This window comes from Carica papaya, chromosome 2, assembly GCF_054855325.1.
Source record: "Carica papaya isolate Zhongbai chromosome 2, ASM5485532v1, whole genome shotgun sequence".
In the NCBI taxonomy this organism is placed as follows: Eukaryota; Viridiplantae; Streptophyta; class Magnoliopsida; order Brassicales; family Caricaceae; genus Carica; species Carica papaya.
In genome coordinates, this window is record NC_142310.1 from 26,059,797 (window position 1) to 26,131,885 (window position 72,089).

The 72,089-nt window shown below is 31.2% G+C and overlaps 2 non-coding genes and 2 pseudogenes across 2 annotated transcripts; all 4 read right to left on the reverse strand.

Moving 5' to 3' along the window:
• Window positions 1–13,566: 13,566 nt before the first annotated feature.
• Window positions 13,567–14,306, reverse strand: LOC148268915 (agamous-like MADS-box protein AGL80 pseudogene; annotated as a pseudogene).
• Window positions 14,307–33,046: 18,740 nt separating this feature from the next.
• On the reverse strand, window positions 33,047–33,120 carry TRNAW-CCA (transfer RNA tryptophan (anticodon CCA)). The gene has a single exon. It is a non-coding gene; the product is annotated as a tRNA-Trp (tRNA).
• A 193-nt stretch (window positions 33,121–33,313) lies between these two features.
• TRNAP-UGG (transfer RNA proline (anticodon UGG)) lies at window positions 33,314–33,387 on the reverse strand. The gene has a single exon. It is a non-coding gene; the product is annotated as a tRNA-Pro (tRNA).
• A 36,619-nt stretch (window positions 33,388–70,006) lies between these two features.
• On the reverse strand, window positions 70,007–70,486 carry LOC148268918 (agamous-like MADS-box protein AGL80 pseudogene; annotated as a pseudogene).
• Window positions 70,487–72,089: the final 1,603 nt, after the last annotated feature.

Consider the following 72,089-nt stretch of genomic DNA (forward strand, 5'->3'; position numbering starts at 1 on the left):
TAATCCGAGTCGTCCATCGCGATTTAATCTGGGCCGTCCAATCACGAATAAATAGGAAATGAATCTGACCCGTTCATCACGATGCAATCTGAGCAGTTCGTGCGCAATTCAATCTGGGTTGTCCGTACGTGTGCAATCTGGGCCGTCCGTATGCACTTTTGATCTGGGTCGTCCGTGCGCGTGGGAACGGATCTCAGCCGTTCTATCGTGCGCACACGGATCGCCCATGTAGCTCCCTTCCGCGTGGCGTCCTGCGTCAACGTTTCTGCCACGCGGTGTGTCCTTGTTGGTCGGGGCTGCTGACCGGGCTGCTAACGTGGTGTAATTTTTCTAAATTGTGTTTTGACCCCCGATTTTTTATTTTCTTTTCAAAAACACCCTTAGAACCCAAATTTTCACCCCTTTTTTCCAAAATTATTTTCAATTAAATCCCAAAAATAATAATAATTTGTGGTGTTACATAAGGCCACCTATATACCATCTTATATGAATGCTTGTACTTTTGAAAATTTAATAGAAGATTTAAAATGTATGAGTTTTTATATGATTTGTTAACTCTTTATATAAAAGCTAAGATTAATGAGGAACATGTATATCTAACAAATCATTAAGTAACATTTTGGCATTCCACTTAATGTTTTAGAATGCACTATATCTTACCTTAGATGGCATATTCTACTATATTATAATGCTCCATTCCCCATTCTTTATTAATAACTCTCCAATCCTTGTCTCATTCTATATATAGCCCCTCTTGTTCCTTGGCCAGACACACAAAACATCATGACTAGAACAAGGTTAAGCTTACCTACATCACTAATGACTTCGCAATGTCAAAGCATGTGCAATCATTTACAACCCTTATGACTCGTAACCAGAGGTTTGGCCTTTCCCTCTCAACGCCCAACACGTGTTGGCTGACTTCAAGAAGATCTCCGAGATGGAGCAGAACAAGAAGATTATGAATTAAAAGAGCTTCCTATGATAGATGATCACCAAGGCAACTGACCAAGTGAAGAAGAAACACAAAGACAATAAGGAGAAGTAAATCATGCATATCATGTTTCAAAGCCTTGTTAGGAAGCCCCTCGACCAACTCAACCTCATTGATCTCAATAGGGTTGGCTAATTAAACAAAACGTCAAAGAAATCCAAAAAAATATACAAACAATGAATAAATCACCTCAGCCTAAGGGGGCCACAAATAGAGGAGTGATGAAGGGTCCGTGGGAGACATTGTCTCTGATCAACGAGGATTCTCTATCGCATAAGCTTCAGCAATCATAGTGATGGTTCATTGATTGTATAAACTCATAAGCAGAACAACAACTCATTTAGTGTTTGGTAACGGGGACTAAGTGGAGATGATGGTGCTATTTGATAAGCACAATTAGAATAATACACTAATATGCTCTAGAGGTTTAATTATTCTTAGGAATGGAATGATAAGATGTTTGATTTTGAATTGTTTGGATTGCTATTGAGAGGTACTTAAATAACCAATTACAATCCACCAAAGATATATATCTTCAAATTCTTAATAGTTGTAATCGTTGTTGTCATAGTACTAGTCATCATAGTCATCGCGTAATAGTCAACATAGTCGTCGCATCGCATGCATACATCTAAAGGTATTGGTTTGCGTTAGAATTTTCTTCAAATTAATCTTCTCTTCAATATTTTATATCTCATATACTAGGACTACTCTTCTATTTTTTATTTTCTCTCTTGCCCCAGGTTGATGTCGCTTCATTGCTATTTGTTAAAATACATGCATGCCCAATGTAGTTTTAAACTATTGGAATGCTTTTCTCTCTTTTTTTCCTTTCTTTTATTTTCTTATATGTAGTGGAGTGATGATAGAGCATTATTGATGTAGTATATATAGAAATTCAGTCTATTTAGGATGACGATTAAGTTTGCTAGCCACTCAAATGTTTTTTAGATTTCAAATGAGATTTTTGTATGGGATTTAATATATAAGAATACACGTTCGGATCTTAGAATTGAAATTTAAGATATTGAGATTAAGAAATAATATTTTCATTAAAGAAAATCCTGATATATTATGACCATCTTAAACAATTAATATTTTTATTAATATGAAATTATACTTATATCAGGAAAAATATGTCAAACTAAATTATAAATATGTTATTCAATTACTTGAATAGACTTATTTCGACTTTTAACTAGCTAATAGATAGATAGATTGTTTTATCTTTTTTCCTATATTTTAAAAAGCTAAAAAATTACTCTCACATATATATTACCAATTTAGAGTGTTGATGAGAAGTCTATGTGTACTAGCTCCTTCGAGTATTCAGATAGTATCTTGTATATTTTACTAAATATGCGATATTAAGAATAAGGATTGTTTTGCATACACACACACACACACAAACACATATGTAATCTTTAATTAGTTTTAGTCTTTTATATGTATAGCATCATGCAATCTATAACTTATCATAATTATCTTAAAGGTTAGAAGCAATAATGGATAATGAATTGTTTCCTTCTAGTGGTTTTCTGAACATGGTTGTGCCTTCTCTTCCTTCTTAATTTGTATTATGATTGTCCGATATATTGTTTAATGGCACTTCTCCTTGTTTTTGTAATGATTAATTATCATTGATAAATTTTATTTTATTTAAAAAAATAATATAAAAGTCAATATGGAGTATTGAACCATGCTAGTATCATTTTTTTTACTAGAAGAGAGACAACACATTTATATTATTACTGCATTAAATTGGCAGGAACTATACCTTTGATTTCTTTAAAATTTGTTGGATATCACAAAAGTTAATATGTATTCATCTATATTACTTTTGTTGTTATATTTTAAATTTGAATCATACTAATCGTTCCTTAACAATATGATTGGGATTTTTTATCTTTACAAGAGATTTTGGATTCGAATTATGTTTCTTGTACATTATTTTTAGGAGATTGTGTCACCTAATTAATGAAATATATGAATTTTTATTAAAAAAATTAAATCCTAAATTTTATTTTCATTTTTCAGAATTAATATTCTTTTTGAAAAGTAAGAGAGCTTTTATCAATAACAAATATATTTATAAAACTAACCATTAGGTATTCCTATATGCCAAAACCAACCATTAGTATCATCTAAATACATGAGAACTTATAGTATAAGACAAGTGCATCATCTAAAAAGTGGCAGAAACAACCATAAAATGGTCTAAACACTACATTACATATCTAAAACAAATTAGTGCAGTGGATTTCTTAGTTGCGTGTAATTGATTAAAAGCAAATATGCATAATTTTCTTCTTTTTTTCCTTCTTTTCTATGCGTTATTATGTATTTTAAGTATTTTTTTTGCACATATGATCTTTAAGCAAGTCTTCTTTTTCAAAATAATTATTGGTTATTGGTTATAGCTTCACGAAAAAATGTAAGTTTTATTATGTACAAAGAAAATAAAAAATAAAGCTTGATTGCATATAGTACTTAATTGTCTACTAAATGTATATAATTTGTTGTGATATAGAGAGATATTATAACTTTAATAATTGTGATTAATAGTATTCCATAAAGATAAAATCAAATATATAATTGCTCTAATAATCGTATTCTACGTACTGCATACCAAATGAAATAATTAATTATTATGGAGTTCAAAAAAAATCACCATGTGCCTACATTATATGTATAATTATTATGAAATCTTGTGCATGTGTAATTAAATTTTCTTTGATGACAATAAAGTTTTGGAGTGTAAAGTTTGCAGAAGAAATTAAAAGATGAAGAAAACCAGCATTAATTTTAAGGATGATCAAATATTTTTCTTATAAATAAAATTTATTTTGCGAATTAGGAAAAAATGAATATTGACATTAATGCATAAAAGCAAATAAAAAACTATATATCTATGGTTTTTGTTTCTTTTTTCAAAAATTAAAAAATAAAATGGTGGTAGGCGTAGGATATCAAGACACATAATTAAGTTTGATTTGGAAGGAGGTGGCCACATTAGTTGATGATTAAGAGTAATATCTATGAGTGTGTATAAGATAATGAGGTGTGTATGGTTGCCATGTATGATTAATTTCAAGTGTGAATGCATGCTGGGATAATGCAAGAGAGAGTAGGTATATAAGTGCATTACAATGAATCAATAACTTGTAATTAAAAAGGAGGATTGGATGATTTTAGATAAGTGTAGCCTTTCAATATTTTACTAATTAAATTTTGTGAAATACATTCCTTAAATGACAAGATTTTCCCACATCCCCTATTAAAGACATCACATTTTTGGAGATAATTTGAACATTTCACTTGCAATTTTAAAATGCACCATATCTTACCTTACATGGTATATTCTACTATATTAAAATGCTCCACTCCCCATTCCTTACTAATAACTATTCAATGTTTGTCTCATTTTATATATACACTCTCTTGCTCCTTGGACAGACACGACAAAACACCATGACTAGAAAGAAGGTTAAGCTCGCTTATATCACTAACGACTCTGCAAGAAAAGCCATGTTCGAAAAAAGAAAGAAGGGATTGATAAAAAAGGTGAGTGAACTCAGCACTTTCTGCGATGTCAAAGCCTGTGCAATCATTTACAGCCCCTATGACTCAAAACAAGAGGTTTGGCCTTCCTCTTTCGGAGCCCAATGCGTACTTTCTAATTTTAAGAGGTTGCCCGAAAGGGAGCAAAGTAAGAAGATGGTGAATCAAGAGAGCTTCTTGTGCCAAAAGATTGCCAAGGCAACTGATCAACTGAAGAAATAGTGCAAGGATAATCGCGAGAAAGAGATCACGTATATCATGTTCCAAAGTCTTATTGGGAAGCCCCTCCACCAGCTCAACCTCATTGATCTCAACAATTTGGGTTGGCTTATCGAATAATACCTCAAAAAAATCCAAAAGAGTATTGGAACACTCTGGAAGTCACCTCAGCCTCAGGAGGCCACAAACGCAGGAGTGATGAAGGGTCCTAAGGAGACATTCACTAAGATCAAGGAGGATCATCCGATGCAGATGTTACAGCAGCTACAAACGTGGTTTATTTATGGGATGAAACCGCAAAAACATCAGCAACCATCTGGAGTAGACGGGGAATAGGCGAAGATGATGGTGCCATTCACCCATAAGAACAACCAAAATAATGGACTGAAATTGTCTAGTGGGTTTAATTGCCCTAAGGAATCGAGTATTATGATATTTAATTTTAAATTTTTTGGAGTGTTGTTGGAGATGTACTTTAAATAACCAATTACATTCCACCACAAAGATATGTTGTCGGTTTCTTAGTCATCGTAGTCGTCGCCTTAATAGTTGTAGTCATCATAGTAGTTGTAGCTGTCACCATCATAGTTGTAGTCGTCGAGTCGCATGCATACATGTACTTGGATTACTTTGAATTATGATTTTCCTTAAATTAATCTTCTCTTTAATATTTTATATCTTGTACTAGTACTACTGTTCATTCTTTAATTTCTCTCTTCCCCCTGCTTGACATGGCTACAACTACTTGTTAAATACCTGCATGCTCAATGTAATTTTAAGCTATTTTAATGCACTTTTCTCTTCTTTTCTTTTCTGTTTTGTTTTACATAATGGAATGATGACATAAGAATTATTGATGTAGTATATGTAGAAATTCAGTCTAGTTAGGAGGAAGATTAAGCTAGCTAGCTACTCAAATTTATCTAGATTTCAAATGAGATTTTTGTATAGAATTTAATACATATGGATATGCTCTTCCAATCTTGAAATTAAAATTTAGGATAAAGACATTAAGGAATAATATTTTCCTCACATAAAATCTAGATCTAATCGGAATATCTCAAATAATTAATATTTTTATTAATATGAATATTATGCATGTATCTGGAAAAATACACTAAAATTATAAATATGTTATTTAATTATTTGTTGGATTTATTTCGGGTTCTACTAACTTAGAGATATATAGAATAATCTATCTTTTTTTTCTATATTTTAAAAGGTGAAAAAATTATAGTCACATTTATACTACTAATTCAGAGTGTTGATGGGAAGTATATGTGTACACTTGCAACTAGCTCCTTTAAGTAGTTTGGACAATATCTTGTTTAATTTGCTAAATATGACATATTATTGTAAATAATAGCAATGTTGTCTAAATAACAAGTATAATAAGTATTACTTCATACGTATACACACATATATATAATCTTTAACTGTTTTTCGTTATTTATATTACACGAGCATGCAATCTATAGCACATCGTAATTATCTTAAAGGTTCGAATTAGTAATGGAGGACGGATTGTTTCCTTCTTTTTTTTTTTTGAACATGACTTTGATTTCTTCTTGTTTTCTCAATCTCTATTGCGGTTGTCGGATGTATTGTCGACGTTACTTCTCATTATGTTTGTAGTGGTTAATTACTATTGATAAATTTTATTTCAATTTTTTTAAAAAAAGTTAATTATCTTAAAGGCAAATATGGATTGTCGAGGTTCAGAAGGTATATATTTTAATACCATACTAGTATCATTTTTTTTTACTGAAGGGAGACAACGCCTATATATTATTACTGCATAAAATTTGCAAGAAATATATCGTTGATTTCTTTTGGAGTTTTTTGGCTACTACATAAGTCAATAAGTAATCATATATATACTTTTATTATTACATTTTAAAATTAAATTACAATAATCATTCATTAATAATATGTATAGTATTTCCTCTCTTTATAAATTTTTTTTATTGAAATTGTACGTTCTCATATATTATCTTTAGGAGATCGTGCTAATTAATAAATGAAATCTATGAATTGTCACTATAGAGATTTAAATCCTAAATTTTATTTTTATTTTTTAGAATTAATATTTTTTTTGAAAAGTAATGTAGCTCTTAACAATAACACACAGATTTACAAAACCAGCCATAAGGTATGCTTATACGCCAAAACCAACCACTAGCATCATCTAAAATACATGAGACCTTAGAGTATAAAACAAGAGCATCATATAAAAAGTGGCATAAACAACCATAAAATAGTCCACACTACACATCTAAAACAACTTCTTGCATGTGTAAATGTGATAATAAACAACTTATAGATTGTGAGAATTAGAGTGAGTGTTTTGTTGTGATTGCATGTCTATAAGCCCCAACATATTCTATATATATTTTTGGCTATATGTGCACTAAAAAGAAAAAAGCAACTAAAAGTGCGCAAATTGTTGTGACCAAAACAAAGACTTTTATGATTGAAATGCAAACTATCTTAATTGGAGGACTATATTGGAAATTTGCGAAAAGCAATATCAATATTCTATATGATAAAAATGGGATGCTTATTACAAAGGATGGATGATCTATTTATATGCAATTCTAACAGCGTAATTATAAGCAATATCAATCTTTTATTTCGTTGCCATGTTTTACTCCCTTAAGATAACTAATTTCAAGTTTTTTTTTCTCTCTCTCTCTTTTTAACTAAGCCCCCATATACAAGGAAAATAAATTAAGTATTCTAGCAATCTTCTGGTTCAATTCATTTTTTTTACACCCCTACACATATAAGATGGAGTAGATATATACATGCATTATAATGAAGCATTAACTTTTAATCAAAAAAGATAGTTGTATTTGAATGGTTTCATAAAAGTGCAGCCTTGCAACAATTCACTAGTTAAATTTTCTAAATTACATTACCTTTAATCATAAGATCTTTCCATATGTGCGATTAAAAATATAACATTTGTAGAGATGATTTAGGCACTCCATTTGTAGTTTTAATCTAACCTTACATGGTATATTCAGTGTTCCACTTCACATCCATTACTAATAAATCTTCAACCCTTGTCGCATTCTATATATGTACCATCTCGCTCTTTGGCCAGACATGACCAAACACCATGACTAAAAAGAAGGTTTAACTTTCCTATATAACTAACAACTTTGCTAGAAAAGCGACTTTCAAGAAAAAGAAGAAGAGTTTATGAAGAAAGTGAGTGAACTCAGTATGCTCTGCAAAGTCAAAGCCTGTGAAATCATTTACAGCCACCATGACAGTACTTAACCAAATGTGACCCCTAATAGATATTTGTGTCACCCCTCTCGTTAGAGGGTAAGCCGTCATCCACAGGAAGTAGTCCTTTAACGTCTTTCTAGACCAGATGGGGGAAGGAGAAATAGAAACCCCTCCAAGATAAAATGTCTAATGAGACGCTTGATGTGTTATGCATGTCAATACAAATACATATATTTTTTTTTTCAGGCCATTCAAGCTCATTCTCCTTCTCTTTCTTTCTTTTTCTATATATATTTCAGAAAATTATCATCGAATTCATGTTATTTAATTTACATGCAAATTATTAAGTGCCTATAAAATCACATAGCATGCTTGAAATCAAGAACAAATCACTTTATTAAACATAAAATATGCAAAACACAAAGCATAAACTTCTTAATTTTGATTTTTTAGAAATGCTCCTTAAGATGTTTAAGGAAATATTAAATTTCTTAACAAAATCTTGAAGTTTTCCTACACCTTTCTTCTTCTTCTCTTCTCCTTCTCTCTCTAGATCACTCCCTCTCTCTCTAAGCTCTTGGAAGATGGAAAATGAAATGGAAGTGATGAAAGGAAAGGGTCCCTATCTATAAAAAATTAGGACCGTTGGATTTGCGCCAAGTGGTGAAATCCAATGAGGAAAAGAGAAAGTTGAGTTGAAGATGAGTGATTTTACATGACACGACGGCAGTGTGAAAATGGAGGAAGAATCCTTCATCAACGGCGCAGGGCCTATAGCGCATATAGCGCAGCACGTAGGCCTACAACGCACAGGCCCAAGCGTGCAGGCCTACTGCGTGGATGGCACGTGCACAGGGTGCATGGCGTCTAGCCATGTCTGCAAGGACTATCTTATTTGTGTACAACGGGACGCATCCACGGACTCGCCAATATGCGCGCGATGCGATGCATGTGCAAATTGGCCCTATGTCCCGGGCCGATGGGAATTTGCACATGTCTTGTGTGGTCATGTGCGCACGCACGCACGCAAACAGTGTGCAGTGCCGGTGCGGGCGAGCAACTTCTGCAGGCGTTTTCCCGCAGGATTTTGCCTCATTTTCTATTTTTCTCCTGAAAATTATTTTAAAATAAAAATGGTACAAAAAAATAAAATAATAACAATAATAATAAATAAAATAACAAAATTTGAATAAATTAAAATTATGAAATACGATACAAACTACAAGATAAATTTAAATTAGTTCAAATGGCCTTAAGGCCTAATAAATAAGAGTTTCTAGATACACATTTAGTGTGGTGATTAGTGGGATGTTACAATATGGGTGCTAGTTTTGATCCCTTAAAGAAACGGTAGTTCAGTTGTCCTTGTGACTCTGAATGATTTGATATTCATGGTCTAGGGCTCAAGGGCATGAATGATGACAACGTGAGAGACCTAAGATATTTATATTTGTATTTAATATTTGTGAATGTATGTTTGTGTCTATCTATGTACCAAGACATGACTAATCAATATCTCTTTTGTCCTCTCTAGAACTAGGTGTAAGCGGCTGCGCGTATAGGTTTGCAATCAGTGTAATATAAATTAAGATAATAAATTAGTATAAAAAAACTGTGTAAGAAGAGAAGTTTCATCCTGTGTGCGTGAGTTATGTAAACCCATTTAATACGGTATTGAGCGTCTTCATGATGATCAGTATGAATTCGGCATTTGATTTGGATATGAATATTTGGCAAAAACTTTTGATTTGACTTTGTTAATTGAACTTAAAATTATTGTTTTACTAAACATGCATTAATGAATATTTTAAAACTATGTTGCATTATTTCAATTTATCATATTAAGAATTGGAACTCACCCATATCCAACCCCCCTTAGATCTAGGTTTGGAAGAAAATTATGAAGAATCGTGGTTAGATTCCTTTCAAGAGGAATAGTTTAGACCAAACTTTGTAATTTGTTTTAAACTTTGAGGGTTGCTTTTATAATTATGCTATCTAATATTTTGTATTCTAAAAGGTAGATGGCCTGATTGCCTCAGGATAAGTCTTTTGTAAATTTTGTATGAGTTGTTTAGTTCTGCTGTAATATAAATATCTATTTTATGTCTGCCTATTTGGACATTGGTGCCCTGTTTGGCATCAGGATGTCACATTTCTTTTTGTATTTTTTAATTTATACACAATGGAGCAAAGATAAAAGCATTATTGATAGAATATATGTAAAAATTCAGTCTAGTTAGGATGAAGATGAAGCTAGCTAGCCCCTTAAATTTTTTTAGATTTAAAATGAGATTTTTGTATAAACTTTAATAGATATGGATACGATCTTTAGATCATGGAATTAAAATTTGGGATAGTGGCATTAACAGGTAATATTTTCCTCAAAGAAAGTCTCGGTATAATCATAACATCTAAAATAATTCATATTTTGATTAATATGAATATTATATATTTATCTTACAAAATACGTTAAATTAAGTTATAAATCGGTTTCTAACTAATTAATAGATATGTAGAATAATCTATCTTTGTTCCCTATATTTTGGAGAACAAAAAAATTACACACACATATATTACAAATTTATAGTTTTGATGAGAAATACATGTGTACACTGGCTACTAGCTTCTTTGAGTAGTTTAGACAATTTATTAAAAATTCCTTAAAAAAATTATACGATTTCCTAATTACATATATAATTGAGGCAAGAAGTGGTGAGAAAAAAGAAAATATCAAAATCCAAAAAGGGCCACTTCTATTATTATATAAAAGGACTTATCAAAGTGCGAGACAAGTCATGCACTTATAAAAATTTATGGATCCATGGGATCCTCAAAGACTTCAAGGGGTAGGTCTGTGATCGGTTCCTCACTATCTTTCTGTGACATCCCAAGTGCTAATTAAGGCAAATGGGTGTCAGATACTGATTCAGAATAACGAATACATGATAAAATTTATGCAGTGGAACAAAATTATTAAAAATCCCTTACGAATACGTATGAGTTCCAAAACATACATATACTGAGGCTACAAGTGGTTGCAAAATACAAAACAAAACATAAGAGTCACTTTTTTCACTAGACTATTGTGCTGATCAGAGTGCGGGAACACAAGTCTGAGTGCATGACTGTTGTATATATACGTATTGGAACTCATATGTATTTGTAAGGGATTTGTAATAATTTTGTTCTGGTGCATAAATTTTATCGTGCATTTGTCATTTTTAATCTGTATCTGAACCCATTTGCCTTAATTAACACTTGGGATGTCACAAACATATTCAAAAAGAACATTTTAGTGTCACAAAATCCCCTAAATTTACAAGGTAATGGTATATTAATCTGTTGTATTTTTTTGAGTTCAACTATTAGTTCAACAACTTTCTAACTAATACTATTGACTTTTAAAAGTATAAATTTAAATTATTGTTACTATGTAATGTGATGTCTGATATAGACAAAAAAAGATATCTATGGTTTTTGTATTTTTTTTAAAAAAATTTAAAAATAAAATTGCGGTAATTGTAAGAGATCAAGAAATACAATTAAGTTAGATTGTTAGGTGGTGGCCATATTACTTGATGGTTAAGAGATAATATTTATGAGTGTGTGTAAGACCATTTTACAATTATGTGAGAAAATAAAATGTTACAATTAATATCAATATAATTAATTCTACAATCCATACATAAAATCGACTACAAATTTAATTTTAAATAAAGTTGCTGAACTTAAGTACTTTTATATATCACTAAATTGACATATTCACAAAAAAATAAATAAATACATTCAATACATTTTTAATAGAAAATGGTTGATATCAAAAGTTAACAGATTGTATAAAAAAGTATAAAGGTGATAATTCGGTTGATTTGTTAATTTTTTATATAAAATTGTGAGTAGACATGTTCTTCATTAATGGAAACTAATGCCATCCCTTAATGATCGGGCCAAAGGCCCAATAGTTCCAATTCTAGAATCTTTACTTCATTACTAACCGCCTTAATAGAAATCAACCCTCCTAAAAGTTAAATATAATTAAGGCATGATAATACTTGCAAGTGGTAATTCTCTACCTCTACAAAAATAAGAATTGAAGATTCTATCATATGTTAAAATTAATTATAATATAACTAGATGAACAATTAAAATTTGAATACTAGACTTTTCACGTGGATGTTGGTGTTATACACTTTAATAGTAGTGTATAAGTGGTTTCATTGTATTATTACATCTATCTTCATTTTTAAAAAGTACTTATATTGTGTCTTATGAATTTTTGAAACTGTTATCGCAAAAGTATAAATTTGTTTTGAATAAGTAACCCACTAATAAAGGTTAAATACTAGTCATTATCTTTAAGAATCAATTGCAACATCGTACTACAAATACTACAGTAACATATTATCATATTAAAAAAAATTTGCAGTAGTAATTTATGTCACTGGTGTTAAATATGGCCTTATTTTATATCAGTAACATTTTTTTTAATAGCAAGAGACTTTATATCATTGATTTTTGAGTATTTATATGTGTAAAAGAAATTCAAAGTACTAATTACTGAAAGTGTTTGAAATTAGCCATCAAAAATATTTTTCTATATTTATTATTCTATGTGATTTTATATATTTAAATATGTATATGTATATGTATATATTGTACATTTCTTCTTGCGTAAAGTATTAATTAGCTATTTACAGATTGTTGAGTTCGAAAATTATTTATTTTAGTTATTTTCTATATTCTGAACATAATAATTGCATCACGAAATTCTATTTATGATCGTAAGGGATTCTCCAATATATTTGAGTTATTTAAAATATTGCATGTTTTGACTAAAATAAAATTTTTAGAATTATATTTAAATTTCATATTAATCAAAATATTAATTGTTTTAGATATTTAGATTATATCGGGATTTTCTTTGACAAAAATATTATTCCTCATTGCCATTATCCCAAATTTAAATTCTATGATCTGAAGAGCGCATTATATTTATTAAATTCTACACAAAAGTTTCATTTGAAATCTAAACAAATTTGAGTATCTAACGAGTTTAATCTTCCTCTTAACTAAACTGAATTTCTACATATAGTGCATCAACAATGTTTCTGTACTCTCTGAATTGAGTATAAGAAAAAAGAAAAGAAAGAAGAGAAAAGGGCATTCTAATAGCATAAATTTATATTGAGCACGCATATATTTCAACAAATAGTAATACAGCCACGTCAAGCCGGGAAAAGGGAGAAATTAAAGAATGAAGAGTAGCACTAGCACAGAAAATTTAAAATATTGAGGTGCAGATTAATTTAAAGAAAATCATAACATAAAGTAATCTAAGTACATGAATGTATGTGACCTGACGACTATGTCCGTGAAGATGACAGCTACAACTATTATGATGACTACAACTATTTAGACGATGACTATGATGACTAAGAAACTAACAACATATCTCTATGGTGGAATTTAATTCGTTATTTAAAGTACATCCCCAATAACACCCAAAAAATTCAAAATCAAATATCATAATTCTCATTTTCTAAGGGTAATTAAACACACTGGACCATACCAATCCAGTAGTTCTTACCTGTGAATGGCACCATCATCTCTGTCTGTTCCTCATTCAACCCGACATAACGCTGTTGCTGTGCTTGAGGATTCATCCCATCAACAAACTGTATTTGTGACTGCTGCAGCTTCTGCACCGTAGAATCCTCCTTGATTTGAGTGAAAGTCTCACCAGGACCCTTCATCACTCCTTTGTCTGTCGCCTCCTGAGGCTGAGGTGACTTGCTGAGTGTTTCCATGCTCTTTTGGATTTCTTTGAGGTGTTGTTCGATGAGCCAACCCAAATCATTGAGATCAATAAGGTTGAGTTAGTGGAGGGACTTCCCAGTAAGACTTTGGAACATGATATCCGTTATCTCCTTTTCGTGATTATCGTTGCGCTGCTTCTTCAGTTGGTCAATTGCTTTAGTGATCCTCTGGCGTAGGAAGCTTTCCTGATTCACCATCTTCTTGTTCTACTCCATCTCGGGCATCCTCTTAAAGTCAGCAAGCACATGTTGGGCTCCGAGAGGGGAAGGCCAAACATCTGGTTGCGAGTCATAAGGGCTGTAAATGATTGTACAGGCTTTGACATCGCAAAGAGTGCTAAGTTCACTCACTTTCTTCATCAGCCCCTTCTTCCTTTTCTTGAATGTGGCTTTTCTTACAGAGTTGTTAGTGATATAAGAGAGCTTAATCTTTTTTCTAGTCATGGTATTTTGTCATGTGTGCCCAAGGGGCTGGAGGGGGTATATATAAAACGACACAACGGTTGAGTAGCCATTAGTAAGGAATGGGGCGGAGTGTTTTAATATGGAAGAATATACCATGTAAGGTAAGATGTGGTGCATTCTAAAACTGCAAGTGGAATGCCCAAATTATCTCCAAAAATGTTATGTCTTTAATAGGGGATATGGAAAAATCTTTTGATTTAGGGAAATGTAATTAAAAAAAATTTAATTAGTAAGTTGTTGTAAGGCTGTATTTATATAAAATTATTCAATTGTGGCCATCCCTTTTAATTAAAAACTATTGCTTCACTGTAATTCATGTATCTACCTACTCTCTCCTGCATTATCCTCAACATGCATTCACACCTGAAGTCAATTATACATGGCAACCACACACACAAATATTATCTCTTAACCGTCAACTAATATGGCCATCACCTTCTAATCCAACTTAATTGTATGTCTTGATGTCTTACAGTTACTGCCATTTTATTTTTTAATTATTTTTTTAAAAAAATACAAAAACCGAAGATATCATTTTTTTCTATATCAGAGTTCACGTTACATACTAACAATAATTTAAATTTATACTTTTAAAAGTCAATGGTATTAGTTAGAAAGTTGTTGAACTAATAGTTGAACTCAAAAAAATACAACAGATTAATATACCATTACCTTGTAAATTAATAGGGGATTTTGTGACATTAAAATGGTTTTTTTGAATTTGTTAATGTTTGTATTTATGATAAATGTGAGAAATGTATTTGATTAAATGAATTATCTTTTTTTTTTTTACTTTGACTCCTTGTTATTACTCTATCAAATCTAAATAAAAATAATAGTTTGTTTTAATGCTAAATTTCTAAAATATATTGGTTTTTACCCTCTCATGTCTTTTCTCTACTTTTACTGGTTTGATCATTATACTGTTTATATGATTTTTATTTAACTAAATTGGCTTATATATTTCACAACACGAGAACAAATATTAATCACAATATATATCTATGTATATATATCATAACTAAGTTTTTATGGTATTAGAATACTGTTGGAGTGTAATTAGTAATTATGCTTTGCATGGAAAATTTTGAAATCTTACAAATTAAAGTTTGCATGTCGAGCAAATTAACTATAAACCAAGTACGGGCCAGATGCTTGTTGTCTGATCCAGTTGATATATACATATATATATATACATGTAATATATAAGGTAGTGATGGAAGGAATACATGTTGAGGTAGGTAAATATATATTGAGATGTTTGTATATGTGTATGGAAGGGTGAGCATCTAAATTTTTATGATGTATAGGTAAATATCAATAGAAAGAAAAATATCAACCAGAAAAACACAACTTTTGATGGTCTTGTTGTATCATATCATATAATTAATTTTTTTCTTTATGAATTATATAATCAAATATATTGCAATTATAATGAATTATGTAACATATCCTTGTTGATTTAAGAGGATGTCGCCCCCGGACCCTTCATCACTCCTCCATTTGTGGCCCCATGAGGCTTAGGTGATTTATAGAATGTTTCTATCATTTTTTTGGATTTCTTTGAGGTTTTATTTAATTAGCCAACCTAGATCGTTGAGATCAATGAGGTTGAGTTAGTGGAGGGGCTTCCCAACAAGGCTTTTAAACATGATATGCATTATTTACTTCTCCTGATTGTCTTTATGTTTCTTCTTCAGTTGGTCGGTTGCCTTCATGATCATCTATCATAGGAAGCTCTTTTAATTCATCATCGTCTTATTCTGCTCCATATCAGAGATCCTCTTGAAGTCGGCCAACAGTTATTGGGCTCCGAGAGGGGAATGCCAAACCTCTGGTTACGAGTCATATGGGTTGTAAATGATTGCACATGTTTTGACATTGCAGAGTCCTAAGTACTCACTTTCTTCATCAGCCCCTTCTTCCTTTTCTTAAACGTGGTTTTTCTTGCAAAGTCATTAGTGATATAGGTAAGCCTAACTTTGTTTCTAGTCATGATGTTTTGTCGTGTTTGGCCAAGGAGCGAGAGGGGCTATATATAGAATGAGACAAGGGTTGGAGAGTTATTAGTAAGGAATGGGGAATGGAGCATTATAATATAGTAGAATATACCATCTAAGGTAAGATATGGTGCATTCCACAACAAGTGGAATGCCAAAATATTACTTAATGATTTGTTAGATATACATGTTCCTCATTAATGTTAGCTTTTATATAAAGAGTTAACAAATCATATAAAAACTCATACATTTTAAATCTTCTATTAAATTTTCAAAAGTTCAAGCATTCATATAAAATGGTATATAGGTGGCCTTAGGCATGAGTTTTTAACACATTAAAACAAGGGAATTTCTATATGATTTATAAAGGTTTACTTCATACTTCACTTATTAACTTTGAATTTGGCTTATCTATAAAGGATGTATTGTGTTACGATTTTTTGATGTAATGTATTATGATTCTTTTATCTTTTAATTTCTTTTTGTATTCTTAAATATTAGAACTTCGTTGTGTGTGTCTTATTTAGAGAGATTATATATATACTTACAATGATAAAAGAGTGATTCATCGAATAACACTAATCATGTTTACTTCCCTTTATTTAATAACAATGGCACTTTATTAATATATTGTACTTGTGTTAATTGTGTAATTGAATTTTTTTAAATTAAATATTATTCTAGTTATTTAATTAACTACGATTAAAATTAAATATTAATGTAAACAATTATGTGAGAAAATGAAATGTTATAATTAAATATCAATATAATTAATTCTATAATCCATACATAAAACGAGCTGCAGATTTAATTTTAAATAAAGTAACTGAACTTAAGTATTATTATATATCACTAAATTGATGTATTCACACACAAAAAATACGTTATACATTTTTAATAGAAAATGATTGATATTAGAAGTTAATAGATTATATAAAATGGTATGTAGGTGATAATTTGGCTGATCTGTTAACTTTTTTTATATAACATTGCGAGTTCACATGTTCTTCATTAATGGGAACTGATTCCATCCCTTAATGATCGGGCCAAAGGCCCAATAGTTTTAATTCTAGGATCTTTACTTCATGACCAACCACCTTAATTGAAATCAATCCTCCTAAAAGTTAAATATAATTAAGGCATGATAATACTTGAATTTTAAATCAAGTGGTACTTCTCTACCTCTACGAAAATAAGAATTGAAGATTCGACTCTTATGTAATACAAAAATATATATATAATTTATTGTACGTAAACATTAATAAAAATAAATTTTAATAACTCTTATGATTATACCGGGGCAAAACATTACCTGTTAATGGCGCTATCCCAAGTTTTAATTCCAAGATTTGAAGATCGTATCCATATCTATTAAAGTTTATACAAAAATCTCATTTTAAATCTAAAAAAATTTAAGGAGCTAGCTAGCTTCATCTTCATCCTAAGTAGATTGAAATTTTACATATACTACATCAATAATGCTTCGATCCTTGCTCCATTATGTATAAATAAAAAGAAAAAAAAAGAAATGTGACATCCTGATGCCAAACAGGGCACCAACGTCAAAATGAATTGACATAAAATAGATATTTACATTACAGTAGAACTATACATCTAATACAAAATTTATAAAAGACTGTATCCTAAGGCAATTAGGCCATCTACCTTTTAGAATACAAAATATTAGATAGCATAATTATAAAAACTAGCCTCAAAGTTTAAAACAAAATACAAAGTCTGCTCGAAACTATTCCTCCTGAAAAGAAACTAAAAAGAGTTCTCCAGAATTTTCTTCAAAATCTACATCTAAGGGTGGGTGGGATATGGGTGAGTTCCAATACTCAGTAAGATAAATAGAAATAATGATACACATATACGTTTTAAAATATTCATTAATGCACGTTTAATAAAAAAATAATTTTAAGTTTAATTAACAAATTCAAATGAAAAGTTATCACCAAATACTCATATCCAAATAATGTCGAATTCATACAAATTGTCATGAAGATGCTTAGTACTGTATTCAATGGGTTTATACAACTCGCACGTAGGACAAAACTCATCTTTTGACATAGTTTTTTTATCCTAATTTATTATCTTAATTTATATTTCACTTATTATAAACCAACATGCGCAACCACTTACACCTATTTCTAGAAAGGGCAAATGGGATATCGATTAGTTATGTCTTGGTACGTAGATAGATACAAACATATAATCACAAATATTAAGTACACATATAAATCTCTGATGTCTCTCAGGTTGCCATCATTCATGCCCTTGAGCCGTAGAGCATGAATATAAAATCATTCAGACCAAGGACAACTGAACTACAATTTCATTAAGGGACCAAAACTAGCACCCATATTCTAGTGGTTCTGGAACAAATAATCAAAACCAAATACCCCTCAAAGGAAATATGATGAAGTGGATTTAACAAGACTCTGTGTTTGTTAAATTTTGACTCTTTATTTAATTAGTTAACTTTTTATATTCTTTTATTCTTGTTTTTATTTTACCTTTACTCTTTTAATTTCAAGTTTTTTAAATATTAATTCTACTTCTTTTATAATTATTTATAGATTCTAAATTTATTTCTTATGAGTTTTTAATTTATAAAATTATTCTTAGAATTTTAAGATTTTCTTAATTTTATTAGATTTATTCTTTTGAATTATACCCCTCAACATCCGTAGAAGCTTGATAGGTCAACACGATGCGCAAGGCTTGCTACAATGCGCAGCTGCTTGAAGTGTAGTGGCACTCCACACACAGACCCTATGCGTAAAAGTGCACCAGCACGCGTCAGAGTGCCATGAACATGACCGAACAACTGTGATGACATAACTACAACTATTATTATGATTAAAACTATCAAGACAACGACTATGAGTCTGACAACCTATCTATATGGTGGATTGGAATCGGTTATTTAACGTACATCTCTGACAACATCAAAAAAATTAAAAACTAAACATTTTAATACTCGATTTCTAAGGGTAATTAAACCTGCTTGACCATATCAGTCCATTATTTTGGTAGTTTTTATTTATGAATGGCACCATCATCTTTACCTGTTCCCTGTTAGTAAACCCTACATGAAACTGTTATTGTACTTATAAGTTCATCCTGTCAACAAACCTTGCTTGCGACTGCTGTAGCTCCTGCGCTAGAGAATCCTCCTTGATTGGAGCAGACGTCTCTTGAGGACCCTTCCTGACTCCTCTGTCCGGTGGTCCCCTGAGGTCGAAGTGACTTGATAAGTGTTTATGTCCTGTTTTGGATTTCTTCAAAGTTGCTTCCTTTTTCCTCTTCAGAGTTGCCTCCTTTTTCCTCTTCAGAGTTGCTTCCTTTTTTCAGTTCAGGATTGCTTCCTTTTTGCTCTTCGAAACTACTTCATTTTTTACCTTTTCTTCATCTTTTTTCAATCTTTTTTTCTATTTTCTTCATGAAACCTACATCAAGAATTTTTTTTATTAAATGACTTTTAACTCAAACTTAATTCGAAAGTTATTCTAAATTTAAGTGAAAAGGGTATAAAAATATATTCAAAATCAAACAGATCAATATACTTTTGTGTATACATATAAAACTACTTATTTTACTTACTACCTAAGCAATTGCAATAATATCACATATTTTATAAATTATACAAGATACTGTCTAAACTACTTGAACGAGCTAGTAGCGAGTGTACACATGTACTTCTCATCAACACTCTAAATTAGTAGCAAAGTGTGAGTGTAGTTTTTTATTTTCCAAAATATAGAGAACAAAGATAGATTATTCTACGTATATATTAATTAGTTAAAAGCAAACTTATAACTTAATTTAACGTATTTTCCCATATACATGTACAATATTAATATTAACGAGAATATTAATTGTTTTAGATGTTATGATTATACCAGGACTTTCTTTGAGGAGAACATTACCTGTTAATGCCACTATCCAAATTTTAATTCAAAGATTTGAAGATCGTATCCATATATATTAAATTTTATACAAAAATCTCATTTTAAATCTAAACAAATTTAAGGACCTAGCTAGCTTCATCTTCATCCTAACTAGATTGAATTTTTACGTATACTACATCAATAATGCTTCTATCCTTGCTTCATTGTGTATAAATAAAAAGAAAAGGAAGAAGGGGTTGATGAAGAAAGTGAGTGAACATGTAAAACATATATATGCGCACCTTTTCTTTTGACTCACTTTATGCATATATATATATATATATAAGATTTGCTCTCTAGCTAATTACAATGATTTGCAAACATTTCATACGTAATCTTGTATTTGTTTTTATACTCTTCTAATATGGACACACTAATAATTAGTTCCCAAGTCACAACAAAGTTTTAAAGTAACAAAAGAACTGCCTAATATCTTCTTCGATCTTCACAAGGCCCGCAAATTAAAATTAGCAATACACATATATACATGCAAGAACATATTACATTTCATTCTCTATATCTATATATTTAATTTATATATTTTTTCGATTGCCAACTAAAATCATATATATAATTTGTAATTAATCACTATATTAAAACCTTGTACAAGTAGACAAGAAAAGTTAAATATATACACTGATAATTTTCATAATCCTCATATAAACTTAACTACCACCAATCCCCTTCATTTTCTTTTCTTCAAAGAAAAAACTCCATGTATTAGATCCCTGAAGCAAGCTTGATGCCACGTTAATTCACCAACTCAGTGAACCTATTCTAACCATAGACAACTCTAAATATCTACTCATTCTCTTTGGTATAAGTTAGAAATCAAAGAAAATGACCATATTCAACATTCTCATTAATTTACCCTCTATTAGCTTCAATTATCTCCTATAAGAAAAAGTAAAAACTTGAAAAGTGTCAAATTGAGCATCATACAATAACATAAGTAGAAAAGTAAGAAATGCATTTGTAACTTTTAACAGTGAATCAATAGCTAAACAAAAAAATAGAAGAATCAGTGTAAACCAGCATTGTACGAGTTCTAATGGTACCTATACATGCCCACTAAATAGCTTCTTTCATTGACCAGTTAGAACCAATGTTACAGCATCGTAAACCCATCCAGAGGGCTAAAGAAATAGTCAAAATTAATCAAAAATCCTCCTATTCAATTTGATACTCCAAGATCAATACAATTCATCTTAAATCACTCCTTAGCAGCTATCATCTCCTGATTCACCACTAGTCCAAAATCTTAGGTAAAGCTATCATAAAAGCTATATTACTCATTAAAATCACCAATACTTGTCTTCTAAAGGTCCGGATCAAATTAAGTGTAAATGCTTTCGAGATTCTTTGCCTACTTAGGCTTATTAATTCACCAAGTTATTGAAGTCTTTAAACTTGAAGTTGAGTTTAAATATAAGGGAAATCATCTTCAGTAGTTTTAATGTCAAGACTGTTGATATTTTTTAAATTTGTTTCTTACTTAGCTTATCAATTCACCACGCTGAAGAGAAAGTTGTGTAAGGAGGCATGTTTTTTTCTTCTAACTTTGTTTTTTATTTTATAGTATTACGTGAAAATTTTAACTTTTTAGGATGTCATCGAACAAATATGAGAAATAGGAGTTGGTATTTGTTCATATAGCGAATAGATCTCTTTACTCAAGTTGATGATGAAATAGGGAGGATGATTAGTTCAGTTTCGACAAGTGACTGCGTGCTTTATTAGATATTTAGAAGATTGGGTAGTGTTTTAAGCTTTTGCAATCTTCATCAATTAACTATCTCAAACGTATATAAGCTCCAATATTCTACCATTCACTTTCTCTTACAATTTCTAAAATGTCGAAATAGTTAATGGTTACAAGATAAATAAAAATAAATTGTTTTAAAAATAAGAAAGTAAAAAACATAAAAATTTTAGTATAAGTACGTATATGCATATATATATAGCAAAAACATAAACAACTATATCTAACTCATGAAAGAATTCTTTGTTGAAATGTAACTTACCTTTTGATGTATCTGTATGAGGCTATGAAGGGGGATCATATAACAGATGTTTTAAGAATATGCTCTTTTCACGCTTAGCTTCTATTTCAAATCACCTATATTATCGTATAATTTTATTCTTAAATTGTGCTTTTCATTTTTCAAAGGGTGGCGATTTTGTGTTTTCTTGTAATTCTCTATTTAAAAAAGATGGAACTATCCTTATTGACAAAATTATATTTTATTATTCAAAGAGAAAAAGGACATGTGAGTTCCATTTCGTTAATAAAATTATCTTTTAATTAAGGAAAAATATGCCATACTTAACCTATAGCCAAACGCTTAAAAGGATTTATCCCCAAAGAAAATTATCAGTCACTTTGCCAACAAAGAGCTAATTATTTGGAATTAATTAACAGCATCCTGTATAAAATAAACTAATAGAGTAACATAATAAGATGAATAAAGATTAATGATCGATATGTATGCATGAGGGAGCTTTACATGTAAAGTAACCCTATAAGCAATCCAACATTTAAAAGTATGCCCGTAGGACTTCTGATATCACCTTTTTCATTTTCTTGTGTATCTAACAAATTTTTTTTGCCCTAAATAAAGTACATTTGTATTAAATTTATTGATTAAAAAATAACAATCTCGTGCAAGAAAAACAAATATTTTTTTTTCAAAAAAGAGGATAAAAGGAGAACTTTATTGTGTAATTTATATTTTTAATATAGTTATAGCTATCAGAGCCATATTTTGATACAACTTCTCCCTCATCCTTTTCACAAATCAATCCAACCATGTTTCCCATTTCCTCTTGCTCCCTAATGTTCTTCGTAACCATCTATCATTATTTATTTCTATCAAACTCACCCCTATTCATTATTTTGGTATGCAAAACACAATTTATTCATATATTAGCTATCTAAATTCTTCTAGATATATTAACAGCTCTAATACCATGTTATCTTGTGAGAATTGAAAATTTTGTTTTATTATTGAGATACCACTATTTATAGGCATATTATGTATATAGTTTTACAGAGAAAAGATTAAATAAAAATTAAATACACATTTACACCGTAAATGCACTAAAAATTTTTGAATAATACATGAGATATGAATTTATATTGTTGGAAATAGTATATTATGGTGATGTTGGCGATAGCAGGAAAACAAGCTGACTATTCATTGTGGTGTGGGGTGAGGTGTTAATTGGAAAAGTGAATAGGAATTTACAAAGTTGTAAAGGTCTAGCATATATGCACTATCTTCAAGCGTCTGTGAATGAGTGAGAGGGAGTAACAAAGCTGGGTGGAAGAGAGGAACGAATGGGTTTAAGAGGATATTTGTAAAAGCTTGGAGATCTTTGGTTGGTGTGGGTGATATGTGTTCTTTTTGTTGTTTCTTTTTTCTTTTTAGTGCACATATAGCCAGAGGAACGCTTGTTCCAATTCTCAGAATCTATTAGGTATTCATTAACTCATATAGGCATGATCCTTGGAGCTTCTATACATACAATATGAAATTCACGCATGACCAAAGTTAATGAATTCTATTTCTACTAGTTTAGACAGGTAGGTCTCTCGAAAAACCCTTTCATATTGTTGTTAACATCATCACACATACACATATAGGAATTTATTTTAGATGTGTAATGTAGTGTTTAGACTATGTTGTCTTTATTTATGCCTTTTTTTGTGATTATTTTATGCTCCAAGATCTCATGTATTTTAGATGATGCTAGTGGTTGATTTTGCTATATAAGCATTCGTTATGGTTCTTTTTATAAATATACTTTTTATGGATAAACGGTATATTATTTTTCAGAAAAATATTACTTCTAAAATATAGAATTGAAAGTTAAGATTTAGATTTTTTAGTCACAATTCATACATTTTATTAATTAGATGACACAACCTCTTAAAGATAATTTACAAAAAAGCACAATTTGAATCTAAAATCTCTCATGAATAGAAGAAATACCAATCATATTATTAAGGAAAGTTTAGTTTGATCAAATTTTAAAATGGTATAATAAAAGTAATATATATGAAAACTTTTGTATTGATTTTTGTAATAGCTGCAAAATTCTTAAAGAAATCAAACATATATTTCTTACCAATTTAATGCAGTAAAAATATAAAAGTGTTATCTCTCTTTCAATAAAAGAATGATACTAGCCTGGTACTAATATATATGCCTTCTCCTTGACACTCTATATTAGTCTTTTAGATAATTTTTTTTTTCAAAATGAAATATAATTTAACAATAGTAATTAACCATTTTAAACAAAATAAAAGTACCATTAAACAATATATCCGATTACCACAATGTAGATTGAGAAGAAAAAGAAAAAGGCGCAACCATGTCCAAAAAACAATTAGAAGGAAACAATTCATTATGCATTACTGATTCCAACCTTTAACATAATTATGATATTCTACAGATTGCATACTGGTATACATATAAATAACTAAAACCAGTTAAAGATTATATATACGACGGGCGAATTCGCAAGTGCACAAAGTCGTTAAAATAATAAAGTGATAAATAAAGTATCGTCCTGCAAGGATTGTGTACCAAGTACAAAAATTGTAGAAATTCTATTATTGTCTAGAAATCAAAATTTAATAATAATTTAATCAAAGCAAAATAATTAAATTAATGAAAACTATCGGTGTAAACCCATCAGAGTAATTGATTTCACCTGACTCTTAGGTATATCCAAGTTTTAATTTCACAATCAATTTAATCTAGTTTGCAATGATTGAACAAACCTAATGTACTTTTGGTTTTCCTCCCAGTATTCACTAGGTTTATCAATTAAAAACTAATAACTTTTTATAACAATTATTAATTTTAACATGACTTTGTTAAAAAATCACGAAAATTTTCATCCCACAAATCTACAATTTGAAAGCAAAAACATAAAAATAAAAATAAAAAATAAATTACTTGCTTAATTTTCCTCAATCTGCTGCTCAGCTCCAAGGCCACTTCTTTTTTCTCACCAGATTTTGGTTCACGTCGGCTCCCAACCAGATATGGGTTCATCTATGCTCCCCTTTTAACATTATAGATCTAGTTCCTTTTGTGGGCAGTAGAAAAAGAGGAGATAGGATTTTGCATGCCTCCCTTTTTCACTTTCAGCTGCCTCCTTTTTTCCTTGTTAAAACTGCTCATTTTTCTTCTTCAGAGATGCTTCCTTTTCCCTCTTCAGAGCTAGTTCATTCTTCCGGTTCAGAATTGCTTCCTTTTTCCTCTTCGGAGTTGCTTTCTTTTTGCTCTTCAGAACTACATCTTTTCTCTTTTCTTCTTTTTTATTCAGTCTTTTTTTCTATTTTCTTCAGGAAACCTGCACCAAGAATTTTTTCCATTAAATAACTTTGAACTCAAAATTAATTCAAAAGTTATTATAAATTTAAGTAAAAAGGGTATAAATTTTTTTAAAAAATTGAACACATCAATATACTTTTGTGTATACATATAAAACAATACTTATTTTACTTGCTACCTAAGCAATCGCAATAATATCACATATTTAGTAAATTATACAAGATACTCTCTAAATTACTTAAAGGAGCTAGTAGCAAGTGTACACATGTACTTCTCATCAACACTCTAAATTGGTAGTATATGTGTGAGTATAATTTTTTTGTTCTACAAAATATAGAGAAAAAAATAGATTATTCTACATATCTATTAATTAGTTAGAAGCTGATTTATGATTTAATTTAATGTATTTTGCCAAATACGTGTATAATATTCATATTAATCAAAATATTAATTGTTTTAGATGTTATGATTATAGTGGGACTTTCTTTGAGGAAAACACTACCTGTTAATGCCACTATCCCAAATTTTAATTCCAAGATACAAAAATCGTATCCATATCTATTAAATTTTATCCAAAAATCTCATTTTAAATATAAAAAAATGGACGGAGCTAGGTAGCTTCATCTTCATCTTAACTAGACTGAATTTTTACATATACTACATCAATAATGCTTCTATCCTTGCTCCATTGTGTATAAATGAAAAGAAAAGAAAAGAAATGTGACGTCCTAATGCCAAATAGGGCACCAACATCCAAATGAGCAAACATAAAGTAGATATTTACATTGCAGCAGAAGTATAGATTCCATACAAAACTTACAAAAGACTGTATCCTGAGGCAATCATGCTATCTACCTTTTAGAATACAAAATGTTAGAAAGCATAATTACAAAAACTAGCCTCAAAGTTTAAAATAAAATACAAAGTCTGCTCCAAACTATTCCTCTTGAAGGGAATCTAAACAGGGGTGAACCATAATTTTTTTCCTAACCTACATCTAAGGGGGGATTTGATATGGGTGAGTTCTAATACTCAGTAAGATAAATAGAAATAATGAAACACAAATACATTTTAAAATATTCATTAATGCACATTTAATAAAAAATTAATTATAATTTCAATTAACAAATTCAAATCAAAAGTTATCGCCAAATATTCATATCCAAATTAAATGTCGAATTCATACAAATCCTCATGAAGACGCTCAATACTGTATTCAATGGGTTTACACAACTCACGCACGCAGGATGAAACTCATCTTTTGACACAATGTTTTTAATACTAATTTATTATCTAATTTATATTACACTGATTGCAAACCTACATGCGTAGCCCCTTACACCTATTTCTAGAGAGGGCAAACGGGATATCAATTAGTCATGCCTTGTTATTAAATAGATACAAACATGGATTCACAAATATTAAATACAAATATAACTGTCTCAGGTCTCTCAGGTTGCCATCATTCATGCCCTTGAGCCCTAGAGCATGAATATTAAATCATTCAGAGTCTCAAGGACAACTGAACTACTGTTTCGTTAAGGGACCAAAACTGGCACCCATATTCTAGCAGTTTTGGAACAAATAATCAAAACCAAATTTCCCTCAAAAGAAATATGGTAAACCAGATTTAACTAGATTTTGTGTTTGTTAAATTTTGACTCTTTATTTTATTTGTTAACTTTTTAGATTTTTTATTCTTGTTTTATTTTTCCTTTAGTCTTTTAATTTCAAGTTTTTTTAAATGTTAATTCTCATCCTTTTATAATTATTTATAGATTTACAATTTTTTTCTTATGAGTTTTTAATTTATAAAATTATTCTTAGAATTTTAAGATTTTATTAATTTTATTAAATTTATTCTTTTAAATTAACCACATCGTTTTTTGCTATACCAAATTTCCAATTTATACCAATATTTTAAAAATACCAATTTGTCAAAAATTTACTTAGCTTATCGAATTATAGATTTTATTTATTTATTTTACCTTGTGCTCGAGGGAATTTACCCTCCTACCCGCATCTGCAGTATGGGGAACACATATGCGAAGACACCTCAGCATTCGTAGAAGCCTACTAGGTCAACACGACGCGCAAGGCTTGCTGCCAGCTACTTGGAGTGTAGTGGCACTCCCACACATAGACCCAATGTGCAAATGCACACCAGCACGGATCGCAGTGCCATGAACATGCCCGCACGACTATGACGACAACAACTACAACTATTATCATGATATAACTATTAAGACAATGACTATAGGTCTTACAACCTATCTATATGGTGGATTATAATCGGTTATTTAAAGTACATCTCCAACAACTTAAAAAAAATTAAAAACTAAACATCCTAATACTCGATTCCTGAGGGTAATTAAACCTGTTGGACCATATCAGTCCATTATTCTGGTTGTTCTTATTCGTGAATGGCACCATCATCTTCGCCTGTTCCCCGCTAGCAAACCCTACATAAAACTGTTGTTGTACTTACGAGTTCATGCTCAACGAACCACACATGCGGATGTTGCAGCTCCTACGCCAGAGAATCCTCCTTGATTTAAGCTGACATCTCCCAAGGACCCTTTATGACTCCATCTGGTGGTCCGCCAAGGCTGAAGTGACTTGCTAAGTGTTTTTATCCTATTCTGGATTTCTTTAAGGTGTTGTTCGATGAGCCAACCCAAATCGTTGAGATCAATGAGGTTGAGTTGGTGGAGGGAAATCCCAATAAGACTTTGGAGCATGACCTACATGATCTCCTTCTCACAATTATCCTTGCACTAGTTGTTCAATTAGTCAGTTTTCTAGATGATCCTTTAGTGTAAAAAGCTATCTCGATTCATCATCTTCTTATTCTGCTCTGTCTCGAGCATCCTTTGAAAGTCAAGAAGCACGCGTTAGATTCTTAGAAGAGAAGGCCAAACCTCTGGTTGCGAGTGATAGGGGCTGTAAATGAATGCATAGGCTTTAATGTCATAGAGACTACTATGTTCGCTCACTTTCTTCATCAGCCCCTTCTTCCTTTTCTTGAATGTGGTTTTTCTTGTGGGGTCATTAGGTGATATAGGCAAACTTAACTTTCTTTCTACTCTTGGTCTTTTGTTATATATGGCTTAAGAGAGGGAATGGGTATATATAGAATGAAACAAGGGTTGAAGAATATTAGTAAAACATGGGGAGTGAAACTTTAAATATACCATGTGAGGTTAGATGTACTGCATTCTAAAACTGGAAGTGGAGTGTCGAAATCATCTCCAGAATGCTGTCTTTAATATGGAATATGGAAAAATATTTTGATTTAAGGAAATGTTTCACAAAATTTAATTAGTGAGTTGTTGCAGGGCTCCACTTATACAAAATTCCTTTAATAATGACTGTCCCTTTTAATTAAGAGCTAATGTTTCACTATAGTCAATCTGTATATCTACTCTCTCCTACATTATTTGATTTTGTATGCAGTATGTAGAATATGATTATTAGAGTGCATGTTTATTTGATTTTTTCTTTATGGAAGAATATTTTAATTACAATTATTAAAGTCAAAATATGTCTCTATATCACAACAAATTATATACATTTAGTAGACACTTAGTTACTATATGCAATCGGGCTTCCATCTTTTTCATTCTTTATACATATCAAAACTTATATTTTTTTCATGAAGCTGTAGTAAACAATCAGTAGTTATTTTGAAAAAAAGATTCATTTGAAGATCATATATGCTAAAAATATTTAAAATACATAATAAATCATATGAAAGAAGGAAAATAAGAAGAAAATTATTTATCTTTGCTTTCAATCAAATACATGCAACTAATAAATCTACTACACTAATGATAAGATTGCTTTCTTTCTTTTTCGAAATAATTCGGCTGATTTGTTAATTATAATTCTACTCTACCCATCACGTTTTTTTTAAACATAAACTTTATATAAAATAAAGACATGAGATCACATACATCTATTTTCTCTCCATACATTGGTGTATGTGAGTGCCCTTTTCATGTATATCTTCAACGGAAAAAAGAATGAGGGAGCCTATAATGGTTTTATATTGAAAAAGCATGTATAGATGGCAAAACTCAAGTAAGGACATTTGTGTTTTGTTCTCAATAAGCACATATGTTTTACATGTTCATTCACTTTCTTCATCAATCCCTTCTTCCTTTTCTTGAAAGTGGCTTTTCTAACATAGTTGTTAGTGATATTGGCAAGTTTAACCTTCTTTATAGTCATGGTATTTGGTCGTGTCTGGCCAAAGAGCAAGATGGTATATATATAGAATGAGACAAGGGTTGAAGATTTATTTGCAATGGATTTGAAGTGGAACTTTGAATATACCATGTAAGGTTAGATTAAAACTACAAATGGACTGCCCAAATCATATCTAGAAATGTTATGTTTTTAATAGGACATATGGAATGATCTTATGATTAAAGGTAATGTAACTTACTAAATTTAATTAGTGAATTATTGCATGGTTGCACTTTTATAAAACCATTCAATCCCAACCATCGTTTTTAATTAAAAGTTAATGCTGCACTATAATGCACGTATATATCTACACTCTCTTATATGTGTAGGTGTGTAAAAAAAATGAAATGAACGGGAAGATTGCTGGAATATTTGATTAATTTTCCCTGTATATTTGAGGTTAGTTAAATAGAGAGAGAGAGGGAGAGAAAAAAAACTTGAAATTACCTGTCTTAAGGCAGTAATAATTGCATATAAATAGGTCACCCATCCTTTGTACTAAGCATCCCATTTTTGTCATATAGAAAATTGATATTGCTTTTGGTAAATTTCCAATATAGTCCTCTAATTAAGATAGTTTGCATTTCAACCGTAAAAGTCTTTGTTTTAGTCACAACAATATGTTCACTTTTAGTTGGTTTTTTTTCTTTTTAGTGCACATGTAGCTAAAAACAAATGTAGAAAACGTTAGGGCTTATAGACATCCAATCACAACAAAACACTTGCTCTAATTCTCACAATCTATAAGTTGTTTTAGATGTGTAATGTAGAGTATACTATTTTATGGTTGCTTATGTCACTTTTTATATGATGCTCTTGTTTCATACTCTAAGGTCTCATGTATTTTAGATGATGCTGGTGGTTGGTTTTTGCATATAGGCATAACTTATGGCTGGTTTTGTAAATCTGCGCATTATTGTTAAGAGCTATATTACTTCTCAAAAAAATATTAATTCTAAAAAATGAAAATAAAATTTAGGATTTAAATCTCTATAGTGACAATTCATACATTTAATTAATTAGTTAGCACGATCTCCTAAAGATAATATATGAGAATGTACAATTTGAATCCAAAATATTTTATAAAGAGAGGAAATACTATACATACTGTTAAGGAACGATTAGTGTAATTTAATTTTAAAATATAATAATTAAAGTAATATATATGATTACTTTTGTATTGACTTATGTAATAGCCGAAAACCTCGTAAAGAAATCAAAGATATATTTCCTGCCAATCCATATTTGCCTATAAGATGATTAACTTTTTTTAAAAAAAATTGAAATAAAATTTATCAATTGTAATTAACCACTATAAACAAACGAGAAGTACCGTCAACAATACATCCAACAACTGCAAGAGAGATTGAGAAAACAAGAAGAAGGCAAAGTCATGTTCAAAAAATAATTAGAAGAAAACACCCCATCATCCATTACTGATTCCAACCTTTAAGATAATTACAATATGCTATAGATTGCATGCTGGTGTGCATATAAATAACGAAAAACAGTTAAAGATTATATATCTGTGTGTATACGTATAAAGAAATACTTATTCTATTTGCTATTTAGACAAAATTGCTATTACATCACAATAATATGACATATTTAGCAAATTAAACAAGATACTGTCCAAACTGCTTAAAGGAGCTAGTTGCAAGTGAACACATATACTTCTCATCAATGCTCTGAATTGGTAGTATATATGTGACTATAATTTTTTTGTCTTTTAAAATATAGGGAACAAAGATAGATTATTCTATATATCTATAAATTATTATAACCCGAAATAAATTGAATGAAATAATTAAACAACATATTTATAATTTATCGTATTTTTCCTGATACACGCATAATATTCATATTAATAAAAATATTAATTATTTGAGATATTTCGATTATATAGAGGTTTTCTTTGAGGAAAATATTATTCCTTAATGCCATTATCCTAAATTTTAATTTAAAGATTGGAAGAGCGTATCCATTTATATATGTATTAAATTTACATATATCCATATGTCAATTTACCCTCTATATTAGCTTTAATTGTCTCCTATAAGAAAAAGTAAAAACTTGAAAAGTGTCAAATTGAGCATCATGTGTAACTTAACAGTGATTCAATACAAATAGTAGAATTAGTGTAAACTAGCATTGTATGAGTTCTAATGGTACCTATACATACACACTAAATAGCCTCATTCATTAACTAATTAGAACCAATGTTACAGCATCGTAAACCCATCCAGAGGGTTAAAGAAATAGTCAAAACTAAACAAAAATCCTCCTATTCAATTTGATACTCCTCACTCCTTAGCAACTATCATCTTCTGATTCACCACTAGGCCAAAATCCTAGGTAAAGCTATCATAAAAGCTCTATTACTCACCAAAATCACCAATACTTGTGTTCTGAAGGTCTGGATCCAATTAAGTGTGGATGCTTTCGAGATTCTTTACTTACTTAGGTTTATTAATTCACCAAGTTATTGAAGTCTCTAAGCTTGAAGTTGAGTTTAACTATAAGTGAAATCATCTTTAATAGTTTTAATGTCAAGACTATTGATATTTTTTAAATTTATTTCTTACTTAGCTTATCAATTCACCACACTGAAGAGAAAGTTGTGTAAGGAGGTCATTTAGCCCCTTCATGCCTACTATAGCTAGTTATTTCGGTTTTCTACTAGTAGCTTTAACTATAACCTCAGCTCTATTTATTGGTCTAAGCAAGATACGGCTTATTTGAAATTAAGTGAATGAATAGTTTATTAAAAAAAAAAAAACTTTTTGTGGTATTCCATATATTCGAATAGTTCCTTACTTTAACGTGGTAATTACCTTAATTACCAATTATTGGTCATTGAAATTCATGGGCAATACAGATTTCTATTTAGGGATAGATATTACCTCTCTTTTTCCTCTTTTAAAAAAATATTAGAAATGATTGAAGTTTTTCATTTTTGGAATCATCGTAGGTCTAAATCCTATTACTTTGGCTGGATTATTCGTAACTGCATATTTACAATATAGACCTGGTGATCAATTGGACCTTTGATTAATTAAAATCTCTTTTTTTTTGTTTCGACTGACCTCCCCTCCTCCTTTCTTTAATTCATGGGAGGTCAAATTCAGATTTAGATTGCTGTTCAATTATTTGAGTTCAACCTTCCTTTCGACCTAACAAATGAGAGCAGAATCATGCTCTGTCGGATTTGAACCTACGACATTGGGTTTTGGAGACCCACATTCTACCGAACTAAACTAAGAGCGCCTTCTTATCACAATAGATAAGACTATAAATATAAAGATGAGTATTCTTTTTTTTTTTAACCCCAATACATTTTGTACGCTTATATTATTATATAAGATATCATAAAATTCAAAAATAATGTATGTCCGATTTGAATTTTATTTAATCGATCTAAAATTGATCCCTCGTTACTGCTCAGAGGAGAAGTAATAGGTAGGGATGACAGGATTTGAACCTGTGACATTTTGTACCCAAAACAAACACGCTACCAAGCTGTGCTACATCCCTTTCAATTGGTCTACAGTGTCATTGTAGAGAATCCCTGTCTTGTCTTCCATATCCTTATTTTCTCTATTGATATACAAAATTTCTTTGCTCATTTCTTCTTTTTTTTTGTCTCATATTATATAACAAACATATAATAAATAATAAATGAATATTTTTCGTGGGAATTCTCTCAATTCTATTTTCAGGTGGAAAGTGGCGTATTTTTCTGTTTTAAGAAAAGGAAAATCTTATCTATCAAATCGTTGTACATTTCAATTTGAATTTTGAATTAGGGATTGGGGATTTCGCGTAAAAATACAAGTATACAAGTAGTCCTTAACTACATATACATCTGATTATATATGTATTACCATAATGTAATACAATAAAGAAGAAAGAAGGAGGATTTTAAGTGCGTGATCTAAAAACATATCTTTCCATAGCACCGGTACTAAGTACTCTATGGTTTGGTTCTTTAGTAGATTTATTGATCGAGATTAATCGTTTATTTCCAGATGCATTGACATTCCCCTTTTTTTCATTCTAGTTATTGACATGGTAAGGGGTTAAGAAATTTAGAGATACAATCAAATATCTGTAACCAATCCCCCCCCCCCCCCCCTTTTTTATTTTAGAATTAGGTAGAATAAGGAAGGGGAGGAAGAGAAAGAAAAAAAGGATTCAACCTAAGCAAAACTAGGGTTCAGGATCCAATTAAATTACTAATAGAGCTAAATTTCTAATAAAGTGAAAACAGAAATGTGGCTAGGACAACAGTAGCATATTTTACAAGATACTAAAATACTGTGCAACAATTCTAAAAATAGTTAGAAAAAATTAAAATTATTGTATTACTTATTATTACTTTATTATTTTATTATTTTTATTTAATTTCTATCTTCTATATTAATATTAATTCCAATGAAATATTTCATAATTTGATTTTGAGTTAGCAACTTCTCTTTTTTTCGTTCCTTTCTTCTTCACTTTGGATCGGAAAATAGAAGATTGGGGTGAATCAAAAATCCAAAGGAGGTTTATGGCCAAGGGTAAAGATGCCCGAGTAACGATTATTTTGGAATGTACCAGTTGTGTTCAAAACGGTGTTAATAAGGAATTAACGGGCATTTCCAGATATATTACTCAAAAAAATCGACACAATACGCCCAGTCGATTGGAATTGAGGAAATTCTATCCCTATTTTTACAAACATACAATTCATGGGGAGATAAAGAAATAGATCGAATCAAGTGCTTGTATGTCAATTTTCCAAGGAACATGAAAAAGATAACATCAGGTATATATTATTAAATATATTTAAATAGAAATAAATCAAATAAATAAATAGAAACAAACAAAATCCTTTTTATATTTATTAATTATATGATAAATTTCAAATTATATAAATTATATATATAAACTATATAATATAAATATATAAATAATTTTTTTTTTAATCCGATCGAAATCAAAATAAGATTTTCGAAATAAGGAATAAACAAATCATGGATAAATCCAAGCGACCCTTTCCTAGGTGTTTGCCCCTGATTCAATCGGGGGATTGAATTGATTATAGAAACATGAGTTTAATTAGTCGATTTATTAGTGAACAAGGAAAAATATTATCTAGTTGGGTGAATAGATTGACCTTAAAACAACAACGATTAATTACTATTGCTATAAAACAAGCTCGTATTTTATCTTCGTTACTTTTTCTTAATAATAAGATACAATTTGAAGGAAGTGAGTCGACCATTAAAACTACTGATCTTAGAACCAGAAATAAATAGTCTTATTCTTGAATTGAATCAAAATTCCAATCCGAACTCAGGGGTGGATTAATATTAATGTTTTGTTCAAAAAATTAGAGAATCAAAGTTTGATTGTCGTGTCTGTCGTAAGGAAAAAATAAAATAAAAGAATCGTCGAAGAAGAATAATTTTTTTTATTGAGCATATTTGCTCATTTTTCTTTAACGACTTTCTATTTTATCATACTAATTTCTACTCTACCTTCCCCAAGCTCATTCTCCCCGGAACTCCATTTAAAACATTCCATGGATTCCTTCCAATCTCCTTATTTTCGAATTTCATTAAAAATGGTATAAAGACAACTCCTATTTGATATAGCTATTTGTGCAAGTATTTTAGGATTAAGAAGCATCTGCTTCTTGTACAGATTGTATATGAATCTATTATAACTATAGGATACCCCACCCCCACGAATTACTGCATTTATTCGAGTGATCCACAAACGACGAAAATCTATTTTTTTCCTACCTCTATCTCGATGAGCTGAAACCAAAGTTCTTATTCTCTGTTGAGTAATAGTTCGAGTAAGTCATGAATGAGCCCCTCGAAAGCTTGATGCAAATAAACGAATTTTTGTTCTACGTCTCCGAGCTATATATTCGCGTTTAATTCTGGTCATTGAATAAATGAAACTTTGATGAATAACTAATTCTTTCTTGTAGTTATCCTTTTCCCTCTTACTAGTCTATTAATAACAAAACGGATTCTTCCAATGTATAAAATAAAAATTCCAATGGCTTTTGCTCCTCTAACCTTCCCCCCCACGATTTTATCTTCTTTTTTTTCTATTTCTAAGCATTTTTCCTTGAAATTAGAAATTATATTGATACTTGATATCATAAAAGGTCTAATAACTAAGAAAGGTAGTAAATCGAAATGATAAATAAAGGGTGGGTTCCATCATTTCTATGGTTACTTCTTAAACGGTGAGGTCCACTCTATACACCGGAGCTCTTCCTTCAATTAATCAATACTATTGGTAACTTGAACAGTTCACACTTTTTGGCTCTACCCATGAATTTTCCAGTAATAGATCTTGTCTTTCACAACGAGATCTACTTTATCTTTATACAGTAACGGTATTTAATTATGAAGATTAGCTGACCCTGTTAGTCCGTTCTTACAAGAGTAGAAGAATAATCTTTTTGTTTATTTAAAAAAAATAGGATTTCCCCCACTTAATGGATAACTGTTTGTTACCAATGGGGGATTTTTTCTCCAAAATTTAGGTGATTGGATTTGCACCAATGGAAACCATAAGTTTGATACACAATAGAAGGATATGATATATCGATCCTTTTTAGTTTTTAGATAGTGAATATAATTCCTCCATTCTATTTTATTCACTGGTACTGATCATTGATACTGACAAAAGAGTTTCCTTTCTTTTGTCTCAGCCATGATCTAACCTGAACGAGTCGCACATACACCCTAGTACACGTTCCTCGGCGCTGAGGACATCCCCCAAGAGCAGGGGATTTCGTGGCATTTCTGATTGGTTGTCATGTATTTCTAATAAGTTGTTTAATAGTTGGCATGCTGAATCATATGTATAATGGGCTGGTTTAGATTGATCCTAATCGGATGATTCTGAATTACTTCTATTAAATATTCTATTAAACGTTTAATCGAATATTTAACTAAACCCTTAAAATGTTAAAATCTTAAATTGTGGATTTACGTGAAATCAATGCTATTTTTTATTGAATTATATAAGATCAATAATTCCATAAGCTTGGGCTTCTGTTGTTAACATAAAAACATCCCTTTCCATGTCTTAAGATACAACCCATAAGGGCTTGTCCGTTCTTTGTATATAAACCCTTGTGAGGGTTTTGCAAAGTTTTAGTAGTTCTTCTACTTCTAGGATAAATTCTCCCACTTGTGCCTTATAAAAAGAACTAGTGGGTTGATGGATCATTACCTTGATGAGAGAATGGTTCTTCTATCTCACCCGATGAAGCGAGGAGGCGAGATAACAAATAATGAAAAAAAAGAGAGAGAATTGAACAACCGTACGGCATTTCTTGTGCATTGCATACGGCTCTACAATGGAATTCACGTTTTTACCTTTCATTGAAGAAAGAGAAAATATAGGGTCTATTAGACCCAGATCAATAAATGATCCAATTACCACCCTTCTTTTTTTGGAGGAGTTAAAAAAATACTATGATGGCCCTGTTGCTTTATTGCTTTATATATTTATTTCGTCAGTTATTCAGCAATCCCAAAGTTTCTTTTTTTGTACTTTTTCATAACATAAATATTATTCGTAGCCTTCCGGTGTGAAAAAAAAGTTTGTGATGCTGAAATGGGCCCCCGATAAGTAACTAAGATAAAATTAGCTAAGAGAAAATTAGAAATACCCTTTATCTCATACTACTCTTTCGATACATAATCTAATATTTTGAAAAAACAATTCATATCGAATTCAAAGTGCCATGCTATTATTACTTATTAATTCATATTTCATATGGCGAAGGCATAGTCTTCTTTTTTTTTCTTGCAAATAAAAAAAAATCATTGGTGTCAGGCGTGAGGGAATGCTAGACATCTAGTAATTTCTCGTCCGACTAGGATAAAAGATCCCATTGAAGTAGCCAATCCCATGCATACTGTCTGTGCATTTGGTTGCACAAATTGCATAGTATAATAAATAGCCACTCCAGGTATTACCCATCCACCAGGAGAGTTTATAAACAAATAAAGATCTTTGGTATCACTCTCTATACTGAGATATACCATAAGACCAATAAGTTGATTTGAGATTTCGTTATCAACCTCTTGGCCTAAAAAAAGTAATTTTTCTCAATAAAGTCAGTTGGTTAGGATAAAATCAAACTATATCCTTAGGAGCCGTACAGGCACCCTTTGATGCATACGGTTCGCCAAAAATTGTGAACAAAATCAATGCGTAGATTCCAGCCCTCTTGCTTTTTTCATATTTCATAGTAGACTTTTTATAACTTCTAAGAAAGAGCCTTTTTTCTTTCGTTTTTAAAGAAATATGATTTTTGGGCCTTTTTCTATAATCCTATAATATAAAAAAGCTTATCGAACTAACTTCTCATTGAGGTTTTTTTGCATCGAGATAAAATCCAAATCACGATGCGTTTTCTTGTTCCTGAATAGGCTTCTTCTTTTTTTTATTCAATATTTTTAGGTTTAGGCTCTACTCCGAGTAAAGATCTACCCGATTAAGATTTGCACATATAGGAAAAATCAATCAAATACTGCGTCTTTTTCTATGACTTCCTTTTTTTTCAATTCATTTCTTTCATGTCTTCCATTAAACATTCAACGTATTAATCGTATTATTCTTATTCGACTGATTAACAGTTGAGATCACTCCTATTTAGAATTTATTTCTAAATAGAGTCATTTATGATATAAGTGGTAATCATCGATATATTACCAATTTGGTTTTTGCTAAACAGAGCCTGGATACTTCATTTTATTGGTCCAACCAATTCAACCATAAATCATTCTAATTGATAATATTAATCTGAATACCCCCTCAAAAAATGGATCTAATTCCACTTCATTGCACTTCACGCTACAAATTCTTGACAATTCAATCAATTTTTTTGGGGCAAAAACAGAGGATGTCTCGATCAGGAGAGAGAATGGAGAAATCCCATATGGCCCAATATATCTTACAAGTCGCACTATATGTCAACCCAAGATGCATCTTCCTCTCCAGGACTTCGAAAAGGCACTTTTGGAACACTAATAGGCATCAAATGAAAGAAAAAAGAATTAACTACTCTATTTCACTTTGATGTGGAAGCGTAACAATGGGTTTATTGTCTTAATATAATAATATTGGCCTTTATCATACTTTATTTATTATTTATTCTATTTTATACATAGATTGAATAAGGTTATAAAATAGAAAATAAAATAAATAAAGGTAAAGAAAGACAGAATGAATAAAATAAAGGAAAATTTTTACGAATAGGTCCTTTAAATGATGAACAAATATGAATAGGTTCGTTCATAGAAAATAGGGTTAACCCCCATTGCGTCTTGGTACTTATCGGATATAGAATAGATCTGCTTCTCTTTTTTCCGTTCAACAGAATTGTTCCATTATTACTAAAAGAATAGAGCAAATATTAATCCTTTCTCCCTAATAATACACTGAAAGGGAGGAGGGCGGTAGTATAGTTTTTTTTCAATGCAATAAAGTTACATCATGTCTATTTTTCGTTGATAAAGGGGTATTTTCATGGGTTTACCTTGGTATCATCTTCATACTGTCATATTGATGATCCTGGCCGTTTACTTTCTGTTCATATAATGCATACAGCTTTAGTTGCTAGTTGAGCCAGTTCTATGGCTCTATATGAATTAACAGTTTTTGATCCCTCTGACCTCGTTCTTGATCCAATGTGGAGACAAGGTATGTTTGTTATACCCTTCATGACTCGTTTAGGAATAACTAATTCATGGGGCGGTTGGAGTATTACAGGAGGGACTATAACGAATATGAGTTTTTGGAGTTATGAAGGTGTAGCCGGAGCGCATATCGTGTTTTCTGGCTTGTGCTTCTTGACAGCTATTTGGCATTGGGTGTATTGGGATCTAGAAATATTTTTTGATGAACGTACAGGAAAACCTTTTTTGGATTTGCCCAAGATCTTTAGAATTCATTTATTTCTTTTAAGAGTGCCTTATTTTGGGTTTGGCATATTTCATGTAACAGGATTATATGGTCCTGGAATATGGGTGTCCGACCCTTATGGACTAACCAGAAAGGTACAACCTATAAATCCAGCGTGGGGCGTAGAAGGTTTTGATCCTTTTGTTCCAGGAGGAATAGCCTCTCATCATATTGCAACAGGGACATTGGGCATAGTAGCGAGCTTATTCCATCTTAGTGTCCGTCCGCCCCAACGTCTATACAAAGGATTACGAATGGGAAATATTGAGACCATCATTTCCAGTAGTATCGCTGCTATCTTTTTTGCAACTTTTGTTGTTGCTGGAACTATGTGGTATGGTTCAACAACTACCCCCATCAAATTAATTAGTCATACTCATTATCAATGGGATCAAGGATACTTCTAGCAAGAAATATATTGAAGAGTTAGTGCTGGGCTAGCCGAAAATCAAAGTTTATCAGAAGCTTGGTCTAAAATTCCTAAAAAATTAGCTTTTTATGATTACATTGGCAATAATCCGGTGAAAGGGTGATTATTCAAAGTGGGTTCAATAGACAACGAGGATGGAATAGCTGTTGGGTGGTTAGGACACCCTATCTTTAGAGATAAAGAAGGGCTTGAACTTTTTGTACGTCGTATGCCTACTTTTTTTGAAACATTTCTTGTTGTTTTGGTAGACAGAGATGGAATTGTTAGAGCCGATGCTCCTTTTAGAAGGGCAGAATTAAAATATAGTGTTGAATAAGTAGGCGTAACTGTTGAGTTCTATGACAGTGAAATTAATGGAGTGAGTTATAGCGATCCTACGACTATCAAAAAATATGCTAGACGCGCTCAATTGGGTGAAATTTTTGAATTAGATCGTGCTATTTTGAAATCTGACGGTATTTTTCGTAGCAGTCCAAGAGGTTGGTTTACTTTTGGGCATGCTTCATTTGCTCTGCTCTTCTCTTCGAACACATTTGGCATGGTGCTCTATTCAGAGATGTTTTTGCTGGTATTGATCCAAATTTAGATGCTCAGGTGGAATTTAGAGCATTCCAAAAACTTGGAGATCCAATTACAAGAAGACAAGTAGTCTGATGCAACACTGCTTCGTTATTTTTTGCTTCTATTTTCTGTTTGCGATTTGACATAGGTACTGGAGAAATCTTGATTTAAATCACTACCTTTTCTTTGACTCTTGTTCTTTCGTTATCTGGGGGATCATCTCAAATAAACAAAACAGGTATGGAAGCTATAATTGTAAACCACAATCGAATTTATAGAAGCATTGTTTTATACATTCCACTTAGTATCGACTTTAGGGATCATTTTTTTCGCTATCTTTTTTCGGGAACCACCTAAAGTTCCAACTAAAAAAACAAAATGATTTTTCATTATCTCAATTGAAGTAATCAGCCTCCCAATATTGGGAAGCTGATTACTTTAACTCGTCCTCGTGTTCTTCGAACGGATCTCGCGCAGGCTCTGCTCGCTTGGGTGACGTGTCATCTCTATTTGGGTGGCATGCCTCTAATTTTTGTGCCACTATCATGTTGCATCGTCCATCCATTGGTCACATCCGTCAGTCATCACATCACACCTTGCCCATTAACTTTCTCTCTCCTCACCATATTTTGCCACTTGGTGAAAATTCGATGGTCCTCATTTTCTATAAATAGTGACTGCCCCTTCACCATTTCTCTATCACATCCATTTTCATTCTTCCATCCACCAAGAGCTTTAGAGAGAGACGGAGAGGAGAAGAAGAAGAAAAAGCATAGAAAACATCGAGGTTTCGGTAAGGAATTCAGTATTTACTTTTAAACATCGTAAGGAGCATTTCTAGAGTAAAATTAATAAAGTTTAAATTAGTGAAATCATGGTTAAGTGCTATGCCTAAACTAAGTAATTACACATGTTAACGGATGTTCTATGATCGTGCATGAACTTGTTAATTTGCATGTATAATTTAGATGAAATAAGTATTAATATGTGATGCAATATGGTAGAAAAATGATTAAGTATGAAATGATGTACAGACATGAGAAACATGTATTAATATTGGCATGCATAATGTATAAAGTGTTTTGTTAGGCTTTTTATCTCTGAGGGATTTCTATTTCTCCCCCATCTGACCTAAAAAGACATGAGAGGATCACTCCCTGTGGATGACGCCATACCCTCTGACGAGAGTGGTGACGCAAAATGATTGTAGGGGTCATCTTAGGTGAAGTACGTTCGTGGCCATAGTTAACATGTAGGACCACTGTGATTTATACGACCGTGGTCATAGATCGTGTCATGGTTTGGCAAGCCGTAAATGTGATATTAGTTTAGCAAGTCGTAAATGTGTTAGTTTAACAAGACACAAATTGCTGTTACAAATTAAATGAATTTTTCATTCCACATGGGTAGCCGGGAATCTGTATCGCCCTTAATAGATGGAAGTCGGAACGACTTTGCAAAGAATGACACAAAAATAGTGCATATCATGATTTGTTTGATTTTCTCTCTTTTCAGCATGATATACTTGATTAATATGATATGACTATGATATGATATTTTCTTTTAATAAAATAAATTACTTTCATAATTTAATAAAGAACCCTGACAAGACTCTTGATGGTAAGAAATGATGATACCTTTAATTACCTTTAAAATCTTGTGATGTTATTTAAATATTATTTTTCTTATTGAGTATATAGAACTCACTCCTTTCCATGCCCCCCCTCTAGATGGGGAAGATAGTGAAGAATCGATCGCTGACCTACCGCTTGACGTCTTTGAGGATCCCGTGGATCCATAATCTTTTATAAGTGCATGACTTGTCTCGCACTCTGATAGAAGTAGCCCTTTTCGTATTTTGATATTTTGTATTTTTGCACCACTTTTGGCCTTAGTAATACATGCAATTGGGAACTCATATATTTTATAAGGGATTTGTAATAAATTGCTCTGCTGCATATATTTAACTCTTACGCACTCGTAATCTATTTCTGTATCGACACCCTTATGCGTTAAATAACATTTGGGATATCACAAAAGGTATCTTACTTTTCAGAAAAATATTATTTTTAAAATATAGAAATGAAATTTAGGATTTAGATTTTTTAGTAACAATTCATATATTTCATTAATTAGATGACACAAACTCTTAAAGATAATATATAAAAATGCACAATTTGAATCTAAAATCTCTTATAAAGAGAAGAAATACCAATCATATTGTTAAGGAAATATTAGTATGATTCAATTTTAAAATAGTATAATAAAACTAATGTATATGAATACTTTTGTAATAGCCGCAAAATTTTTAAAGAAATCAAACATATATTTCCTGCCAATTTAATGCATTAAAAATATAAAAGTGTTATCTCTCTTCTAATAAAAAAATGATACTAGCCTAGTACTTATATATATATATACCTTCTCCTTGATACTCTATATTAGCCTTTAAGATAATTATTTTCTTTTCCAAATGAAATAAAATTTAACAATAGCAATTAACCATTACAAACACAATAAAAGTATCATTAAACAATACATCCGATAACCACAATATAGATTGAGAAGAAAAAGAAAAAGGCATAACCATGTCCAAAAAATAATTAGAATGAAATAATTCATCATCCATTACTGATTCCAACCTTTAAGATAATTATGATGTTCTATAGATTGCATACTGGTATGTATACATATAAAAAACTAAAACTAGTTAAAGATTTTATATATGACAGGCAAATTCGCAAGTGCACAAAATCATTCAAATAATAAAGTGATAAGTAGAGTATCGTCCTACAAGATTGCGTATCAAGTACCAGAATTATAGAAATTCTATTATTATCTAGAAATCAAAATTTAATAATAATTTAATCAAAACAAAATGATTAAATTAATGAAAACTATCAATGTAAACCCATAAGAATAATTGATTTCACTTGAATCTTAGGTATATCTGAGTTTTAATTTCACAATTAATTTAATCTACTATGCAATGATTAAACAAACCTAATGTACTTTTGGTTTTTCTCCCAGTATTTGCTAGGTTTATCAATTAACAACTACTAACTTTTTATAACAATTACTAATTTTATTTTACTAAATCTGTGAAAATTCAATTTCTCCATGTTAACTCGAACATATAACTCTCGTTCAAATCACAATTAACGATTAATAATATATGTCTAATTAATAGAATTTCACTCCCGATACTCTAAAACCATCAATAACTAATTAAGCCAGGACTTGGCCAAATCTCAACCAAATTAATTTCAATATTGCATGCCTCCTTTTTTCCTTTTCAAAGCTACTCATTTTTCCTCTTTAGAGATGCTTCCTTTTTCCTTTTCAAAGAAACTTCATTTTTTCTCTTCAGAGCTGTTTATTCTTCCTGTTCAGAATTGCTCCCTTTTTCTTCTTCGGAGTTGCTTCCTTTTTGCTCTTAAAAACTACTTCAAATTTTCTCTTTTCTTCTTCTCTTTTCAGTTTTTTTTCTATTTTCTTCACGAAACCTACATCAAGAATTTTTTTCATTAAATGACTTGTAACTTAAAAAGGTATAAAAATATAATAAAAATCGAACACATCAATATACGTCTATGTATACATATAAAACAATACTTATTTTACTTGCCACCCAAGCAATCGCAATAATATAACATATTTAGTAAATTATACAAGATATTGTCTAAACTACTTAAAGGAGCTAGTAGCCAGTGTACACATGTACTTCTCATCAACACTCTAAATTGGTAGTATATGTGTGAGTGTAATTTTTTTGTTCTTCAAAATATAGGGAACAAAGATAGATTATTCTACATAAGTATTAATTAGTTAGAAGCCAATTTATAACTTAATTTAATGTATTTTGCCAGATACATATATAATATACATATTAATCAAAATATTAATTGTTCTAGATGTTATGATTATACCAAGACTTTCTTTGAGGAAAACATCACTTGTTAATGCCACTATCCCAAATTTTAATTCCAAGATACAAAGATTGTATCCATATCTATTAAATTTTATACAAAAATCTCATTTTAAATCTAAAACAATTTAAGGAGCTAGCTAGCTTCATCTTCATCCTAACTAGGTTGAATTTTTACATTTATTACATCAATAATGCTTCTATCTTTGCTCCATTGTGTATAAATGAAAAGAAAAGAAAAGAAATGTGACATCTTGAAGCCAAAATAGGGCACAATGTCCAAATGTGCAGACATAAAATAGATATTTATACTGCACTAGAACTATACATCCCATATAAAATTTACAAAAGACTGTATCCTGAGACAATCTGGACATCTACCTTTTAGAATACAAAATATTAGATAGCATAATTATAAAAACTAGCCTTAAAGTTTAAAACAAAATGCAAAGTCTGCTCTAAACTATTCCTCTGGAAAGGAATCTAAACACGGTTTTTTAGAATTTTTTTCCAAATCTACATCTATGCGGGGTTTGGATATGGGTGAGTTCTAATATTCAATAAGATAAAGAGAAATAATGCAACGTAGATACGTTTAAAAATATTCATTAATGCGCGTTTACTAAAACATTAATTTTTAGTTTAATTAACAAATACAAATTAAAAGTTATCGCCAAATATCCATATCCAAATCAAATGTCGAATTCATATGAATCGTCATGAAGACGGTCAATACGGTATTCAATGGGTTTACACAATTCATGCACACAGGATGAAACTCCTCTTCTGACATAGTCTTTTTTATAGTAATTTATTATCATAATTTATATTACGCTGATTGCAAACCTATACGCGCAGCCACTTACACCTAGTTCTAGAGAGGACAAATGAGATATTGATTAGTCATTTCTTGGTACACAGATAGATACAAACATACATTCACAAATATTAAATACAAATATAAATCTCTTAGGTCTCTTAGGTCTCTCAGGTGCCATCATTCATGCCCTTGAGCCCTAGAGCATGAATATCAAATCATTCAGAGTCACAAGGACAACTAAACCATCGTTTTGTTAAGGGATCAAAACCAGCATCCATATTATAACACCTTTCTCATCACTGTGCTAAATGTGTATATTGAAACTCCTATTTATTCGGGCCTTAAAGCCACCTGAACTCATTTAAATTTATCTCGTAATTTATATCATATTTCATCATTTTAATTCATAATTTTAATCTATTCAGATTTTGTTATTTTATTTATTTTTATTATTATTATTTTATTTTTGCTGCATTTTTATTTAAAAGTAATTTTTAGGAGAAAAATGGAAAATGGGGTGAAATCTAGCGGGAAAACACTTGTGGGAGACGCACGCATGCGCGGGCGTAGCACACTGTGCGCAGGCATGCGTGCGCGACAAGCGTAGGACGTGCACAATGTGTGCACATCCTATCCTCGCAGGGTGCGGGCCTGGTCTGTGCGTGCGTCCCATCGCGAGCAGACAGGTTAGTCCACGCGTGTGTCCCATCGCACGCGGACAGGGCCAAGCACCATGTGCCTTGTGCGCTCGTTGTCTGCGTAGTAGGCATGCGTGTATTCTTTAAAGAAAATATTATTTCTTAATCTTTCTATCCTAAATTTTAATTCCAAGATCCGAACATGTATTCATATATATTAAATCCCATACAAAAATCTCCTTTGAGATCTAAACAAAATTTAACGAGCTAGCAAACTTAATCATCATCTTAAGTAAACTTAATCCACTGTGTATAAGAAAATTTAAAAAAAGGAAAAGAAGAGAGAAAAACATTCTAATAGTTTAAAACTACATTGGGAATGTATGTATTTTAACAAATAGCAATGAAGCGACATCAAGCCGAGGCGAGAGAGAAAATTAAAAAAAGAAGAGTAGTACTAGTACATGAGATATAAAATATTGAAGAGAAGATTAATTTGAATAAAATTATAACGCAAACAAATACCTTTACATGCATGCATGCGATGCGACGTCTATGTTGACTATTACGTGATGACTATGATGATTAGTATTATGACAACGACGACTACAACTATTAAGAAATTGAAGATATATATTTGTAGTGGATTGTAATTGGTTATTTAAGTACATCCCGACAGCAATCCAAAAAATTCAAAATCAAACATCTTATCATTCCATTCTTAAGAATAATTAAACCTCTAGAGCACATCTGTATATTATTCTAGTTGTGCTGATCAAAAAACACCATCATCTCCACTTGGTCCCCGTTACCAAACACTAAATGAGCTGTTGTTGTGCTTGCGAGTTAATACCATCAATGAACCATCACTACAACTGCTGAAGCTTATGCGATATTGAATCCTTGTTGATCTAAGAGGATGTCTCCCACAGACCCTTCATCACTCCTCCATTTGTGGCCCCCTGAGGCTGAGGTGATTTACAGAGTGTTTTTATCATTTTTTAGGATTTCTTTGAGGTTTTATTCAATTAGCCAACCTAGATCATTTAGATCAATGAGGTTGAGTTAGTGGAGGGGCTTCCCAACAAGGCTTTGAAACATGATATGCATTATTTACTTCTCCTGATTGTCTTTATGTTTCTTCTTCAGTTGGTCGGTTGCCTTGGTGATCATCTATCATAGGAAGCTCTTTTAATTCATCATCTTCTTGTTCTGTTCCATCTCAGAGATCTTCTTGAAGTTGGCCAACAGGTATTGGGCTCCGAGAGGGGAATGCCAAACCTCTGGTTACGAGTCATATGGATTTTAAATGATTGCACATGTTTTGACATTGCAGAGAGTGCTAAGTTGATTCACTTTCTTCATCAGCCCCTTCTTCCTTTTCTTAAATGTGGTTTTTCTTGCAAAGTCGCTAGTGATATAGGTAAGCCTAACCTTGTTTCTAGTCATGATGTTTTGTCGTGTCTGGACAAGGAGCGAGAGGGGCTATATATCGAATGAGACAAGGGTTGGAGAGTTATTAGTAAGGAATGGGAAATGGAGCATTATAATATAGTAGAATATACCATCTAAGGTAAGATATGGTGCATTCTACAACAAGTGGAATGCCGAAATATTACTTAATGATCTATTAGATATACATGTTCTTCATTAATGTTAGCTTTTATATAAAGAGTTAACAAACCATATAAAAACTCATACATTTTAAATCTTCTATTAAATGTTCAAAAGTTCAAGCATTCATATAAAATGGTATATAGGTGAACTTAGGTATGAGTTTTCAACACATTAAAACAAGGGAACTTCTATATGATTTATAAAGGTTTACTTTGTATTTCACTTATTAACTTTGAATTTGGCTTATCTATAAAGGATGTATTGTGTTATGATTTTTTGATATAATGTATTATGATTTTTTTATTTTTTTATTTCTTTTTGTATTCTTAAATATTAGAACTTCGTTGTGTGTGTCTTATTTAGAGAGATTATATATATATACTTAGAATGATAAAAGAGTGATTCATCGAATAACACTAATCATGTTTACTTCACTTTATTTAATAACGATGGCACTTTATTAATATATTGTACTTGTGTTAATTGTGTAATTGAATTTTTTTTAAATTAAATATTATGCTAGCTATTTAATTAACTACAATTAAAATTAAATATTAATGTAAACAATTATTTGAGAAAATGAAATGTTACAATTAAATATCATATAATTAATTCTATAATCCATACACAAAACGGGCTACAGATTTAATTTTAAACAAAGTAACTAAACTTAAGTACTGTTATATATCACTAAATTGACGTATTCACAAAAAAAAAATAAATACGTTCAATACATTTTTAATAGAAAATGATTGATATCAGAAGTTAATAGATTATATAAAATGGTATGTAGAAGATAATTTTGCTAATTTGTTAACTTCTTATATAAAATTGCGAGTTCACATGCTCTTCATTAATGGGAACTGATTTCATCCCTTAATGATCGGGCCAAAGGCCCAATAGTTTCAATTCTAGGATCTTTACTTCATGACCAACCACCTTAATAGAAATCAATCCTCCTACAAGTTAAATATAATTATGGCACGATAATACTTGAATTTTAAATCAAGTGGTACTTCTCTACCTCTACAAAAATAAGAATTGAAGATTCGACTCTTTTGTAATACGAAAATAAATATATAATACCGGGGGATTATACGGGGGGAAAACATTACCTGTTAATGCCGCTATCCCAAGTTTTAATTCTAAGATACCTGTTGATGTATCTGTTTGAGGCTATGAAGGGGGATCATATAATAGATGTTTTAAGAATATGCACTTTTCACGTTTAGCTTCTATTTCAAATCGCCTATATTATCATATAATTTTATTCTTAAATTGTGCTTTTCATTTTCCAAAGGGTGGCGATTTTGTGTTTTCCTGTAATTCTCTCTTTAAAAAAGATGGAACTATCCTTATTAACAAAATTACTTTTTATTATTCAAAAAGAAAAAGGACATGCGACTGCCATTTCATTAATAAAATTATCTTTTAATTAATGAAAAATATACCATACTTAACCTACAACCAAACACTTAAAAAGATTTATCCCCAAAGAAAATTGTAGGTTACTTTGCGAACAAAGAGCTAATTATTTGGAATTAATTAACAGCGTCTTGTATAAAATAAACTAATAGAGTAACATAATAAGATGAATAAAAATTAATGATCAATATGTATGCATGACGGAGCTTCACATGTAAAGTAACCCTACAGGCAATCCAACATTTAAAAGTATGCCCCTAGGACTTCTGATATCACTTTTTTCGTTTTCTTGTATATATAACAATTTTTTTTTTGCCCTAAGATAAAGTATATTTGTATTAAATTAATTGATTAAAAAATAACAATCTCGTGCAAGAAAAACAACCATTTTTTTTTTTTCAAAAAGGAGGATAAAAGGAGAATTTTATTGAGCAATCTATATTTTTAATATAGTTATAGCTATCAGAGCCATATTTTGATACAACTTCTCCCTCATCCTTTTCACAAATCAATCCAACCATGTTTCCCATTTCGTCTTGCTCGACAATGTTCTTCGTAACCATCTATCATTATTTATTTCTATCAAACTCACCCCTATTCATTATTTTGGTATGCAAAACACAATTTATTCATATATTAGCTATCTAAATTCTTCTAGATATATTAACAGCTCTAATACCATGTTATCTTGTGAGAATTGAAAATTGTGTTTTATTATTGGGATACCATTTTTTATAGGCATATTATGTATATATTTTTACAAAGAAACAATTAAATGAAAATTAAATACACATTTACACTATAAATGCACTAAAAATTCTGGAATAATAGATGAGATAATAATTTATATTGTTGGCAATAAATTGTTGTATTAGTGGATCATATTTGCTAGTTGTAGTTAATAAAATTTCAAGCATTTTCATAAAAATAATTAAATTATGAGTAGCTTCATATATCACTAATGAGTTTTTAGCTAATACGTAGCTTCATGTATCATTAACCAAATTGTAAGAGGTGTAATACGAAAGATGTATGGGAGGTTGTGTTGAAATGGTGATGTTGGCGATAGCAGGAAAACAAGCTGACTAGTCGTTGTGGTGTGGGGTGAGGTGGTAATTGGAAAAGTGAATAGGACTTTATAAAGTTGTAAAGGTCTAGCATATATGCACTATTTTCAAGTGTCTGTGAATGAGTGAGAGGAAGCAACAAAGCTGGGTGGAAGAGAGGAACGAATGGGTTTAAGAGGATATTGGTAAAAGCTTGGAGATCTTTGGTTGGTGGGGGTGATATGTGTGCTTTTTGTGGTTTCTTTTTTCTTTTAAGTGCACATATAGCTAGAGGAACGCTTGTTCCAATTCTCAGAATCTATTAGGTATCCATTAACTCATATAGGCATGATCCTTGGAGCTTCTATACATACAATATAAAATTCACGCACAACCAATTAGTAAAATGTTAAAAGGCTGCACATATCTAAAATCATCCAATCCTGACCATCCCTTTTCATAACAAGTTATTGATTCACTGTAATGCATTTATATACCTACTCTCTCTTGCATTATCCCCAGCATGTATTCACATCTTACCTAAACAATTATGTGAGAAAATGAAATGTTACAATTAATATCAATATAATTAATTCCACAATCCATAAATAAAACCGGCTACAAATTTAATTTTAAACAAAGCAACTGAAGTTAAGTACTTTTATATATCACTAAATTGACATATTCAAAAAATAAATAAATAAATACATTCAATACATTTTTAATATAAAATGGTTGACATCAGAAGTTAACAGATTGTATAAAAAGGTATATAGGTGATAATTCGGCTGATTTATTAATTTTTTATATAAAATTGTGAGTAGACATGTTCCTCATTAATGGAAACTAATGCCATCCCGTAATGATCGGGCCAAAGGCCCAATAGTTCCAATTCTAGGATCTTTACTTCATTACCAACTGCCTTAATAGAAAAAAATCCTCCTAAAAGTTAAATATAATTAAGGCATGATAATACTTGCAAGTGGTAATTCTCTACCTCTACAAAAATAAGAATAGAAGATTCGACTCTTATGTAACACAAAAATAGATATATAATTTATTGTACGTAAAAATTAATAAAAATAAATCTTAAAAACTCTATCATATGTTAAAATTAATTATAATATAACCAGATGAACAATTAAAATTTGAATACTAGACTTTTCACGTGGATGTTGGTGTTATACACTTTGATAGTAGTGTATAAGTGGTTTCATTGTATTATTACATCTATCTTTATTTTTAAAAAGTACTTATATTGTGTCTTATGAATTTTTGAAACTGTTATCGTAAAAGTATAAATTGGTTTTGAATAAGTGATCCCTCTAATAAAGGTTAAATACTGGTCATTATCTTTAGAATCAATTGCAACATCGTACTACAGATACTACAGTAACATACTATAATATTAAAAAAAATTTAAAGTAGTAATTTATGTAATTGGAGTTAAATATGGTCTTGTTTTATATGAGTAACATTTTTTTAAATAGCAAGAGACTTTATATCATTGATTTTTGAGTATTTATATGTGTAAAAGAAATTCAAAATACTAATCGCTGAAAGTGTTTGAAGTTAGCCGTCAAAAATATTTTTCTGTATTTAGTATTCTATGTGATTGTATATATTTAAATATGTATATTTATATGTATATATTGTACATTTCTTCTTGCATAAAGTATTAATTAGCTATTCACAGATTGTTGTGTTCAAAAATTATTTATTTCAGTTATTTTCTATATTCTGAACATAATAACTGCATCACAAAATTCTATTTATGATCGTAAGGGATTCTCCAATATATTTGAGTTGTTTAAAATATTGCATGTTTTGACTAAATTAAAATTTTTAGAATTATATTTAAATTTCATATTAATCAAAATATTAATTGTTTTAGATATTCGGATTATATCGAGATTTTCTTTGAGGAAAATATTATTCCTCAATGCTATTATCCCAAATTGTAATTCTATGATCATTAAGATTTAGAAAGCTCAGTCCACAGACCTAAAAATCATAAAAAATTTAAGTAAGCATACTTCTGACGAGTTTCTCAATTTCAGGCTCACAGATGATGGATGGTGCAAATTTTTGGACTGTATTTGAGTCCTTGTCACTGTTAGGATAGATGTTCTCAAGGCTGACCATGCCTTTAAACTGTCCATCTACCACGGGAGTACCAAGATGTATCAGGGCCTGAAGCAACAATATTAGTGGCCTAGAATGAAAGAGGACATTGTCGACTATGTCTCTTGATACCTTACTTGGAAATAGGTTAAGGCAAAATATAAGAGGCCCGGTTGTTTGTTGCAGGGCCTCCCTATTCTGGAATTGAAGTGGGAGCATGTAACCATTGAAGTTATCATCGGTATACCCAAAACCTATTCTTGTTGCAATGCCATATGGGTCATTCTTGACAAGTTGACCAAGACTGTTCACTTCTTACCCATCAGAACCACAGATTCCACTAGCAGATTAGCCTGCCTGTACGTCGATGAAATTATTCGACTCCACGGCATCCCTCCATCCATTGTGTTTGACTGTGATCCTTGGTTTACCTTTCATTTTTGGGACAGTATCTAAGAAGCACTCGATTATGGATTATACTTCAGCATTGCTTGTAATCCCAAGACTGATGGTCAGTCTAAATGTACTATCCAAACATTTGAGGACATGTTGCACGCTTACATCCTTGACTTTGGTGATAACTGGTATGAATATCTTCTCTTGTGTGAATTTACTTATAATAATAGTTATCATTCTAGCATCGACATGACTCTGTATGAAGCTCTATACAGTAGGCCCTGTTGTTATCCCACTTGTTTGAACGAAGTCGGGAACCAGCATCATTTGGGACTTGATTTCATCCAGGAGAATATAAAAAAAGTTGCTATCATTCAAAGGAACTTAGCCATTACCCAGAGTATCCAGAAAAGCTATGCTAACAACTGTAGAGGATCTTTAGAATTTATAGTTGGTGATCAAGTCTTCCTTAAGATCTTCCCTTACAACGAAAAAATATGATTCGGTAAGAAGGGAAAGTTGAGCCCCTTTTATGTGGGATCTTTTCAGATTGTCGAATGTGTTGGACCCATGGCGTACTGCCTTGGTCTACCCTGAGAGTTTATGGGTCTACACGATGTTTTCCATGTCTCCATGCTCAAAAGGTACCACCCTGACCCTTCTCACATCATTTCTCACCAAGAGATGCAGGTTCAAGCTGATATGACATATGAGGAGCTCCCTACGAAAATCCATGATTGGACTGAAAAAGTTTTGCACAACAATAGGATCCCCATGGTGAAGGTGCATTGGCAACACCACACTGTGGAAGAGGTGACATGGGAGTCAGAGAATGAGATGAGAGAGAAGTTTCCATATCTATTTATAACAAATTTGGGGGAGAAAATTTTTTAAGGTGGAGGGAATGTAACACCCTGAAAACTTTTGCGCCTAATTTATAATAAGAACCCCTATTTATTCAGGACTTAATGCCATTTAAAAACCCTTAATATTTCTTATTTTTAATTTTTTGGATGAATATCGTATTTGTTATTTTAAGTTTCATAATTTATTTGATTTAATAATTCTTAAAATTAATTATTTTATTTTATTGTTTGAAAATTTTTATTTTATTTGTTATTTAAATAAATTTATTGAAAAATGGAGAAAAAGTCAAAAAATCCCACGGGAAGGATCTTGCCTGCGCGGGCTCTTCACACCACGCGCGTGCCCAGCACAGGATGTGCGTACTGTGCGCATGTCCTATTTGCGTATTGTGTGAGGTGCGGTCTGCGTGCGCCTTCTGCACGGTAGGCCTACATGTAGTGCCTGGCATGCTATAAAGCCTGCACACAAGACAGGCTAGGCTTGTGCGTGGGAGGCTAGGTCTATAGTGCATGGCTGGCTTGGGCTGTGCGCACTGCCTCCAGAAGGGCGCGCCACCCCGTTGAGTGTCGTGCGCCACCTTTTGACAGTTAGCACCACCAACTTGGGCGGCGTACCGCCCTCATTTGGGCAATGTACCATCATTGTTTGCATGGCATGCCTCTAATTTTTGCACCGCTGTCACGTCGTATCGTCCATTTGCTGGTCACATCTATCAATTATCACATCACACCTTTCCCATTTACTTTCCTCTCTTCACCTAATTTTACCACTTTGCACAAATCTGACGGTCCCCATTTTCTATAAGTAGTGACCCTCCCTTCACAATTTTTCCATCACTTCCATTTCCATTCTTCCATCCTCCAAGATCTTTAGAGAGAGAGGGAGTTATCTAAAGAGAGAAGGAGAGGAGAAGAAGAAGAAAAGGCGTAGAAAACATTGAGGTTTCGATAAGGAATTCAATATTTACTTTTAAAAATCCTAAGGAGCTTTTCTAAAGTAAAAATAATAAAGTTTAAATTAGTGATTTCGTGGTTAAGTTTTATGCCTAAACTAAGTAACTTCACATGTTAACGCATGTTCTATAATCGTGTATAAACTATTTAATTTGCATGTGTAATTTAGATGAAATAAATATTGATATGTGATGCAATTAAACGGTAGAAAAAGGATTAAGCATGAAATGATTTGTAGACATGAGAAACATGTATTGATATTGGCATACAAATTACATAAAGTGTTTTATTAGGCTTTTTATCTCTAAGAAGTTTATGTTTTTTTACCCATCTGGTCTGAAAAGACATGAGAGGACCGCTCCTTGTGGATGATAGTGTACCCTCTAATTAGAGCGGTGACGCAATATGATTGTACAGGTCATCTTGGGTGAAGTATGGTCGTAGCCATAGTTAACATATAGGACCACTGTGCTTGGCACGGCCGTGGTCGTAGATTGTGTCATAGTTTGGCAAGCCATAAATGTGTTGTTGGTTTAGCAAGCTGTAAATGTGTTGTTAGTTTAATAAGAGGCAAATTGCTATTACAAATGAAATGAATTTGTCATTCCACATGGGTAGTCGGGAAATCGTATCACCCTCAATAGATGGAAGTCGGAATGACTTCACAAAGAATGACACGAAAAATAGTGCATATCATGATTTATTTAATTTTCTCTATTTTTAGCATGATATACTTGATTGATATGATATGACTATGATATGATGTTTTCTTTAAATAAAATAAATTATTTTCATAATTTAATAAAGAATCCTGACATGACTCTTGATGGTAAGAAATGATGATACCTTTAATTATCTTTAAAATCTTATGATGTTATTTAAATACTATTTTTCTTACTCAGTATATGGAACTCACCTCTTTCCATGACCCCATCCAGATGAGGAAGTGTAACACCCTGCGCATCACTATGCTAAAATGATTTAGAAATCCTATTTATTCAGGCCTTTGGCTTTGTTAAACTTAATTAATTTATGCTGCTTAATAATCATTATATTTTGCAATTTTTGTTGATTTTTATTTATATAGCTTTAATTTAATTTTATTTAATTTTAAGTTATTTTATTTAATTTTAAGTTTAACCCAATTTTATTATAAAAATATTTAGAAATATTGAAAAAATGGTGAATCGGGAAAAAAATCTCGCAGGAAAAATCCTGTGGGGAGACAGGTTGCCTACACGGGTGTTGGGCATTGTGTGTGTGCGCATCCGTGCACAGTAGCCACAGGACCTACGAAAAGCGCGCATGTCCCATCCGCACACACACGCACGGGACATATGCACAGAGCACACGGCGCGGGATTAGGACCTATATGCGTCTTGTCGCGCGCAAGCGGGCCATTCGCGGGTCACCTCATGTGTCGACAGGCGTCGCACACTGTGCTTGCGCCGTCCGCACAGCGGGCCTGCATGGATAGGCCCTCTGCCCCTAGGGCTTGTGCATAGTAGGCCCACCCGCGCGGCGTCCAGCGCACCAAGGCCCTGTGCACGGCAGGAGGCTTATGCGCTTGTAGGCTAGCTTGCAGCGTGTCGACCGGGGAACTATCACCTCGGGCAGTGCGCCACTACTGCCTCAGGCGGTGCACCGCTCCGCCAGTTGAGGAGGCCCTCCTCCCTCATTTATTATGTCGAGCATATTTTTGTCCTCTCTCTTCATTGGATTTTGCCACTTGGCACAAATCCGATGATTCCAAAACTCTATAAACTTGCCTTCCCCTTCCCTTCCTCCGTACACTTCCATTATTCCATTTTTCAAAGATTTAGTGAGAGAGAGAAATAGATAGTAGTCTAGTGAGAGAAAAAGAGAAAGAAAGGAGAATGGTGAAGGAGAAAACATCAAGGTTTTAGTAAGGAATCTAGTATTTTTTTGATGTCTTAAGAAGTGTTTTAAGATATACTAATTTAATATGATTGTTATTTTGCCTGTTTTGTATGTCTCTGTATTTAAATGAGTCAAATTTTTTTGTTTTCAAGCATGTTATGTGAATTGCAGACACTTGATGAATTTGCATGTAATAAATATAATATATAATCGATAAAAGTAAAAAAGTATAAAAAAGAAGAAAGAAAAAGAGAAAAATGACATGAACCCTGTATGATCTGAAGTGTATCTATATTGACATGCATATTGCATTAAATGTCTTGTTAGGCTTTTTATCTCTGAGGGGTATCTGTTCCCTTTGCCCTTTGGGGTATCTATTTGCCTCTCCCCTATCTGGTCTAGAAAGACATAAGAGGACCACTCCTAGTGGATGATGGCATACCCTCTGGTGAGAGTTATATCTCACTATCTATAGGGGTCACCTGTGGCTAAGTAATGTCATTATTGTAGATATCTGTTAGGGCAACTATGGCTGGTACAACCGTGGTCATATATCTTACCATGGTTTGGCTAGCTTGGAATAGGCCTGAGCAAATTGTCATATTTGTATTTAATTTGGTCATTCCACTTGGATAGTTGGAAATCTGTATCTGCCCTCAAAAATAGAAGTTGTAAGGACTTCGTGAAGCATGACAAGAAAATCTGAGTATTTCATGATTTATTTAATTTTCTCTATTATCTAGCATGATGTATGTTTGATTGTCTGTATTAACGTACCATCTTCTTAACAAACAAATGATTTTTCATAATGTGAGATAAGTAAGCAAGGACGTTAAATGACAAGCTCTTAAGTCAAAATAATTAACTTTTGAAATCTTACGATGTTAATTTAATACTGTTTTTCTTACTAAGCATATGGAACTCACTCTTTGCATGCCCCCCCTAGACAAGGAAGAAAGTGAGAAACTGCAGGCTGACCTACCCTTGGAAGTCTATGAGGATCACGTGGATTTAGGTATTGTTTCTGCAATGATCGTAGTACCAAGTACTTCTTGGGGAGCTCTAATATGATCAGATTTATAAGCATCTCTTGTAAAATATGAGCAACACCAAATCCCTATAAAGCCCAAACCTCCATTTCTCCTACTCGCTGACCCCCCTGCTTGGACCTGCCTCTAAGGGGTTGTTGTGCAACAAGTGCATAATGTCCACTAGAACGCCTATGTATTTTATCATCAACTTGATGAATTAATTTTATGATATAAGGCTTCCCTATTATAATAGGTTGTTCAAAGGATCTCCCATTCTTCCATCAAATATTTTGCTTTTTCCCAGATACTCAGGTTCAAATACCCATGGATTCGCAAACACAAGTCTGAGTGCATGATTGTTCCCTCACTCTGGTGAGTACAATAACCTAGTGAAAGAAGTGGCTCTTATGTTTTGTTTTATATTTTACAACCACTTCTGGCCTCAGTATATGTATGTATTGGAACTCATGTGTATTTGTAAGGGATTAGTAATAATTTTGTTCAGTTGTATAAATTTTATCATGCACTTGTCATTCTAAATCTGTATCTGACACTTATTTGCCTTAATTAGCACTTGGGATGTCACAGGAAGATAATGAGGAATCGATCACTGACCTACCCATCAAAGTCTTTGAGGATCCTGTGGATCTATAAAATTTTATAAGTACATGACTTGTCTCGCACTTTGATGAGTTCCTTTACATAATGATAGAAATGGCCCTTTTCGTATTTTGATATTTTATTTTTTGTCACCACTTCTGGCCTTAATTATATATGTAATTGGGAACTCATATATTTTATAAGGGATTTGTAATAAATTGTGTCACTGCATATATTTAACTATTATACACTCGTAATCTGTTTCTGTATCTGTCACTCTTATGCCTTAAATAACATTTGGGATATCACAAAAGGTATCTTACTTTTCAGAAGAATATTACTTTTAAAATATAGAAATGAAATTTAGAAGTTATATTTTTTAGTAACAATTAAAACATTTCATTAATTAGATGACACAATTTGAATCTAAAATCTCTTATGAAGAGAAGAAATACCAATCATATTGTTAAGGAAAGATTAATATGATTCAATTTTAAAATGGTATAATAAAAGTAATATATATGAATACTTTTCTATTGATTTTTGTAATAGCCACAAAATTCTTAAAGAAATCAAACATATATTTCCTGCCAATTTAATGCAGTAAACATATAAAAGTGTTATCTCTCTTCCAATAAAAAAATGATACTAGCCTGGTACTAATATATATGCCTTCACCTTGACACTATAATTTCCTTTAAGATAATTATTTTTTTTTCAAAATGAAATATAATTTAAGAATAGCAAGTAAGCATTACAAACACAATAAAAGTACCATTAAACAATACATCTGATAACCACAATACAGATTGAGAAGAAAAAGCAAAAGGCACAACCATGTCCAAAAAACAATGAATGAAACAATTCATCATCCATTACTTATTCCAAACTTTAAGATCATTATGATATTCTACAGATTGCATATTGGTACACATATAAAAAACTAAAACTAGTTAAAGATTATATATATGACAGGCAAATTCGCAAGTGCACAAAATCGTTCAAATAATAAAGTGATAAGTAGAGTATTGTCCTACAGGATTGTGTATCAAGTACTAGAATTATAGAAATTCTATTCTTATCTAGAAATCAAAATTTAATAATAATTTAATCAAAGGAAAATAATGAAATTAATGAAAACTATCGATATAAACCCATCAGAGTAATTAATTTCACCTGAATCTTAGGTATATTCAAGTTTTCATTTCACAATCAATTTAATCCAGTCTGCAATGATCGAACAAACCTAATGTACTTTTGCTTTCCCTCCTAGTATTTGCTAGGTTTATCAATTAATAACTACTAACCTTTTATAACATTATTAATTTGATTCTATTAAATCTGTGATAATTCAATTTCTCCATGTTAACTCGAATATATAACTCCTGTTCAAATTGAAATTAACGATTAACAATATATGTCTAATTAATATAATTCCACTCCTGCTATTCTAAAACCATCAATAATAAATTAAGCCATGAGTTGGCCAAGTCTCACAACCAAATTAATTTCAATATTGTTAAATTGCAACTAGAAGGAAGCTAAAATTAAACTTCAAATGTACGTTTAAATCATGCTACATCAATCACTCCAATGAAGGAGATTTAACCAGACATGGTAGATTGAGCAATAGAATTTACAATTAAAAAAAATATTTTCATGTAATAACAAAAAATAAATTTCCAAAAAATTCCAAACAAGAGTTTGTTAAAAAATCATGAAAACTTAAAGGAGCTAGTAGTCAATGTACACATGTACTTCTCATCAACACTCTAAATTGGTAGTATATGTGTTAGCATAATTTTTTTGTTCTTCAAAATATAGGAAACAAAGATAGATTATTCTATATATCTGTTAATTAATTAGAAGCCGATTTATAACTTAATTTAACGTATTTTGCAAGATACATGTATAATATTCATATTAATCAAAATATTAATTGTTTTAGATGTTATGATTATATAGAGACTTTCTTTGAGGAAAACATTACCTGTTACTGCCACTATCCCAATTTTTAATCCCAAGATTTCAAGATCGTATCCATATCTATTAAATTTTATACAAAAATCTTATTTTAAATCTAAAAAAATTTAAGGAGCTAGCTAGCTTCATCTTTTGAATTTTTACATATATTACATCAATAATGCTTTTATCCTTGCTCCATTGTGTATAAATAAAAAGAAAAGAAAAGAAATGTGACGTCTTAATGCCAAACAAGGCACCAACGTCCAAATGAGTTGACATAAAATAGATATTTATATTATAGTAGAACTATACATCCCATATAAAATTTATAAAAGATTATTTCCTGAGACAATCAGGCCATCTATCTTTTAGAATACAAAATATTAGATAGAATAATTATAAAAATAGTCCTCAAAGTTTAAAACAAAATACAAAGTCTGGTCCAAACTATTCCTCCTGAAAGGAATCTAAACACGATTCTTCATAATTTTATTCCAAATCTACATCTAAGGGGAGGTTGGATATGGATGAGTTCCAATACTCAATAAGATAAATAGAAATAATGCAACACAGATACATTTTAAAATATTCATTAATGTACATTTAGTAAAACAATAATTTTAAGTTCAATTAACAAATTCAAATCAAAATTTATCGCCAAATATTCATATCCAAATTAAATGTCGAATTCATATGAATCATCATGAAGACGCTCAAAACCATATTCAATGGTTTTACACGACTCAAGCACACAGGATGAAACTCCTATTCTGACATAGTTTTTTAATACTAATTTATTATCTTAATTTATATTACACTGACTACAAACCTATGCACGCAGCCGCTTACACCTAGTTCTAGAGAGGATAAATGAGATATCGATTAGTCATGTCTTGGTACGCAGATAGACACAAACATACATTCACAAATATTAAATACAAATATAAATATCTTAGGTCTCTTAGGTTTGCATCATTGATGCCCTTGAGCCCTAGAGCATGAATATCAAATCATTCAGAGTCACAAGGACAACTAAACTACCATTTCGTTAAGGGATCAAAACCAGCACCTATATTGTAACACTCTTAGATTACTTTATATTATGATTTTATTTAAATTAATCTTCACCTCAATATTTTAAATTTTATGTGCTAGTGTTACTCTTCATTCTTCAATTTTTCCCTTTTCCTGACTTGACGTAGCTATATTACTATTTGTTAAAATATATGTGTGCTCAATACAAATTTATGCTATCAGAATGCCCTTTTCTCTTCTTTCTTTTCTTTTGTTTTATACTCAATTGAGAGAGGACACAAACATTATTGATGCACTATATGTAGAAATTCAGTTTAGTTAGGAGGAAAATTAAACTCGCTAGATACTCAAATTTGTTTAGATTTCAAATGAAACTTTTGTACAGAATTTAATAAATATGATGCACTCTTCATATTATAGAATTCAAATTTGGGATAATGGCATTGAGGAATAATATTTTCCTCAAAGAAAATCCTGATATAATCTAAATATCTAAAAAAATTAATATTTTGATTAATATGAAATTTAAATATAATTCTAAAAATTTTATTTTACTCAAAACATGCAATATTTTAAATAACTCAAATATATTGGAGAATCCTTGACGATCACAAATAGAATTTTGTGATGCAATTATTATGTTCAGAATATAGAAAATAACTAAAATAATAATTTTCAAACTCAACAATCTGTGAATAGCTAATTAATACTTTATGCAAGAAGAAATGTACAATATATACATATACATATACATATTTAAATATATACAATCACATAGGATAATAAATATAGAAAATATTTTTGACGGCTAATTTCGAACACTTTCAGCAATTAGTATTTTGAATTTCTTTTACGCATATAAATACTCAAAAATCAATGATATAAAGTCTCCTACTATTAAAAAAAATGTTACTGATATAAAACAAGACCATATTTAACTTTAGTGACATAAATTACTACTTCAAATTTTTTTTAATATTATATTATGTTATTGTAATATCTGTAGTACGATGTTGCAATTGATTCTTAAAGATAATGACCAGTATTTAACCTTTATTAGTGGGATCACTTATTCAAAACCAATTTATACTTTTGCAATAACAGTTTTAAAAATTCATAAGACACAATATAAGTACTTTTTAAAAATGAAGATAGATGTAATAATACAATGAAACCACTTATACACTACTGTCAAAGTGTATAACACCAACATCCACGTGAAAAGTCTAGTATTCAAATTTTAATTGTTCATCTGGTTATATTATAATATTTTAACATATGATAGAGTTATTAAAATTTATTTTTATTAATGTTTACGTACAATAAATTATATATCTATTTTTGTGTAACATAAGAGTCAAATCTTCAATTCTTATTTTTGTAGAGGTAAAGAATTACCACTTGCAAGTATTATCATGCCTTAATTATATTTAACTTTTAGGAGGATTGATTTCTATTAAGGTGGTTGGTAATGAAGTAAAGATCCTAGAATTGAAACTATTGGGCCTTTGGCCCAATCATTAAGGGATGGCATTAGTTCCCATTAATGAAGAACATGCGAACTCGCAATTTTATATAAAAAGTTAACAAATCAGCCAAATTATCACCTGCATACCATTTTATATAATCTGTTAACTTCTTATATCAACCATTTTCTATTAAAAATGTATTGAATGTATTTATTTATTTTTTTGTGACTACGTCAATTTAGTGATATATAGCAGTACTTAAGTTTAGTTACTTTGTTTAAAATTAAATTTGTAGCCGATTTTATCTATGGATTGTAGAATTAATTATATTGATATTAATTGTAACATTTCATTTTCTCACATAATTGTTTAGGTAAGATGTGAATGCATGTTGGGGATAATGTAAGAGAGAGTAGATATATAAATGCATTACAATGAATCAATAACTTGTAATGAAAAGGGACGGTCAGGATTGAATGATTTTAGATAAGTGCAGCCTTTCAAAATTTTACTAATTAAATTTTGTGAATTATATTCCTTAAATCACAAGATTTTCCTATATCCCCTATTAAGACATAATATTTCTGGAGATAATTAGAACATTTCACTTGCAGTTTTAGAATGCACCACATCTTACCTTACATGATATATTCTACTATATTAAAATGCTCCATTCCCCATTCCTTACTAATAACTATTGGATGTTTGTCTCATTTTATACAAACAAATAAGGTTGAGCTTGCTTATATCACTAATGACTCTGCAAGAAAAGCTACGTTAAAAAAAAGAAGGGGTTGATGAAAAAAGTGAGTGAACTCAGCACTCTGTATGATGTCAAAGCCTGTGCAATCATTTACAGCCCCTATGACTCAAAACTAGAGGTTTGGCCTTCCCCTCTCGGAGCCCAACACATGCTTGTTGACTTTAAGAGGATGCCCGAGAGAGAGCAAAGCAAGAAGATGGTGAATCAAGAGAGCATCTTACACCAAAGGATCACCAAGGCAACCGATCAATTGAAGAAATAGTGCAAGGACAATCGAGATCTTGCGCATATTATGTTCCAAAAACTTATCGGGAAGCCCCTCCACCAACTCAACCTCATTGATCTCAACGATCTGGGTTGGCTCATCGAATAAAACTTCAAATATTAAATACAAATATTAAATATTAAATACAAATATAAATATCTTATGTCTCTCAAGTTGCCATCATTCTTGCCCTTGAGCCCTAGACCATGAATATCAAATCATTCAAAGTCACAAGGACAACTGAACTACCGTTTCATTAAGGGATCGAAACAAACACCCATATTGTAACATCCCACTCATCACCACACTAAATGTGTATCTAGAAACTCCTATTTATTAGGCCTTAAGGCCACTTGAACTAATTTAAATTTATCTTGTAGTTTATATTGTATTTCATAATTTAAATTCGTAATTTTAATTTATTCAAATTTTGTTATTTTATTTATTATTATTGTTATTTTATTATTATTTTATTATTTTTTTCTCCTAAAATAATTTTCTGGAGAAAAATAAAAAATGGGGCAAAATCCCATGGGAAAACGCGTGTAGAAGAGGCTCGCCCACACCGGCATAGCACGCTGTTTGCGTGCGTCCGTGTGCGACCAACACAGGACGTGCACAAATCCTATCCATGCGGGGCACAGGGCCAGTCTGCACACACATCACATCGCGTGCATATTGGCCAGTCCGCGCATGCATCCCATTATACACAAATAAGATAGTCCTCGCAGACATGGCCAGACGCCATGCGCCCTGTGCACGCACCGTCCGCGCAGTAGGCCTGCGTGCTTGGGCCTGTGAGTATTAGGCCTACGTGCGGTGCCTTATGTGCTGTAGGCCCTGCGCCATTGATGAAGGATTCTTCCTCCATTTTTCGCATTGCCGTCGCATCATGTAAAATAACTCATCTTTAACTCAACTTTCTCTTTCCTCACTGGATTTCACCATTTGGCGCAAATCTAACGGTCCCAATTTTTTATAGATAGGGACCCTTTTCTTTCATCACTTCTATTTCATTCTTCCATCTTCCAAGAGCTTAGAGAGAGAGGGAGTGATCTAGAGAGAGAAGAAGAAGAAAGGTGTAGGAAAATTTCAAGGTTTTGGTAAGAAATTTAGTATTTCCTTAAACATCTTAAGGAGCATTTCTAGAAAATCAAAATTATGAAGTTTATGTTTTGTGTTTTGCATATTTTATGTTTAATAAAGTGATTTGTTCTTGATTTCAAGCATGCTATGTGATTTTATAAGCACTTAATAATTTGCATGTAAATTAAATGAATTCGATGATAATTTTCTGAAATATATATAGAAAAAGAAAGAAAGAGAAGGAGAATGAGCTTGAATGGCCTGAAAAATATATATATATGTATTGACATGCATAATGCATCAAGTGTCTCATTAGGCATTTTATCTCAGAGGGGTTTCTATTTCTCCCTCCCCCATCTGGTCTAGAAAGACATTAAAGGACTACTTCCTGTGGATGACTACGTACCCTCTAACGAGAGCGGTGACACAAATATCTGTTAGGGGTCACATTTGGTTAAGTACTGTCGTGGTGATAGAATATATGATAGGACCACTGTGGTTGGTACGACCGTGGTCATAGATTGTACCATGGTTTGGCAAGCCAATAATGTACCTGAGCAAATTGTCGTTATATATATGATATGATCATTCCACATGGGTAGTCAGAAATCCATATCTCCCCTCAGAAATAGAAGTCAGAATGAATTCGCGAAGCATGACATAAAAATTTGAGCATTTCATGATTTATTTGATTTTTTCAATTGTTAAATATGATTTTGATTTGATCATTGTGACTGTGAGATGATGTTTCTTTAATAAATAAGATGATTTTCATAAAATAAGAAAGGACCTTGACATGACCTGATGGTAAGTATAATGATATAATTATTCACTCTTAAAATCTTATGATTTTATTTAAATGTTATTTTCCTTGCTGAGTATATAGAACTCACCCTTTCCATACCCCCCCCCAGATGAAGAAGATAGTGAGGAACCAATCATTGACTTGCCCCTTGAAGTCTATGAGGATCCCGAGGACTCACAAATATTAAGTGCATGACTTGTCCTGCACTCTGATGAGTCTAATTGCGTAGTGAAAGAAGTGACCCTTTGTATTTTATTACCACTTCTGGCTTCAATTATATATATTGTAATTGGAACTCATATATTTTAGTAAGGGATTTGTAATAATATTCTACGCTGCATATAATTTTTATAATGCACTAGTAATCTGTTTCTGTATCTTACATCATTATGCCTTCATTTGCATTGGATATGTCACTCATATTCTAGCAGTTCTGGAATAATCAAAACAAAATACCTCTCAAAGGAAATATGGTGAACCAGATTTAACTAGATTCTGTGTTTGTTAAATTTTGACTTTTTATTTTATTAGTTAACTTTTTATATTCTTTTAATTTGGTTTTATTTTTTCTTTAGTCTTTTACTTTCAAGTTTTTTCAAATGTTGATTCTCCTCTTTTATAATTATTTATAGATTTAAAATTTCTTTCTAATGAGCTTTTAGTTTATAAAATTATTCGTAGAATTTTAAGATCTTAATAATTTTATTAGATTTATTCTTTTAAATTAACCACATCATTTTTTGTTATACCAAATTTTCAATTTATACCAATATATACAGATATATACATTCTATTTAATTAGTTAGATTATGGATAAGCCTTAACTAGAGAAATTATTTTTTAAATAAATTGATAAAAATGTATTGCTTATCTTTCTTACATACTGCATTATTTTTTTAATATGGGTGAAACTCCATATGTTATAGTACTGGTATGTTATTGAGGTGAAAGTAGGAAAACTAGAAGATGAGTAAAACTCCATATGTTGGAGAATCCTTGTTGATCTGAGTGGACATCTACCCGAAATCCTTAATCAGTCCATACGTGGCCCCACTAGGCTGGGGTGACTTGTTGAGTGTTTCCATCCTTATTTGTATTTCCTTGAGGTATAGTTCGATGAGCCAAGCCAAATCATTCAAAACAATGAGGTTTAGTTGGTGGAGAGGCTTCCCAATAAGGCTTTGGTACATAACTTGCATGATTTCGTTCTCCCTATTGTCCTCACGGTGCTTCTTCAATTGATCAATTGCCTAGGTGATCCTCTGGCGCAAGAAACTCTCTTGATTCACCATTTTCTTTCTTTGTTCCTTCTCAGGCATCATTTTGAAGTCGGTCAACAGGTGTTGCACTAGGAAAGGGGAAGACCAAACCTCTGGTTGCCAGTCGTAGGGGCTGTAAATGATTTCACAGGTTTTGACTTTGTAGAGCATACTGAGTTCACTCACTTTCTTCATCAACTCTTCTTCCTTTTCTTGAAAGTAGCTTTTCTAGCAAAGTTGTTAGTGATATAGGAAAGTTTAACCTTCTTTTTAGTCATTGTGTTTAGTCATATCTGGTCAAAGAGCGAGATGGTGCATTTATAGAATGCGACAAGGGTTGAAGATTTATTAGTAATGGATGTGAAGTGGAACATTGAATATACCCTGTAAGGCTAGATTAAAACTGCAAATGGAGTGCCCAAATAATCTCTAGAAATGTTATATTTTTAATAGCACATATGGAAAGATCTTATGATTAAAGGTAATGTAATTTACAAAATTTAATTAGTGAATTGTTGCAAGGCTGCGCTTTTATAAACCCAATCAAATACAACTATCTTTTTTAATTAAAAGTTAATGCTTCATTATAATGCATGTATATATCTACTCTCTCTTATATGTATAGGTGTGTAAAAAAAATGAATTGAACCAGAAGATTGCTAGAATACTTAATTAATTTTCCTTATATATGAGGGGTTAGTTAAAAAGAGAGAGAGAGTAAAAAAAACTCGAAATTAGTTGTCTTAAGGGACTAAAACATGGCAACGAAATAAAAGATTGATAATGGTTATAATTACACTGTTAGAATTGCATATAAATAGGTCATCCATCCTTTGTACTAAGCATCCCATTTTTATCATATAGAATATTGATATTGCTTTTCACAAATTTCTAATATAGTCCTCCAATTAAGATAGTTTGCATTTCAATCGTAAAAGTCTTTGTTTTGGTCCCAACAATATGTGCATTTTTAGTTTCTTTTTTCTTTTTAGTGCACATATAGCCAAAACTATATATAGAAAATGTTGGGGCTTATAGACATGCAATCACAACAAAACGGTCGCTCTAATTCTCACAATCTATAAGTTGTTTATCATCACGTTTACACATGCAAGAAGTTATTTTAGATGTGTAGTGTGGACTATTTTATGGTTGTTTATGCCACTTTTTATATGATGCTCTTCTTTTATACTCTAAGGTCTCATGTATTTTAGATGATGCTAGTGGTTGGTTTTGCGTGTTATTGTTAAGAGCTATATTACTTTTCAAAAAAAATATTAATTCTAAAAAATAAAAATAAAATTTAGGATTTAAATCTCTATAGTGACAATTCATACATTTCATTTATTAATTAGCACAATCTCCAAAGATAATATATGAGAATGTACAATTTCAATAAAAAAAAATTTATAAAGAGAGGAAATACTATACATATTATTAAGGAATGATTATTGTAATTTAATTTTAAAATATAATAATAAAAGTAATATATATGATTACTTATGTATTGACTTATGTAGTAGCCAAAAAACTCCTAAAGAAATCAACAATATATTTCTTGCAAATTTTATGCAGTAATAATATATAGGTGTTGTCTCCCTTCAGTAAAAAAAATGATACTAGTATGGTATTAAAATATATGCCTTCTGAACTTCAACAATCCATATTTGCCTTTAAGATAATTAACTTTTTTAAAAAAATTAGAATAAAATTTATAAATAGTAATTAACCACTACAAACATAACGAGAAGTGCCGTCAATAATACATCCGACACCCGCAATAGAGATTGAGAAAACAAGAAGAAGGCAAAGTCATGTTCAAAAAACAAATAGAAGGAAACAATCCATCCTCCATTACTAATTCCAACCTTTAAGATAATTACGATATGCTATAGATTGCATGCTGGTGTAATATAAATAACGAAAAGAAGTTAAAGATTATATATATGTGTATATACGTATGAAGCAATACTTATTCTACTTTTTATTTAGACAATATTGCTATTATATCACAATAATATGTCATATTAAGCAAATTAAACAAGATATTGTCCAAACTACTTAAGGAGCTCGTTGCAAGTGTACACATATACTTCCCATCAACACTCTGATTTAGTAGTATATATGTGACTATAATTTTTTTATCTTTTAAAATATAGGGAACAAAGATAGATTATTCTATATATCTCTAAGTTAGTAGAATCCGAAATAAATCCAACAAAATAATTAAACAACATATTTAAAATTTTAGCGTATTTTTCCAGATACATGCATAATATTCATATTAATAAAAATATTAATTAGTTGAGATATTCTGATTAGATTGAGAATTTCTATGAGAAATATATTATTCCTTAATGCCATTATCCTAAATTTTAATTTCAAAATTGGAAGAGCATATCCATATATATTAAATTCCATACAAAAATCTCATTTTGAAATCTAGATAAATTTGAGTAGCTAACTAGCTTAATCTTCCTCCTAACTAGACTGAATTTCTACATATACTACATCAATAATTCTTATGTCATCACTCCATTATGTAAAACAAAACAGAAAAGAAAAGAAGAGAAAAATGCATTATAATAGCTTAAAATTACATTGAGCATGCAGGTATTTTAACAAATAGTTGTAGCCACGTCAAGCAGGGGGAAGAGAGAAATTAAAGAACGAAGAGTAGTACTAGTACAAGATATTAAAATATTAAAGAGAAGATTAATCTAAAGAAAATCATAATTCAAAGTAATCCAAGTACATGTATGCATGTGACTCGACGACTACAACTATGATAGTGACAGTTATAACTATTATGATGACTACAACTATTAAGGCGACGCTACGATGACTAAGAAACCGACAACATATCTTTGTGGTGGAATGTAATTGGTTATTTAAAGTACATCTCCAACAACACTCCAAAAAATTTAAAATTAAATATCATAATACTCGATTCCTAAGGGCAGTTAAATGCACTAGACCATATCAGTCCATTATTTTGGTTGTTCTTATGGGTGAATGGCACCATCATTTATGCCTATTCCCCATCTGCTCTAGGTGGTTGCTGATGTGCTTGCGGGTTCATCCCATCAATGAACCACGTCTGTAGCTACTGCAACATCTGCACCGGGTGATCCTCTGTGATCTTAGTGAATGTCTCCTTGGGATCCTTCATCACTCCTGCGTCTGTGGCCTCTTGAGGCTAAGGTGACTTCCAAAGTGTTCCAATACTCTTTTGGATTTCTTTGAGGCATTGTTCAATAAACCAACCAAAATTGTTGAGATTAACAAGGTTGAGTTGGTGGAGGGGCTTCCCGATAAGACTTTGGAACATGATATGCGTGATCTCTTTCTCGTGATTGTCCTTGCACTGTTTCTTTAGTTGATCTATTGCCTTGGAGATCTTTTGGCACAAGAAGGTCTCTTGATTCACCATCTTCTTGCTTTGCTCCATCTTGGGCAACCTCTTAAAATCAGCAAGTACGCATTGGGCTCCGAAAAGGGAAGGCAAAACCTCTTGTTTTGAATCATAGGGGTTGTAAATGATTGCACAGGCTTTGACATCGCAGATAGTGCTTAGTTCACTCACTTTTTTCATCAATCCCTTCTTCCTTTTTTTGAACATGGCTTTTCTTGCAGAGTCGTTAGTGATATAAGCGAGTTTAACCTTTTTTCTAGCCATAGTGTTTTGTTGTGTCTGTCCAAGGAGTAAGTGAGTGTATATATAGAATGAGACAAACATTGAATAGTTATTAGTAAGGAATGGGGAGTGGAGCATTTTAATATAGTAGAATATACCATGTAAGGTAAGATGTGGTGCATTTTAAAATTGCAAGTGAAATGTTCAAATTATCTCCAAAAATATTATGTCTTTAATAGAGGGTGTGGGAAAATCTTGTCATTTAAGGAATGTATTTCACAAAATTTAATTAATAAAATAATGAAAGGCTGCACTTATCTAAAATCATCCAATCCTCTCTTTTAATTACAAGTTATTGATTCATTGTAATGCACTTATATACCTACTCTCTCTTGCATTATCCCAGCATGCATTCACACTTGAAATTAATCATACATGGCAACCATACACACCTCCTTATCTTATACACACTCACAGTTATTACTCTTAATCATCAACTAATGTGGTCATCTCCTTCCAAATCAAACTTAATTATGTGTCTTGATCTCCTACACCTACCACCAATTAAGAATCAATTGTAACATCATACTATACTTACTAGAGTAACATACTATAATATTGAAAAAATTTTAATGTTGTAGTTTGTGTCACTGGAATTAAATATGGTCTTGTTTTATATTAGTAACATTTTTTTTAGTAGTAAGAAACTATATATCATTGATTTTTGAGTATTTATATATGTAAAAGAAATTCAAAATATTAATTGCTTAAAGTGTTTGAAATTAGCCGTCAAAATTTTTTTTCTATATTTATTATTCTATGTGATTGTATATATTTAAATATGTATTTGTATATATTGTACATTTCTTCTTGCATAAAGTATTAGTTAACAATTCACAGATTGTTGAGTTTGAAAATTATTTATTTCAGTTTTTTTCCATATTCTGAACAAAATAGTTGCATCGTGAAATTTTATTTATGATCGTTAGAGATTCTCCAATATATTTAAGTTATTTAAAATATTGCATGTTTTGACTAAAATAAAATTTTTAGAATTATATTTAAATTTCAGATTAATCAAAATATTAATTATTTTAGGTATTTGGATTATATCGGAATTTTCTTTGAGGAAAATATTATTCCTTAATGCCATTATCCCAAATTTTAATTTTATGATCTGGAGAGCGCATCATATTTATTAAATTTTATACAAACATCTCATTTGAAATCTAAACAAATTTGAGTATCTAGCTAGCTTAATCTTCCTCCTAACTAAACTGAATTTCTACATATAATGCATCAATAATGCTTCTGTCCTCTCTCAATTGTGTATAAAAAAAGAAAAGAAAGAAGAGAAAAGAGCATTCTGATAGCATAAATTTATATTGAGCATGCATATATTTTAACAAATAGTAATGCAGACACGTCAAGCCAGGGAAAGGGAGAAATTAAAGAATGAAGAGTAGGACTAGCACATAAAATATAAAATATTGAGGTGAAGATTAATCTAAAGAAAATCATAACATAAAGCAATCTAAGTACATGCATGTATGTGATCCAACGACTATGACTGTGATGATGACAGCTACAACAATTTGGACGATGACTATAACGATTAAAAAACTGATCTATGGTGGAATTTAAT